Source organism: Copidosoma floridanum, unplaced genomic scaffold (assembly GCF_036245765.1).
Source record: "Copidosoma floridanum isolate Cflo_tuat_1 unplaced genomic scaffold, Cflo_Japanese_pri ptg000028l, whole genome shotgun sequence".
NCBI lineage: Eukaryota > Metazoa > Arthropoda > Insecta > Hymenoptera > Encyrtidae > Copidosoma > Copidosoma floridanum.
The window spans coordinates 7504104-7576192 of NW_028321905.1; the positions used below are offsets into that span (position 1 = coordinate 7504104).

At 34.3% G+C, this 72089-nt stretch overlaps 3 protein-coding genes across 3 annotated transcripts; 2 read left to right on the forward strand and 1 right to left on the reverse strand.

Annotated features, from left to right (window-relative positions):
- Positions 1-32491: 32491 nt before the first annotated feature.
- LOC149373739 (uncharacterized) lies at positions 32492-33367 on the reverse strand. Its single transcript, XM_089595787.1, has 3 exons — positions 33340-33367; positions 32853-33206; positions 32492-32736 (listed from the first exon to the last, which is right to left on the reverse strand). Exons 1-3 carry the CDS (start codon positions 33365-33367, stop codon positions 32492-32494), a joined length of 627 nt encoding a protein of 208 aa, XP_089451913.1.
- A 192-nt stretch (positions 33368-33559) lies between these two features.
- On the forward strand, positions 33560-37881 carry LOC149373740 (uncharacterized). The gene is made up of 3 exons (XM_089595788.1): positions 33560-33650; positions 36803-37696; positions 37817-37881. Exons 1-3 carry the CDS (start codon positions 33560-33562, stop codon positions 37879-37881), a joined length of 1050 nt encoding a protein of 349 aa, XP_089451914.1.
- A 2343-nt stretch (positions 37882-40224) lies between these two features.
- Positions 40225-40680, forward strand: LOC149373741 (uncharacterized). Its single transcript, XM_089595789.1, has one exon. It carries the CDS (start codon positions 40225-40227, stop codon positions 40678-40680), a length of 456 nt encoding a protein of 151 aa, XP_089451915.1.
- The last annotated feature ends 31409 nt before the right edge of the window (positions 40681-72089 follow it).

The following is a 72089-nucleotide window of genomic DNA, read 5'->3' on the forward strand; positions in this document are numbered from 1 at the left end:
GTATATCGTTTAGTCTTGTTGTACACACGTCTGACGAAGGTACTGTAAAACCAAAACGACCGTAACGTTCGTAATAAACGAATAAAGTAAAAATTGACTTACTTATTGATAGTTTTTTTTGCTTAATTAGACTGACATGGATCTTCGTCAAGTGGTGACCAATACCATTACACATTTAAAGATTATTGACTTGATTTTATGTCATTATAGCATTATTTAAAAAATAACTATTCATTGCATCAAAAAAAAAATCAGAAAAAATAATCTATTGGTGTTCTAAAATAAGAGATATTTACGAAGCCAGTCCCTTTTGAAAAAAATTCTCAGGAATGTTTTAAAATGATTAATCAGAGCAAAAAACCCAATTAATTAAATTCTTTGTCAAGTTCAGATGACAAACAAACTATGAAAAGTCAACCTAATTTAGAAACACACATGTGCTTTACAGTATTTCCAGGTGTTGATAATTTATAACATACATCATAATAAAAGTAAAATAAAAAAGGTTGTTCTATAAAACATTATTTTTCTTCTTTTTTGCATTTTATTAAAAAATTTAATAAATCACTACTATGGCAACGCAAAGTAATACAGCTTTTATAATAACTCGTATTATATTTAATTTAATTTCAGTTGAAGCATTAAAGGGACTTGTTCATGCAAAAAACTCAAGAGTCGTGCACAGACGCCATGCTCCTTTTTACAATAAAAAAAAGGGAATTAAGAAAGGATGATAAAAAAGTTAGAATGGTGGGAAACGAAATTCTAATAGTTTTATTACAAAATTTAAATTGTGGATCAAGCAACGAAGGTAAGTTTAACAAAATGTTCTATCAAAGAAATTTATAAATCAAAGCTTTTATGTTAGGTCATTTTGCATTCAGTTTATCAAAAATTATACTTTGAGTGTAATGAAAAATAAAATTTAATTTAAAAATACCAGTTGTTAAAAAGGTAAATGTTTTGGCACTTAACCAGTTAAAAATGGCTAAGGCTATTGGAAGGTTGTATATTCAGTCTAGACAATTATTTTAACTTTTAATAATTTATATCTGACTCTCGCTAAAAAACAAAATTTTTAATCACATGCTGCAGTAGGCTACTTCGAGCTTACAGTACTAAATTTTGTTAATTACCCGTGATTCAAAAGCAATAAAACAAATTTCTAAAAATTTATGAGAAATAATTAAAATTGTTATAATATTTTCAACAAAAGAAGAGAAAGTAAAGGCTATATGCTGTAGTATCTTACAAACATACAAAGCAAAGTCACTAAAACCGTTGTAATTGCTAACCACGAAAACTACTGAACCAATTTTGCTGAAATTTGGTATACTGATTCTTGATGATTCCGAGAGTGTTTTCACATAGTCTTTTTCTTGAAAAAGTTAATAACAATAGCGATGGATAAGCTTAAAATTCTGCTTAACTAAGCTACTTTTGCGCTTTAGTAAAGTAAGATCCACCAGGTGGCGTCGAAGTAAAATTGAAGCCACCTGCAATCAAAGATAGTGAAGAGAGGTTATAAAATGGCCCATTGAATTATTGATTGTCGTAGCTGTTCATCGGCAGTACACCAAAAACGAAGTTGCTAGTCGTGCAGCTAGGCATTCTGGATACCAATGACACGCTTCCTTTATGGGCAAGCGAAATAAATCAGTTTTCATCCCGGACCGCCAAGACAACCGAGTGCCACGCAAACATAGGCGTTCGAAATGTCAACGTCTCCCTGAAAAGACGTGTCTAGCCAGAGCAGAACCTGCTCCAACACTTTAAAATTTTTGGACTGTTTAACTACCTGGCCTGGTGCCATCAGAGAATTTTTTACTTCAAATGCAAGCCAGGGAAGATACTTCTGAAGAGTACGGGTAGCCACAACGGTCTCCTTCTTAGTGGCAATCCCAATGGCACACCTACAGAGAAGTTATCTTCCAGGCCCACTTTCCCAATTATTGATGAGTGGTTGATTATCTGGGAAACATTCTGAAGATGAGACATTTTCTGGTCAGAGGTGTACCTTTCTCTAGTACGATATCCGTACACAGAAGCTCTAGGAATAAGAGTCATAGAAGAAGAGTCATAATAAATAAGAAATAACTGGAAATTTTACAACTGGCCTTTTTTAGGGCCATTATAACTATTTACGTTCCCTACTTAACCATCAATCTCATCAGTTCTGTTAAGGGTCACCTAGGGTTAAGCTACCATGCCAAAAAATATATTTTTACGACTATTTTTAGCAACGATTTATCAACTAAGAGTGTACATAAAGATAAGCACTATTAAATCAAATCATACACTGGTAGACGTCATCAGCAAAGTTATTCATCGCAAGGCTAGGAATCCCAATGACTGATGACTCTATATTAACTCTTTCGACTCTAACTATTCAACTAGGAATCAACAATCCTCTCCATAGTCTGCGCCAGGAGAACCACTATGAAGAAAAAATAAACTTGAGCCAACGGGCAAGTCTCCAACGAGCAAGCGTCACAAACCAATCCCTCCACTTTAGATCACCAAAATAACTAAGTTTGCAAAACAATAATGTGCTTCAGACACTAACGTCTTCGATGTTATACCAGGAGACATTGGAAAAGAGCTCTACAACTAGCTCCCAAGCTTTGAATGTTGTAGTTTTTCTCCTGATCAGTGTGGTGCTACAATAATAGACCGCAAAAGATCACCCTGAAGTATAGAGCCAATCGTGTTTGCTGGAAACTTCAGTCAAGAAAGAGTTCACTTTAAAATCTTACTGGTCCTTTTCAGGGTCATCAGACGTTGAACTACATAACTAACAATCATAGTACAACCTAATAAAGTTCGAAAAAAATAGCCTTTAGGGCTCACAAAAGTCTTAACTATGCAAGAAAGTGCAAGAAGTCGAATTGGAAAGAAAACTTCAAATGCATATAATGAATACAATTTAAGGTATCAAGAAAATGACGCTGAACATGTATCGAGATTAAAAAAACATTAAAGTTGATAAATAAAGATTGTATTAAGTGAAAGAAAAGCTTTTTACTGTAACCCTTATAATAAAAGTAGTAATATCTTAAATCTTCCAGATTTTTAAATAGATGCAATGTGTATTTGTATTTATGCATCTTATCAATTTGAGCAAAAAACGAATTAAAATCTACACATACTTACCTTCTGAATAAAAATGATATGAATGAGGAGAAAGTCTAATTTATTTTATGTAAAAAAAAAAAATAAGTTGAATAGTACTTGAACGTGATCCTACTAATAAATGTTTGAGTACATAAATAATTTTGATTACTCTGAAAGTATAGCATTTAATTTCACGTACACCAATTACTTTTACATATTCTAGAATCCGTTTGTTTACACGTATTATATTACAACTTTGTTTTCTTTCTCTAAATATGCGAATCTTTTATGTTGGCCACTTGCAACTTTTCTGTCAAAAGACTTGGTCATCCATCTTAATACTATTTACAGGGTACAGTGATCGTCTCAACGGCACTTGTCAGTTTCAATAGAAGGATTTATTTTATTTAGAATCTAATGCACTCTATAAAGTTACCATTTTGAATCTGAAAGTAGCTTTACCAATGAGCTGGCCAGTTGTTGGTTTCCCTTTCAGAAAGAAGGCCTCTAGACCTTAGAGGTCACACAAAAAAATGTGCCAATTAGAATAAAAATCGGACAAGTGGTTTGTCAGTATCCTAGGTACTTATATCATCAAGAAAGCTAAAAAAAATCGTTATTTTGGATCAAATTCTTAACTACGACTTCTCAAACTTCTCCAGCCAGGAGGCTTACCACTGTCATAAGCCATCATAGTTTAAATTAAATTATCGTTATGTTTGACTCAAGTTTGGCACTTAGTTATTGATCTACGTTAACAAAAACTCAAGTCAAACTATTTTAGATACTTTATTTTAAGTAAGAGTTTGTATACGGATAAACTGAGTGGAAAATGGCTCATAAAATCTCTTATTACAACCGGAGTACTAAGAAGTCTTTTAAAAAACAACGTGAAACAGGACGATTTTAGTTATTTTGTGTGTATAATAAACAGCATGCGTGTAGCTTATATTGATCGTTTAAACTACACAGAAGACGTTGGTGCCACCACAGTATTAACCAAAACGGCTACTGTACCTTGCTTTAGTTCCACAGCGTCCTCACTGCTTGAGAGAGCTGCTCTACCATTTGGGATCACAGCGCTCCCAAAAGTAGGGCAACAACGCTACCAGTACATTAGGTTAGATACTTTACCAACTACAGAATAGCTGACACACTTTTTATTTTGTGCAAGAGAGCAATCACTGTCCACTTAAAGTTTGCACTGTAAACATCCTATAACTTCAACTTATAATAGTGTAGGATAGTTTTTACATCAGGGTGTATCAACATAATAAATAAATTAGTAAATTTACCACTACTCAACTAACATTTAGGTACTTAAATACTTTTATTTCTAGTCATGCTATACTTATTCAAATATTCTACTTGCAAACAAATATATTCACATAGAAGACAGTCAAATATGTAGGTCTGTTTCATTGTCAGAGGTTTTAATGTTATTTTTATTTTATCTAAACCTTTGTTGAGTATGATTTTAAGTATTCTTAGTTGTAAAAACTAGAGGGGACTAAGATATTTTAAAACGCAGAACCCCAGGCCACAGTACCATGAGTAGCCACACTGTAAAACAAAGTATAGTATAAACTTCATAAATTAACTTGTTCTTAGTATATTTTTTAGTTTGTAGAAGACATATAGTACGTATTTTGTTTTTTTATTATATTTTTAACGTAAGTTTCCCAATAAAAGCTGCAGTCTAACTTCAAACTAAGATAACCAATTTCCTTTTTTCTACAGACTTTAGATCCATTTATAATAATAGAAAAGACCATGGATATTAAAGCCTCACATGTTCCAAAAGTTACAATTGATGTCTTACTTATATTTGTTGTTAGTTTATCAAAATAAGATCAACAAAATACTTTTTGTAATTTTTCTGTCACATTTTTACGTAAGTTTAACCAAGAATATGTGCTACAAAAATTGTAGTTTCATCTGCAAATGACATTATATCTTCTTTTTGGTTAAGTAAGAAGTTTATGTATCGAAGGAATAACAAGGAACAAAATATAGTACCTTGAGGAACTCCACTATAAAGTTTTTGATAACTACTGCAAGTATCATTTGTTATAGTTTTTAAGCTTCTATTTATAACGTTGTTTTAAAGAAGTATTTAACAACTTACGTAATTTTTTTGGTTGTTGAGTATACTTTCAAGTTAAAAACTACCTATTTAATAGTACCGTAATAAAAGAATTTCTAATCTTACTTCATGGTTGTATTTTGTTAGTTAGTATTGCATTTTTTTTTAATATTATTTTATTCCGTAAAGTACTTTAAAGTCAACACAGTAAGAAACAATTTTAATTATGCTCACTTATACATTATATTCATGATTTTATTCATTACTTACTAGAAATTTACTTTTTTTTCATGAAATTAAAAAAAAAATATTTTTTGCTATTAAGATACTACTTGGGACTAAAAACATGTATATTAGTTGTTAAATACTTATTAATGTTAAAATAAACATTTGTAATCCACCATTGGCCATCAGATGCTGTGTATCCCTACTAAAATTTCTCATGGGAGATCTCAGGTGATATCTTATCTCACAATCTCACCTGAGAAATAATACTTTATGCTTCGACTTTTTCACGTTATCAACATACTTTATTAAATTCTGACAACTTAAGAAAAATTTGGACTTTTCCAGAAAAAATTTAAGTCCAAATTTGAAAAAAATTTGTAAGTCCGAATTTTTCTAAAGTTGTCGGAAACTGACAAAGTATATTGATAACGTGAAAAATCGAAGCATAAAGTATTTTTTTTCAGGTGAGATTTTAAGATGAGAAATCACCAGAAATCTCCCCTGAGAAATTTTAGCAGGGATACTTGTTAGATAGCATCAACAACTTTTCCGCTGCAGGTGGCGTAGATTCAAATTAATGCACAAAGCGAATTCATGTAGTCATTAAGCAATGCTAAAGCATCCATGCAGCCCTTTTTCTTTCGAGATCCTTATTAATTTTTCATTATACGTTTGTTCTTCGTAAGAAAATTATTCATTAGTACAAATAATTTTTTAAAAAATTATTGCAAAATTTGAGATCGGTGATATTGGTCTATAATTATCTATATCGTATTCATGTCTACTATTGTGTACCGGTATTATGTTCCTATTTTTAAATCATTTAGAGATTTTTCTGAACCTAAAAGAAGTAACCAGTTTTAATGCATCTATTAAATATAATACTAAGTAAAAGAGCTCCATGATATCTGTCTTTTAACTGTTTTCTGCGTGTATGTTTTCTGTTTTCCCAAATTTATCCTTTACAGACATTATCACTTTAAAATCTCATCCTTATTAAAGGGATGTGTGTATACAGTCATGTCACAGTTTATTTTACTGTAAAAGGTAGGCTTTACTTTTGATTCTTTAATGCTTTCTAAAGTTAAAATTCCTATGTTGGCAACATAATCATTAAAAGTTTCGGCAATAAAATTTCGGTTCTTAGTGATATTTTTATCGTTACTATTCGATACATAGTCAATGTATTTGTTATTTTCATTTTTTTTTTAATTTTGTTTTTTACAAAGGACCATAATATCTTTGTGTTAGCAGATGCTATCGCACTACTTTCATATGTATTTTTAGTTTTATGTAATATTTTTTTTAGATTCTTGGTATGGTTGCTGTTAAAAGTAGTATTCGAATAATTGCTTCTACAAATACATGTACTGAGGGAGCCACTCCTGTGTATATAGTCACGTACTGTGCTACGCTTGCCACTATGCTCATGTATGTGTGTACTTATGCTGAGAGTGCACTGATGGTTCTGCTGAGCAGTACGAGTCACTCTAATAACAAAATGGCTTGGTGCCAGTAAGCTATAAGTGCAGTCATATATTTATTGCTTCTTTGCCTTTTCTGGCTCAGAATTTCAATAATATATATCATCAGATTATGGGCCCAGTGCTGTGAGTGCACAAAAAGTTTTGCCTGATCTCGAAAACGTGAGTGCATTAGAGAAAGCCTTGCAAAGCCTTGCTAGTGAAGAGTAGAGTTACAAAGAAAATTTTTGTGAAACATAATGGCTGGAAGAAGAGGTGCTCTAGGAAACTTCCTCGTCATCGACCAGCTAACGGGCCACGATAATTACCTTTCATGGGCCGTTTCCATGAAAGCCTGCTTACAGCTTGAAGATTTATGGTGCACTGTCGAACTCGCCAAGCCTGGAGGCCAGGTACACCAGGATCAAGCTGCTTCAACCAAGGTGAAGGCGCGCTTGATACTATCAGTGGACCCTACTATGTATGTGCACGTGGCAGAGCTTGTCACTTTCCATGCCATTTGGAAGAAATTGCGCAGTGCTTTCGACGATCATGGTCTCCAGCAGAAGGTTTCACGCGAGATGTCCACTACAAGGCTCGAAAATTGTACATCAATCGAGGACTATATAAGATGGATACAATCTGCTGCCCAGCAGTTGCACTCTGCAGGCATGGATTTTCCCGACGAGTGGGTCAGAGCTGTATTGCTTGCCGGATTGCCGGAGGACTACGCACCCATGGTTGTGGTGCTAGAAGCGTGGGGGCAAAACATAACGGCCAACCTCATGCAAAGCAAACTCCTGTTGGACAATCGGATGCCTCCATCAACGAGCGAGGCGGTTGGGGGACTTTACCCCTCTTTCCTCTCCCCCTCTTTTAATGACACCCACCACGATCTACGAAGCGCCATGATGGACAAAAAGAGAAGTCAAAAAAGTGGTGCTGCTACACCTGCAATTGCCGCAGCCATTACGTGTGTGACTGTAAGTCACGTGCGCACAAAGGAACGTGCATACATCTAGCCGACGTGAGAACCCGATCGGAAATATAAGTTCAGCGATAGCTCGGGCCCTTCTTGGTAGCTGAGGTAACCTACGTTGGTACAAGATTTTCTTTTGTATAGTGTCTTAAGTATCGATGACACGCTGGGCCAGCTTGGATCTAAGTAGGGAGCAAACGTAGAGAAATTACTGCAGAATATATAACTCTAAGAAGGCATGAAAAAGTAAACAATTATTGTACTGCCAAACTGAAGTAACTTTTTTTTTTTATACTTAAATAGTTAATGGGTTATAATATTTAATTGTATTAAATATTTTAGGTTTATTTATTTATTTATTAATTTTAGCTACATTAAAATATTCTTTACTATCTCTAGCTTCTTTTCTCCTGTCCCACTCCTTGGAACGTAGAAAGACAGTTCCAAGAACAGACAAAACCATTTTTAAAAGCTTAACAACTTTGTATGATTAGGTTATGTCATATTATAAAATACGCTACTCCAAACTCAAACTGCTTTAATACACGCACTCGTGTATTTCGTAAGATCATGATTGTACACTTAAGTCACTATATTTGTCAGAATGATGAAAAATATTACCCGTAAAGTGACAGTAAGTTTTTGTTATATTATAGGTTATAGGATATCATTGTATGTGTGTAGACATATTGTTCCAACAGGTATAAAGTGATTTAAGTGTATGTATGTATGCATATACGTATAAGAGAAAGTAAGATAAAACACACATAACTTGGCTCCCTAGCTGGTACCAACCTCACGCCACGTTTCAAATTCCAGAAATTTAATGTTGGCCTGACCGTGGCAGCCTACCTTGGCTGAATCTTGCGAGTTCGGTAGCCAAACTTACATTTCCGATCGGGAAAGAGCGGCGATATCTGTAGCTCATCGTCCGAGCACACAATCAATGCTATAAGTGTAATGGGTCTCAATACAATGACTACCGTGTACGAGACTGGCTAGATGGTGGACTCTGGCTCATCGAAGCACACGTGCCGTGACGCAAGCCTTTTTTTGAACACACACAGTATAACTTATAGGAATGTTGCAGTAGCTGACAAGGGTCTTCTGCGTGTGCATGATGCCAGCGAAATTAAACTTACGACAACACGTGGAACCTGTCAACAGCGCATCAATCTTGTGGACATGCTCCATGTGCCTGAGTGAGCTGTAAATTTAATTTCAGTCAGTGCATTCGCAAATAAAGGCTATAGTGTGTCTTTCGAAAAGGATCATTGTGAAGTGCGAGACAAACATGGTAACTTAACTTCTGCAGAAAACTTTGAAAAGGTGACGTATACAGGTTAAACGTCAAGCCCAAGCATCACAACAATAGCAACGCACATCAAGTGTACGATACCGCAGTCGCAAATATCGTCAAGTGCGAAAGTTTTCAAAGGTGGCATGAAAGACTAGGATGCACAAACAAAGTGCATTTAAAATAATTGAAGGACAGTGCAGCGGACGAAATAAATTTTCTTAAAGCAAGTACAGGACCACCAAGCGACGTGTAAGTGAAAGGCAAAATGGCAAAAGCACCATTCAAAGGCAGTGACAAGCGAACATAAGCAACCCTTGATTTAATTTACTCTGACCTTTATTAGATGAATGTAATCCCCAAAGGTGGATCAGAGTATTTTATGACGTTATTGAATGACCACACATAAAATTTTTCGTCTTTCTTCTCAAGAACGAGGATCAGGCTGCAGGCTATATCAAGAACTTCCTCCAGTTTACGTATATGCTGTATGGTAAAAAAAAAAAATGTTTACGGTACGATAATAGCCGCAAATATGTAAACACCACAGTGGAAGATATACTGCGCAAGAGGGAAATTAGAAACGAAGCAACGATTCCCTACAGCCGCAGTAGAATAGAAGGGCCAAAAAACTCAACCGCACGATAATGGACAAGGCGTGATGCATGCTGCTGCAGTCTAGACTGAGCCAGGATTTCTGGGCCGAAGCTATTAACACAGTGACGCATCTAGCACACCGAACCCCCAAGGCTAGCCTTGATAATAAGACACCAGAAGAGATCTGGCACAACTACAAGCCCAACTTATCAAGCTTGCACACTTTTGGCTGCCACACACTTGGGCTCATTCTTGGGCAAGCACGAGGTTAAATGGACTCGAGAGTAACTGATTGCATATTCATATGATACCCTTCATCACAGCGTGGCTACAGATTATAGGAGCACTTGAAAGGAAAATTTTATCAGATTTGAGACGTAACGTTGTATGAGGGTAAGTTTTTGGCCAGAAAAAAAACAAATGAAAAAAATGTAAAGGAAATTAAAACAACAAACCAGGGGGTATAAATGGGTCATGGGACCCATGGTAAGAACGAAGTTCTTTAAACATGAGATGAGTATAGACACAATTTCTCAGGTAACAAGGGGGTTGCCAGACCCGTAGGAAGAACGGAGCTCTGTAAACGTTAGTAGTGCATTCGTGTAGTTTACTAAATCAAAAACTTGGAAAACGAATAAAATAAGAAAAAATAATAGTTTAGTACTCACGATGGTTGAACTTAGTGAGTACTGTATGTATGCACGACGTTCTCATGAAGTTCAACCATCGGGAGTACTAAACTATTGTTTTTTTTGTTTTTTTATTCGTTTTTCAAGTTTTTGTTTTAGTAAACAACATGAATGCAGTACTAACGTTTACAGAGCTTCGTTCTTCCTACGGGTCTGGCTACCCCCTTGTTACCTGAGAAATCGTGTCCATACTTATCTCATGTTTGAAGAACTTCGTTCTTACCGTGGTTCCCACGATCTATTTATACCCCCTCGTTTGTTGTTTTAATTTCCTTTATATTTTTTCATTTTTTTTTTTTTAATTTCTTGTTTTTTTTTCCTTATTCCTTGTTTTTTTTTTTTTCATTTCTTGTTTTTTTTTTCATATTTTATTTTTTACTTTTTTTTCCATTTTTTGTATTTCCTTTATTTTACTTCTTTCTTTATTTTCATATTTAATCTTTTATTTTTCATTTCCTTTTTTATTAAATTTTTTCTCATTCCATTGTATTTATTTATGTCTTTTGTAATTTTATTTTATTTTATTTACGTATTTCATTTCATTAATTTACAAAAAAAAAATCTTTGTTTTACTTAATTTTTTGCGATTTTATAGCCCAGTAATACAATTTTTGTTTTATTTTTATATAATTACTTAATGACCTTGTGCCATTATTTATTCATCAAATTTGAAATAAGTGCCCTTAAAAACCCTTAGAATGATATGTAACTTAAAATATATTTATATAATGATTTTCCATAATTCATTTATGATTGATTAATAAATTACTTTATTTATGTAATTATGTAATATTGTAACATAATTTGTTTGTTGAATTACTTTATTTATCTAAATAAGCACCTTTAAAAACCATTAATACGTTCTTCAACTCTATTTTACATGTTTATATTAATAATTTATTTATTTATTAAATTATTTATTCATAACAGTAATCATTAGCATTATTTTTATGCCAAAATAACATGAGGTTAAAAAATCAGTTGGTATTTTATGCATCAAATGCATAAAATACTTATATTTAATGTATAATAATACGCCTCATTCTATTTAATCTACATAACCATATTTATGCTAATTAAATTTTTGTTTCTTTAGATTTATTACTTAGAAAACAAATACATAATTTATCATTAATTGAATGTATCATCAGTAAGTACATATGAAAATGGAATATTATAGTTACAAACCACACGATTAGTACAAGAAACCGAGTTCTAGTAGTCGGCAGTGCTCGTAGCAGAGTAGGTAAGGTACCCAACTGGTATGCAGGAGGTCAAGGGTTCAAATCTCTTTATTGGAAAGTGTTTTTTTTTTTTTTTTTTTTTTTTTAGAATTGTAAAAGAAAAAAATTCAAAGTCAAATAAAAATTATTGGGGGAAAATAAAATTATAATTGGTTTAAAAATTAATTGATTGGGAGTGTAAAGGGTAATGGTGGACAGAGGTGTGCAGGAGAGTAGTGCGGCTCGGTTGGCAGATACATGGTGAGGTGAGGGGAAGTGTGTAGAAAACTGTAGGTGAGGGGGGAAACTTGAGAGGAAGAGGCTTACTTGAGAGGTAAGCCACTTCCGTTTCATCAAATCTGTCAGTTTTAAAATTCCAGCCCCCCGATTACGTGACATAAAAAACTTCGTTCTAAAAAAAAATGCTCATCGAATTGCGGAACCCAGTTGACTCTGCCAACAATGACGTCCAGACTGATCTGGTGCCATTGGACACAGAGTTGCTAGCCCTACCAAGGAGAATTTAACGACCGAGTTGCCACCGCGCCGCCCAAAGCGTCTAGATGACTACCAGGTTTACTCAACCGTTATCAGATCAAGTGAACCCAGTAGCTTTAAGGATGCTTTGAGCTCGAGCGAAAAAGAAAGCTGGATTGCTGCCATGAAGAAAGAAATCGAGGCGATCCAGATAAATAATATCTGGACTTTGTACAACCCACCCAACGGCAGAAACATCGTTGGATGCAAATAAGTGTTTAAGAGGAAGGACAACATGTACGGGACAACGTGCTACAAGGCTTGGCTGGTGGCCAAGGGCAACAGCCAAAAGGCTCGAGTGGACTACACTGATACATACTCACCCGTCGTGACGTTCACCACGTTGAAATTACTCTTCACTTACGCAGTAGAGCGTGACCCCAACATGAAACATTTCAATGTGGAAACAGCTTTTGTTCACGGTGATCAGGACGAAATCTATATGCAGCAGCCAGAGAGATTCGTCAATAAGGGCGCTCTACATAAGGGTTTCATGCTAAAAAAAAGCCCTGTATGGCTCAAACAGGAGAGCAAGGCCAAGAATAAAAAATTGCATAGCCTCCTCACAACCATGCAATGCGAGCATGACACGTCAGTTTACATTTACCCTTATCAGAGCGTTATACTTATCGAAGCCATGTCTATCAATGACGTCATTGTATTAACTGTCAGCAAAAACAGCACAAAGCGCTTTAAGAAATCGCTATGCCAAGAAATACCGCTCAAGGACTTCGGTCCCCTGCGAAGGTGCCTTGGCATTAATGTCACACACAACAAAGAAAAGGAAACGCTCAAGATTGACAAACTCCAAGCGGATTCCATACCAAAACCAAGTTGGTCCCATGCTGTTTTTCGGGCAGGCGACGAGGCCAGGTATCACGCAAGCAGTTAGCACTGTAAGATGCTTCAGCGATAATTTCAACCGCCAGCACTGGGGCACAGTCAAGAGAATCCTACGTTATTATTTGGCCCTCAGTAGTGCAGCTACTGAGATAGTCTGGCTGCGAGGACTTTGCAATAAACTGAAGATTCAATCGCCAAAACCTGTTACCCTCAAGTGCGACAACAAAGGGGCGATTGACCTTAGCAGGAACACCAAGTTCTCTCCAAGGACCAAGCATATCAACAAGTGACACCACTTTGTAAAGCATCTCATCGACAAAGTAGAGATAGTGATAAATTTTGTGCCGTCTGAATAAATGCTCGCAGATATGCTGACAAAAGCGAGTACATCATCAAAGTTCCAAAAAATTGTATGTTATAACGGTCTACAGTAATTTTTTTATTAATTTGAAATCTTCTTTATTTACTTCCTCTTTTTTGGTTGCTCTTATGTGCAATTATATTACTGCACATATAATTGAGGGGGGCGTGTTGTCAATAATTATAGGCGAATAAATGCTTGTACACATACATGTACTGGGGGCGCTGCTACTGTATGTACAGTCACGTACTGCGCTACGTTCCCCACTATGCTGTGCTCATGAATGTGTGTACTTATGCTTCGAGTACGCTAATGGTTCTGCTGAGTAGAGCGAGTCAGTCTAATAATTAATAGCTTGGTGCCACTAAGCTATGATTCAAGTCATATATTTATTGCTTTTTTGCCCTTCATGGCTCACAACTTCAGTGATATATAACATTAATGGTTTTTATATTCATTTAACGTTGTCTAATTATTAACATTATTTTACCATTCTTGATGTTAAGTATTTGTGATCTTAAATAATTTAATTTTTTCGTTTGTTATCCAAGGCTTTCTTTTTTTAAACATTCTTTTACATTAAAAGATTTGTCCCCGCACTCTCCTACTTCAGAAATTATTTTTCTTAGAAATCAATTAATAGCATAGCTTTAAATATCATTACAAATATCTGACCATTTCACGCCATTTTCAATTTCTTTTCTTATTTAATACAATTAATTTAAGGTTAGTACATTTTTTATCCACTTTTAAATAATGATTGCAATAGATTGAGAAATGGCCCGTTATTCATATGTATTTTAATTAAGACTAGATTTATTATCAGTATGATGTATACCAAACCCCGAATCATCACAGTTTTCTCTTGGACTTGTTAGATACCCTCTATGGCAGAAAAATAGCCTTTTTTTTAATTTTTAATTTTGGCACTTAGTTTTACTGTAAAAGTATTTACAGCACTTTTTTATCTTGATAAGTTGTACTCATAATAAATTCTACATTTTTTGCAACCTGTTTACACAAAACCTAAAGATATTATTGACGTAAATATGCAGTATTCCTTACTTTAATGATAACATTAGCCAATTCACCGACATTTGGCTGCAGCATAAGGGTAATTTTTACATCTTCACTTTTTAAATCATTCTTGACATATAATTCACTACACAGTTCTTCATTGTTCATACTATCATTAACATTTACACCTATGATTTTTTCTTACGCATTTTACAATTTTTTTAAATCCATTTTGGCATTTGTAATAGTGGATAACTCGTTTTTTAAAAAATCAATACCTTAATTTGTTTTACATTGTAGTACAATTCTTCCCTTGTTGACTTTTTTAAGCGTGGTTACTTTTACACTATTATCATTTATTTTAGCTTTAACCTAATTTCAGATTTTATCTATCTTTTCTTATTTATCTTTCTTTATCAGTATTTCAGTCATTTTTTTCTTTAGGTATAAAATTTGTCTTGTAATAGTGAATTTATGTATTATTATAACGTTTTAAGGCAGTTGCATAAGAGCTTCTCTGTCTTACAAGGTCAATGTGGTGCTCTAATAAGTCATTTTTGCTCTTGAGTTTTTTATTCAATTCTGCTAACGATAAATTTTTTCCTTTCAAATTATCTCTTTTGTTTTAGTGATTTGCACTGGTTTCACTAAAAATATCATTTTGTGTTAAGTTACTAGATACAAGTCCGTTACTAAGTCTGTTTCTTTCAGTTCTCATTCGTCGGTTTTCTTTTCTATAATGTTCTTTTCTTTCATAAGATAACACTTGGTCCTTTTGGCAATTTTTAAGTTCATTTACTAGTTTGCCTACAATATTTTTTTTTCTTATTTAACTTAATATGTTTTGCAAGTCTGAAAGTTAACTTATGTTCACAATCGCATATCACAAATATTCCATCAACTCCTTCTAATTCTTTTTTGCACATCTAATATGATAGATAGGACTACACATGATGCATACACAAACATCCAACTTTAGATTAGTTCCTCTACAGCACGTAGAAGAAGCAGGAGCAGATAAAGGGCCTAGTTTTACATAAACCACCATCTTATGAATTATACAATTAACTATTTTGTATTTCTTGATAGTTCTAAATTTTACTATCGCACATAAAAAAGACAGAAATTAAGAAAGTTTTTCGTTTCATTGTAATTTTTAAAAGCCTGTTGTACAATTTGTAAAATTTAATATAATGTAACGTACGATAATATAGGTGAGACTCTACGCTCCTTCTCCTCAAACCTCATAACGAGGGGTCCTAGGGCCAAGGGAAGGGAAGTGCGAACAAGGAGAGAGTCTATTCGAGGAGTACGCAACGAGATTTTGAAGGGAACACATGCGCTATCTTGCCTATGATTACAGTATCTTAAATAAAGGTCCTTGAAGTAATAAGTGTTAATTATTCTCGCGAAGCACCTCCTTATCAATATCTTCCCTACGTAACAGCTTCGGTGCTAAGTGTGGGGTACGGTAAGAGTAGGAATTTTTTCTTTACTTTTATTTTACGCGTTTTAAAAATTCTGCCAAGAAGCACACATAGTGTAGTGCCATGAGAACGAAACAATTTAAAACCAAGAAGCTGAGGATCCAACCAGAGGCAAGAGGACCAGTTTGGCAACAGCGGTTACAGTAGTTCGGAAGCCAACAGGACTAGGGTACCAATCGCCGGTAATCACAAAATCAAGGGGATAAAAGACGAGGGAAATGGTCTCCAAAACCTTGTTTCCATTGATGCGCATATTGACGTGCATGCGAGTACCTTTGTAGTAAAATTAATTTTATACCTTGCTCTCGAGGCACTTAGTAGGTTTGGAATTTTTTTTTTAAATTTTTGTATATATTTATTATTTCGCCTGTTACCCTTTTTTTAGTGGTTTTTCTACTGAATCTCAAAACGCAAATAGCGTGAGATAACAGACTTAAACAAGCAGCAGACTAGGGGAACTTGGGCATAACAAACGTAAAACAGAATGATTTTATTAGTAGGTTTTGTACACAGACACATGAAACGTCTGGAAATAATAACTCGCACCCATATCAGCTGAAGTGTTTATCACTTTTTTTATAGTTATCATTTTTTTTAACGAAGGCAAACGACAGAAACCCCCAAAAATATATTTCTTCCCATTTACCACCAAAAAAATTGATCGCAAAATTAAAGAAAGCAAGTGTAAGGGGAACACCACCCTTTTACTTTTTGGTCCTGCCCCTTGTTATTCTTTCGTTCGATAATTATTAAATTATGACACAAGTAATTAAACGCAGGCAAATCGCGAGGAGATTAAATAAGCTCTATTAGAATCAAAGAGAAGCAAAAAAAAAAGTAAGAGGAAAAATGATTTATCTCGGTGACATTATCCATGAGTCAGAAAGCGACAACGAAGGCCCAAGAAATATAATAACCGACTTGTGCAGACCAGGGCCCAGTAGAAAACAGCAAAAGAAAAACATGAAGAAACAGATTTTGGAATTAGAGCTGGGGCCGGAGTGTTGTGAGGAACTTGACGCTCTAGACGAGAAAACCAAGGCGACAGTAATGGGCCTGTTTTCAAAGATTAGGGCAAAGTTAAAGAAAGCGGAGGAAACGGATGCACAACACAGAACGGTCACAAAGACCATCCAAAGTTTATCACCGAAAAAGATAAATCCCAAAGGTATGTTTCGTGACACAGAAACAAACAAGGGACTTGAGAACAGAGAGGACGGTCTTCTTTCAGGCGAACGAGTCATCGAGCAAAGCGTGAGAGGAACCGAGGAAATATGCGAAGCTCGAGCAGACAGAACGAATACGCTGGAGACACAATGGGGCGTGCCAGAGAGACAAGAGTGGCCGAGTTTTACTGCGACTGGCTCTGAATATAAAGAGCTAGGGAAGCCTGGGATAAGAGATGCACAATTAACAGCTACTGGACAAAATAAAAAATATGAGCAATGAACTGGAAAGGATGAAGGAAGTCGCGTTCACAACAGCGATACCACAACCAAATAGTAATTATATGAACCGACTCGATTATGAGGCAAATAGAGATAGAATATGGCGTGACACATACTACACTAGACCCCAATTCACGGACTACACACAAGCGACAAACAGCTATAATCACCCACGCAGACCACAGAATGCGCAGCATAACATTCTGTCCTCGCTCGGTCATATGGCGAGCAACATCCCGTTTTTTGATGGTGATCCAATTAATCTGCCACTCTTCGAGAGGATGGTAAGAATGACTGCGCAAATGGTGGGTCCAGAGAACGAACTATTTTTCCTCGGCACACTTGCAAGCAGACTAAAAGGAAAGGCAGCCGAACATTTTGCGCCCAGACTGGCTCAATTTGGGACAGTCCAGGAATTTCTTCGCAAACTGTCGAGGAGATACTGCAGCATCAACGACGCGGACACGCTGATGGCACAGCTAAAAATAATCAGGCAGCAAAGCCAAGAATCAAAAGAGGACTATAGCGGAAGAGTACAAGGACTGTACAATAGGCTAACGATGCTGCATGACTCGAATCCGAGCCTGTTTCCGATTCAAAAGCAGGTTCTAAAAGAAAGCTCAGAAGCTGAGGCAGTCAAGCAATTCACATACGGCTTGCATCCAACGTAAAGATGTAAGATCACATGCTTGAACCCGAGGACCCTCTGCGAAGCAATCATAGAGGCGCTGAAAATAGAGAGCGACCTTAGTTTGCGGCATGCAATACCGGTGAGTGCACTGCTTACATATAATACGACAACCGAGATGGGACCACTAGTAAATCTAGCAAGCATGAAAGAAGAAAGAACCGAAATTACTAAAGGGGCACAAGGGGCAACAGCAAGTGAAAAACGCTGTATATACTGCGATGGCGGATCCGGACACTCAGTCGAGGAATGCCAAAGATTGATGGCTTTGATGAATGACAGGAAAACGTCAAGAGATAATGGGAGGGAACCAAAAGGAAACTGTCACTATTGTCAGAGACCGGGACACTATGCAAGAGACTGCCACTCGCGTAAGCAAGACAGAGAGGAAGAGGAGAAACAGTGAAATGAAGGGTATAACCAACCCGTAGAAAATACCAATATTAACAGAAACGCCTATAATCACGGGAACGGAAATGACAATTCGCACAACAATAATTACAATAATTACAACAATCATAACAGGGGCTATAACAATGGCCCATTGGAGCCGTACTACAAAAATGATAACAACTACAACAGAAAAAACAATTACAATATTGGAAATAACGAAAACATCAATTACAATACTGGAAATAACGAAAACGGCAATTACAACAATAGAAATATCAATTATAATGATAGGAATGATTACAATAACAGGTACAATAACTACAATCCCACGGGCAGTAATTATTACTCCAACTGCGGCTACGGTGATCCTTATAATAACAAGAACGGGGAAACATTCAACCGTTATCAAAACAACATTAAAGGGACACACCGCAGCAAAGAAACGGCGAATACGGCCCTGACAACACGAGAGACGTACCCGCACCTCTAAACTCGCAAGATAATTGGTATGCTCCACAAACGTTGAACATGAATTAGATAAAGAAACGGAGAGAAGCGTGTTTGGTGAAAGAGAAGGTGCGAAAGAGAGGCCGCAGGAGGCGAAGAAAAAAATAGTGGAGGCAGAATCGTGCATTATCAGTCCGAGTACTTACGCAGAGTAGGGAAGTGTAGAATGCAACACTGCAGAATGCGAAGACACTCCTACACAACAGGGGAGCAGACGCACAAGGAAAGGCAGGAGAGCCCGTAGAAAGAGTAATCGGATAAAGGCGCCAGGCACATATATAGAGAATGACAAAACCAAGCTTTCAGAGTGTAACGAGGAAACAGAGCAGCTTCCTAAAATGATTATAAAACTCGCGAGAACAGGGTATATGCCACCATCAGTTCAGTTACAAGGACCACAGCTAAAAAATAGAAGAGCAACTTCTTATGCGGATACTGGCACAGAGATTTCTATTATACAGGCTAATTTTTTAAGCACTGACACGCTTATAGACAGTAGGTATCGAGTAGCTATTATTGGTGTGACTCACGGAGCACGCAAAACATTGGGCACAGTACAGGCTCAGTTACAAGGGCTGAAGTGCACGTTACATGTTGTCCCCCATGACTTCCCTATCGACGTGGAAGGAATCATAGGGTGGGAGATGTTTAAAATACATCGGGGCCAGATAAGTGCCACCAAGAAAATGATTAAATTAGAAAATGTAGAGATACATCTGTTAAAGCCGGAGTGTTTTAAAATTCCTGCAAGATCGAAACAAATTATTAATGCGCGAGTAAAAAATGGTAGAAATACAGCAGAATATTTCTGGATACCCCTTCAAGAGATGAAGGAGGGAATATGATTTGGGAACTTTATAGCGAATAATATTAACGGGAAAATGCAGAATGTATTAATATAAGTGACGAGATAAAATGCGTGTATGTTTTGGAAGTAGAGCTGCTAGATTACGAATAAATTTATTGGAAGCACTCAAACTTTGAAGGGGACAATGTTGAAAGTTTGTGGTAAGCAGTGAGGATGTTATGTTATTTGATGAAGAGGAGCTAGGGAAACAGAAACGGGTGGACAGAATAATGCAACTCGTAGACACAGCTGGTTGCAACGATGAAGAAGTAGAGCATGTGAGAAGACTGATCGAGTCAAACCCTTACGTATTTGGCCTTTACGGAGAACCTCTGAAAGCAACGCATCTTGTCAAACACCGAATAAAGACGACGACAGATAAACCAAGAGTTGCAAAGAGGTACAGGTACCCACCATCAATCAGAGACCAAATGAAGACAGAACTAGAGAAAATGTTAGAGCAGGGGATAGTGGAACCATCTACCTCCCCGTACAGCTCAAACACTTGGATAGTAGCAAAACAACTGGGGCCAAACAACGAAAAAAGAGTAAGGGTCGTCACAGATCTTCATCTGCTTAACGAAGTCACGGTGAGATTGTGTTATCAGTTACCATTTCAAAGTGATATTTTAGAAAACCTGGCTTCTGCGTGCTACATTACAGTAGTCAATCTCAAATCAGAATTTTTTCAAATTGAAGTACACGAAGATGACGCGCACAAAACGGCATTTTTGGGGCTGGACGGGCATAACCAATACAAAATAATGCCCATGGGGTGTAAAGACTCATAAGGGCGAAGTGTACCTTGATGACATAATGGTTTTTGCAACCAATCTTGAAGCGCATGGGGAGAGCATGGGGAGTGATTAACTAAATTATTGAAACGATTAGCAGATGCAAACTTGACAATCAAACTCAAGAAGTGCCAATTTTTTAAGAGGAGAGCAAAGGTGTTGGGCCATATTGTAGGTAATGGACAAATAAAAACCGATTTTAAGAAGATCGAAGCAGTCACAAAATACCCACGTCCGACAAACGCAAAAAAAGGAGAACAATTTTTGGGATTTTCCGGATATTATAGGCAATTCATAAAAGGCTATACGAAGATCGCCCGACCCCTATCTATGCTACTAAAGAAGGGCAAAAAATTTACGTGGAGTGACAACGAAGAAAACGCATTCAAAACTCTTATCGAAATGCTATTTAGCGGATCAGTGCTCGTTGCCCCAGACTTGGAAAACCCTTTATCGTCACGACAGACGCGTCAGATTACGCGATTGGAGCGAACCTTAGTCAGGGAGAGATCGGAAAAGATAGACCATGTAAGTACGCGTTTCACTGCCTTAAAGGGAGTGAACTTCACTACCCAACATATAACAAAGCGTTATTGGCGATGATATTTGCAAATAAGAAATTCAGACCATATTTATACGGGCGCAAATTCACGGTGATTACAGACCACGAGCCGCTGAAGCACTTTTACTCATCTATAAAACCAGACATTCGTTTTAACAGGCTTAAAGCGGAACTGAGAGGGTACGATTTCGAAGTTATATACCACCCGGGCGTAAACAACGGACCACCAGACGCATTATCGCGAAACCCAATACTAAAAAAGGGGGAAGTGAATCCCGAACGGCCACGCCAAGAGCTATACTAACTAGCAGACGAACAAGAGAATGAAGAGCTGGCCGATAGCGACGGACCACTAGCGTGCATATTTAAAGTACGGGCAATTTGTGAAAAAAGAATTCAAGGCAACCCGAAGAAAATGAAAATCCATAGCACTGACTCAGGAAACTTGAACGGTATAACACAAAAAAGAACATGATATCGTGGCAAGGATAGCAAAAAAGGTTCAGATATGAGTACAAAAGGTCAAAAAAACGGCGATGTGGACTCTGAATCAAAGGAGCCCAACGAAAACAATTTGCCACTGCAGCAAGCACTAAGAAATCAAAACGAGGAAAAAGTACGAGAGGCTGCAGAAAAAGGAGAATTAATTTCGCAGGGGACAGCAGACGGAAAATTGGGCTACATCAAGAAAGAGCCAGGCTTTCAGAAGGAAATAACTGCTACAAGTACGCCAGCAATACTAGCACAAAGAGAAAAATTACGAAAGGCACGCAAATGACAACTTGACACTTTACATAGACAGAAACCACGCTTTTTAACTACACAACTGAGAACGAATCCGTTGAGAGAAATAATAATAGCTAATTAACACACCATAACATGACGTTACTAGCAAAAATCAGGAAGCAATTACAGAGAAACAGGAAACTACTACAGAAGGAAAAAAAGAAAGCATACAACAAGCAAAGAAACTTGCAACAAACGAACAAGAAGAGCCGAACATGGACATACAATACCACGGACCATCAGAATACGGGATACTCACCACACGAATCAGTTTTCGGACAAAGAGCTAGAACACGATCCAGTATCAGACTGCCACCTAAGGGCCAAACTTCAGATGAGTATTTCAAAGAGTTAGTTAAGACCCTGACAGAAATGAGAACTATCGCAGCAATAAGCCAAGCTTAGGCGAAATACCGATCAAAGTATTACTATGACTGCGAACTAAATATAAGATATTTCTTAGAGGGAGAAATGGTTTATGTGCTGAAAGAGCCATAAAAGGGCAAATATGATTCGCAATACATGGGCCCATATGAAATAACAGGCATTGATTACATCAACAAAAATGTTAAACTACAGAGGGGTGACGAGATAAGAGTATCCTACGTAAATAAGAGGAAAAAAACATGTATGGTAAAGGTACCACTAGAGAATGCTAACAGTGTGAAGCGCATGAAAGAACCTCCTTAAACATCTGATTGTACGTAAAATTTTTGCGGCCCCCGGACGCAGTGCGAAAATATGACAAGAAGAGAGGGATTAATTAGGTTTACGATAAAACTTTTTTTTTCGGCCCTAGACGCGCTGTGAACTAGATATTTACATACGTTAGACTCAAATTTGCAAGAAAAAAAAACAGCTATAGTTAGGAGGTACGCATGAACAAAACGTTATTAAAACGAATTGATAGTAATTTAATATAACGTGGATAAAAAAAAAGCAAAGCAAATTAGGGGCAAGTGTGGCACTCTCTAGTGAATAGATGTACTTAATAGGTGTAGAATTAACTTACAGGCCAAATGTACAAATTATGCATGGTAAAGACAAATAAAAAGAAAAAATATACGTATAGGCTGACATATACTTGTAAATTAATATAATTTTATGCCAGAAGTACACAAAGAAAAAGTAATGTAAAAGACGAAAAATAAACAAAGCAATTTCAGGAAAAATGAAACTATTTTTTGAAAAGGTCCACGAGCCCATGTTGAGTATGAGGGATTAAACCTTCTCTTTTTCCTTCCTTCTGTCGTTCTCCATCAGAAGAATCCCACTTCTACCATCATGATATTCTGATAACCACAACACCTGAAATGTCATACATAATCATCACGAGACTTAGAATGGACTGCCATGTGCAAAATAACGAACAGCCTGTTCGTTGGACCGTCCATCTCAAAAGGAATAATCAACCCCACCCAGCATGAAGTAGTATTTCCTTAGTACTTCGCCGTCGAAGGACAGCTGGAGAGCCCTCGTGATATCCTGGGACACCTCCGGGACAACAATACCACGTTACCAGCCCACCCTCGTCCAAACAGTGGCGTCGATACTGAAAAGAAGGCAAAAAGATCTACAACAACCAAAAAAAAGGCAAGAATGCTTGTAATCATTAAAGCCACTACCTACACAGTGACATTGTGCATTAGTGCACTTGGGCTGTTCCTGCAGAATTGCGTCCATGAAGACAGCACACAGATATTCTCGTGGTGCGAAAAATCATGTTGTCACATTAGCAGTGTCGAAGCTTAGCTTCGAAAACTCAGACAACGACGTGAACACCCTAGAAAGCGCACTTTCTCTAGAGACCGACAGAAAAAAAAAATAGAAGTTTTATTTTTGAAGGGAAAAACATCGAAAGAGCAACAAACGAATTTAGAAAATGCGTCTACGGTGCGGTGTTAAGAGTAAAAGCAAACAAGAAATATCCATATAACCCCTATCCTAAATCTCATCATGTTAGAGAAGAGAGAGGACGAGTAGTAGAAAAAACATAGTATCAGGAAATGTAAGGATAAAAAAGTACTAGAAAAACGTTCGACACAGGTCTAAATGTAGATGCGGAATACACCGCCATAAAATAATTTTTTTCAATTCATACCTCCAAGCTCGTCGCTACTAAAATACAAGTCAAATGTAAGATAACCGATCGTCAAATTATCTGACTATAAAGTCTTCTCGAGTATGTTATATGACTCCGTATGCATGATGGGGCGCAGAATATTATAACCGACCATTCACATACTCAGTAACCGACTCATACGCACACTTAGAGCCGATGCAAAATAAGTCATGACAGCAAAAAAATACATATTTGCGATAGAAAATATTGAAACGTACAAAAAGTACCTACATGAATCAAAGTAATAAATAGGCAATAATATATTTGTACAAGAAGAAAAGCAAGATAATTATAAAAGAAAAATACGTTCATTATTATATACTTTAAATGTGAGGAAAGAGCCACACTTGCAGCTAAATGCTACCCGAATAAAGGGGAAATATAAGAGAAAGGGTAAGGTACATACGGTAATACATTTAAATAAATAGCTATCGATGGGATATAAATTGTGTTAGGATAAATATTTACCACAGGTCTAAAGCACGGACTTATAGGCAGGAACCAGGGTTGACAACTAATAGCTAACAGCTTTATATATTACAGGGTTAATAAATTCAGCATAGGGCTTCTTTTCTAATGTATAAGTGCCTTTTTCATCGGGGGGCCCTCCTTCTAATATATAATAGAATGTTCACAGGTAAACAAAAGTTCAAGAAGAAGCACGAGAATTGGCAGTAATTCAGACCACACTGACAGTAGAACTCAGAGCAGAAAGGCAACCACAATTCTTTAGACGGATACTAGAATTGCCGGTGACCATGATACAAAATTAAAATTTGTAAGCCTCGAGGATGAGCACCGGGAGTCGCTCGACTGCATCGGGGGGTGCAGTCCGAAGGATGAAACTAAGAGAGAACTTTTTTTTTTCAAAATATGTAGTATCAAAAAAGTCATTTTAAGTCTAAGTAACAAAAAAAAAAGAAAAAAAAAAAAATTTGGTGGTTGTAGCTGTAATAATGATAATAATAATTATAAGAATGATAGCAATAATGAGCGAATGGGAATGAGCGCGCCAGGAGTAGCTCGACTATATCAGAGGGTGCAGTCCGTAGGACGATACTTATAAAGAATTTTTTTTTTTTTTCCCAAAATATGTAACAGCGAAAGAGTTATGCTAAGGTCTATTAAAAAAAAAAAATAAAATAAAATGAAGTAAAACAAAAAAAGGTAATTATAGCTATAATATTAATAATAATGATAATAAGATTGAGGACGAAAGTGAGCGCCGGGAGTCGCTCGACTGTATCGGAGGGTGCAGTCCATAGGACAAGATCCAAAAAGATTTTTTTTTGTTCACTTAAATACTAAAATGAAAAGTTTGTACGAAATTTTTTTTTGTAATTAAACACATGCGGAAGTTAAAATGGAGACTACAATGTAAAACAAGATTTAATGTAAAGTAGTATTAAGCAAATGCCCACCTCATGGCAATTTTGTACATAATTGTAATACAAAGCAAATCGCATACACAAACAATATTGTTATACATTCGACACACGATGAGAACAAATTGAATAATAAAAAGAACAAAAATGTTAATGTAAAAAGAACAGCCATTTCCTTACAGTTGAATGGAAGGATAAGTGTGAAAGACTAAGCTACATAAACAACACAGACAAAAGAATACAACACACACACATACAGTCGCGAACAGGTATACAGACTCAATACTATATAAATTAAAAAGTCAGCGTCGTTAAAAACAATAACGTCGCGGCCTCGGACGTGTAACGTACGATAGTATAGGTGAGACTCTACGCTCCCTCTCCTGAAACCTCATAACGAGGGGTCCTAGGGCCAAGGGAAGGGAAGTGCGAGCAAGTAGAGAGTCTATTCGTGGAGTACACGACGAGTCTTTGAAGGAAACACTCGCGCTATCTTGCCTATGATTACAGTATCTTGAATAAAGGTCCTTAAAGTAATAAGTGTTGATGATTTTCGAGAAGCACCTCCGTACCAATATGTTCCCTACGTAACAATGATGTCACCATAGAATATTTTCGAAAATACTTAACGCATCATGACATAAATGCAGTTGTTTATAACATCTTATGTTAAATTTTTCACTTAGTAGGACAAGCTTCAAAAAATTTAAATAAGACAAAAAAAAACAAAAAAAGCTTTCCTTCCTGTAAATGCAATTCCAAAATTAAAAATTTTATTGAAATTGAATGTAGTATATGATGTAACCAATTCTTTTTTATTCTTACTAGTACATCGTTTTGAAACTACACTATCTCCTTATAACAAAATAAGACGTCCAATGACAGTTGGTAAATAATTTAAAACAACGATCAATAGTTATACTGTTGAATTTTGTATTTATTAAAAAAAACGACGATTTTGCAGTTTGGACAATGTTCCGGCCCTCATCAGGTACAATAATCTATAAGTAATAAAAAAATTCTTTACAATAGAAATTTTCGTAAATACAATACACGTAAATTGGGTAAAAAGTATAACGCACCTCTGATTCTTACGAAAGGCATGTTAAATTGTTATGTTGTCAGAGTTTCAAGTTTAGTTGCTTTTATACCTTGCACCTATGGACAAAAAGATACAGAAGCATTCAAAAATTGTTATAAGTCCCTTGTAAAGTTAATTAAGAAAGGAGACTAACTCACTGTACGTGATTAGAGGGCCCCTTTTATTTAGAGTGTGAAAAAAAACATGAACTGTTCATGTGCGTCTCACAAGAAACTGCTTGCGATTGTTATTTGAATGTATTCCGTGCGTTTACTATGTCATTTGTGTATCTGCAAGGTATAAAGGCAACTGAACTTGAAACTCTGACAACATTACAATTTAACGTGCCTTTCGTAAGAGTTAGAGGTACGTTATACTTCTTACCTAATTTGCATGTATTGTACTTACCGAAATTTGTAGTGATAAGAATTTTTTTATTACTCATAGATTTTTGCTCCTGATGAGGGCTGGGACATCGGCAAAATGGCTAAAACGTCGTTTTTTTTTAATAAATACAAAACTTGACAGTACCACTATTGGACGTTGTTTAAAGCTATCGCTTTGTTATTATAATAAATCAGAAAACCTTACAAATTTATAGAAATTGTGTGCTATGTAGTAATAGGTAGCTACTTGTAGATCTAAATTATTTTGTTTAAAAAAAAAAACATTGATTTCTAAAGTTGATGAAAAAAATCAATAAAAAAAAATTTGTTTGCCTTAACACTATTAAGTGAAGCGCTCTCAAAACTTAAATAAAAACATTCTACACCTCATGGTAATCAGAGAGGTATGTACATGTCAATTCAATTTTTTGCATTTTTATTAATATTCAAAGGCATTGTAGCATTGATTTTACAACAAAAATTTTTCACATTATAAAATAAAAACAAATTTTATTTTTTGCTACTAGTGTACATGATAATTTTCTTCGTATGTCTTTTCAAAACTTATTGTAAGTAGGCTTCCTTTTAAGATTACTATGATAATACACTGCACACTACAGATGTGCACTATTAAAAACTGCTTGTACCTTTCTGCAAATTGTAGATAACGATACCTGAATGGCTTAGTAAGTTAAAATAACTAAAACATAAGTGCGTTACCTTAAGTGTTTAATATCTATGTTTTCTTTGATTTATTATTGCAATAGCATAAGATTTTATTATGACATAACTTATGATATTTATCATGTGTACATGCATTTGCGTTTCTGGACTTCCATAAAAATAAGTGACTATCACAAGAGCGTAGCTGCCGTACACAATATTGCATTAGCCCTTGTTATCGTTCTTACGTTAAACAAGTAACGTGCCTTCTACGAGCTTTTTATATAAGTGTGTAAGATATTTTATACATTACTTTCAAGCTAGCTAGGCTAATATAACGTGCATATTGTCATTCTCACCTTTGGTTAGGATGACAATTTCTACATAGGCTACTATAGCTTACCTACTTCCCTTTTAAAGAAAGACTATTTAACCAAAATATAAAGTAGTTAGTTCTTTTTCTCATGACCGTGAAAAAAATATTTTATAATAATTTAATAGCACGTTTGTCATTATAAATGTTAATTGAAAGGAAGTTTAGAGATAATTTAGGTTTTTTAGAACGAAGGTTGTTATGTCGCATGCTTGGGGGGCTGGAATTCTCAAAACGACAGATTTTTATAAAACGGAAGTCACTTACAAGAAGCCTCTTCTTTTTTATTCATTTTACTTCCCCCCTTACCCTGTTGCCCTTACCATCAGTCCCCTACACACTTCTCCTCACCCTGTCTCTTCCAACCGTGCTGCGCTAATCTCCTGCACACCTTCTCTCAACACTACCCCTTTTGTTTCGCCCCGCCATTTCCCTTTTACCATTAAAGCACATACACCAAGCATATAATGTTTCAGTGAATCATAATTTTTTTTTCCCACAATAATGTTTATTGAACTTAAAATTTTTTTTTCTACACTTCTAAAAAAATAAAAAAATAAAAAACACTTTTCAAGAGCCTTAAACCCTCGATCTCCTGCATACGAGCCAAGTATCTTACTTATTTTTTTACGAGCGCTCTCAACATGAGAATTTTTTTTTCTTCTACTTATACAGTGGTTTGTAATTAAACTTTAATGTAAATATTCCTTTACTGATTATTAATTAATTTGGTTCTATAATATGTCACATTTGTTATTATGTTATGTATTCTATTAACTTTTTTTTTTTTTTAATTGAATAATTATTTTTCAAACTTAAATACAACATTTTTCTAGCAGCAGTTTTTCCATACATTAATGATTATTTATTTAATTTTCAATGATTTGTTTATCTTTAAATAAATTAAAGAATAATCAGTCTTATAATTTTTTAATTTTTTTCAATGTTTCTTAACTTTTTTCCACCAGTCAGTATTTTCATCGTTTGTCCATAAATTCAATAATTAATTTTTGTTGCGTTTTTTACTTTCACAATTTTGTATTCAAGACTAAAGTGATTTTTTTTCAATTAAAAACGTTCATCACAATTAGCACGAGGAAAGTTTAGAGAGGTTGGAGGAGCGCAAATATGTAGCAACGCTGGCAATAATTTTTTTATATGGATATACCTATATATGTGCTTTTACGAACACTTGGCCCTTTTTTTCTTATTTTATTCAGAAAATTGAATGAAAAAGATTAAAACAAAATGCAATGATTAGCAATCAAAAATAAAAATAAATAGTATAGTCAAAATTAAAATAAATAAACAAAATGAAAGAAAAAAAAAATGAATAAATACAAAACGATGAGAACAATAAAATTAAAAATAAAATAAAAAATATTTAAAAAATAACATTCAAAAAAGGTAATGAAAAAAAAGAAAACTTTTAAAATTAAAATAAAATAAAATGATAAAAAAATAAAAAACGGAATAAAATACGAATAAAGCATATGAAACTCTTAAAAAATGGGCAAAAATTAATTAAATAAACAAAAGAAAATGAATAAAAAAAAAAAAATGAAGCAAAAAAATAATAAAATAAAAAATGAATAAAAAAATCAAATGAAATCAAAAAAAGACATAAAAAAGACCTGAAAAAATGCAATAGAATAAACAAAAACATAAAATAAAAAAAATGAATAAAAAAGATTAAGTAAAGAAATAAAAAAAAAATGAAATAAAGGAAATTCGTAAAAAAAGAAAAAAATCAAATCAGTAAGTATAAATGGGTCATGGGACCCATGGTAAGAACATTGTTCTTCTAACATAAGATGAGTGCCGAAAAATAATTAGACATGAGATGTGTGTCGAAAAAAATTGTAAAATAAAGGAACACGAATTCTTAGGTAATGAGGGGATCACGAGAGCCATAGAAAGAACAAAGCTCTATGAGAATAAGTACTAAATTTATGTAGTTCAGTAGAACAAAAACTTGAAAAACAAATAAAAAATAAAAAAAATTAGTTCAGTACTCACGATGGACTAAATTTGTTAGTACGTCGTGCATAAATACAGTACTTATAAAGTTTAACTATCGTGAGTTCTAAACTAATTTTCTTCTTTTTTTTTTTTTCGTTTGTTTTTTAAGTTTTTGTTTCACTGAAAAACATAAATGTAGTACTTATTCTTATAGCGCTTCATTCTTTCTATTGGTCTCGCGACCCCCTCGTTATCGGAGAAATCGTGTTTCTTTATTTTGAGATGTTTGTCAATACACATCTCATGTTTAATTATATTTCGGCGATCATTTTATATTGGAAGAACTTCGTTTTTGCCATTGGTCCCATGACCTATTGATACTTCTTGGTTTGGTTCTTTTAATTTTCTTAATTTTCTTAAAATTTCCTATATTCAATTTCTCTTTTCCTTTTTTTATTTAATTTTTTTTTCATTCTATTGAGCTTTTCATGTCTTTTTCCTGACTTTTTTGAGTTTACTTTATTTTTTTTATTTTTCATTTCATTCTTTTTTTTGCTTTAATTTTTTTTTAATGAATTTTCTTTTCAGGATGTTACTTATAAGCTTCAGTTTTATTCATAACTATTGTTTTGTGTACTGCTGGGCTTACTTAAGATTTGTTATGAGATCTTGAGTAGGGAGCGTAAGCAAGTAGTCAAAATGTGTATGAGTACTAAATTTGAGATGTAGGAATAACACAATTAAACCAACGGACAAAAGTCTTATTCTAATGAAATTAACTTGAGATATAATAAATATAAAATAATAATCTATATTTAAAAATACAATTCCAAAATAATACTTCGTAAAAGCACGTATCTTTCAACAAAAAAAGAAATCTTAAAAAGGCTTGTTTTATTGAAATAATTAATAACGGATTACCAAAATATAAGCGGGACTCAAGCAGCGAAGAAGAATGAGACAAGACAGACGGCACAACGAGAGACGACAGATGTAGAACGGAAGCGAAACTTCCTACGTAAGGCACCGAGGTATGCCTCCAACACTGACCCAAACGAGAGAGAGCATAGGCAGAAGGTAAGCATGGAACGAAACTGCAAAAAAAAGGGAAGCGGGCTCACAGTATCAGGGTGGGAGCTGGTGGTTGTATGTCACGCACGCAGATGCAGCTAAGTGACGTGGAAAACTCTGGTAGATTTATTGCTACTTACTCGTGGCACACACGAGAGCTTCCCACCGCTAGCGCCACCCTGGAAACAAAGTTATTAGCTGCTTGGGATCGCCGTCGGCTTGGTGGTACAAGATTTTTGTCTATACAAAAACTGAACATAGCCGTCTTGACGCATCTTGCGTCAAAAAAAAAAAAAAAAAAGCAAAAGAAGATAACAATAATTTTAAAACTGAACGAAACTTAATCAACTTATTATAGGAAAAAACTTTAAGCTGTACAAAAATAAAACCATTTAGTTTTACAATCAGCCGTATCTAAAATATAGTGAAAATGAGAAAAATGTTCAACACATGAAATATAGAACTATTTACAAAAAAGGGGCTAGTTAATTCGTATAAAACTCAAGGAAACAGATTTTAATAAAAACTTAAAGTCTCTAGAAATGGTAAATTGTAATTTTTATTGTATATAGTCACTACTCTTAAAAAGGTTCCTGATAACAACTTTATAGCTCCGACTCTGTTGGAAGCTCCATGAATCTGACGATTGACCACTTAAATGGCTGTTCGTACTGCGACCACCAGGACTAAACCATTATTTTCCGGATATGTCTCGATGATTTTCCGTAGGAGTCAATGATTAGGTGAAGTATTGTCTTTCTTTAGGAGAAAAATGTCTCCATCTAGCAAGTTGGGCTGAGGCTTCAGCTACTTGCTACAAAGCTGCATGTGTTGTAGCACCTTTTTTGTCCACCTAACCCAGAGGGAGTTTTAAGAATTGGTAGGTAGACTACATCGGTTCATAGTGACTGAAAAAGCAAAGTTCTTGGACTAGGGTTTGGGATAAGCCAATAACGATGTACCAGTGGTAAATCGAACTAACATGCCTCCAACAGCCTTCTGGAAATAAGAACATAATTTTGCTAGTTCTGTTTGCAATAAAGTTTGGCTACTTAGATGGCTGATCTCTTAGCAATTCCAAGAAAATTTGTGAGTCAGTCCACAAATTGACTAACTTGGGTGGATGTCATAGACTTCCCAACAGCTGAGTGGTAAGCCTGGTAAGCAGTTAGCCTCCACAGGGCTTTAGCCTTGGCAACGTAACCACTCTTACTGGTACCACCTTCATCTTGGCCTTAAGTAGCGTAGACTTGCTCCCTGGGTGCATCGCGTAAACGTAAGCTATATATGCCTGCTTGGACACATCGGCGAATCACAACTCGCAGTGCTAGAAAAGGCGCAGAAGCAGTCTCCTACGTCACTGTTATAGTTCTGAATTTTTTGATTAGTTGCAAAATATTTGATCACCAAAGGATGCTCTGACACTTAGAGTTGTCTGGATGAACTTTGATCTGTTAAAGCATTTGGACTACGTCCGTGGTAAAGGCATATCTAAAAAAACGTTATTGTTTTAAGACAGCTGGAATTTTAGTTTGCAGTCTGGGACCAGGTAATAGGACGTTATTTAACGATACGCTAACTGAATCTTCCTGCAATGCGTTGAACCCAACGTGAATTTCCTGAGAGCCATCCTGCTTGAAGACAGCACTATGACGCATAATATAACCATTCGTTAGTCTTACATCCAACATTACCAATTCCATATTACCTGATGCAAGATAGTCGAGCATAAAGGCTTTGTAGGCGTCTAAAAGCCCCTCATTCCGCTTTAACTGTTTTTCTAAGCGTAGACGACAAGCGTGGGCAATTTCCTAAGAATCAGTGAAGCTGGAAATATGCGAAAAAAGGAAACGTGCTACAAACCTCCATTGCTCATCGAAGAATGAGTATCAACGAAGTGCTGTTTACAAAATTTTTCGTCTGAAAATAGGATTTTATGGTGGGGAAACTCTTCTATCTCCCAAAATTTCGTGAGGGGACTTGCAACAAAAGGCTCTGCAAACGTGTGAAAAGCCTGGATAGAACTATTTATCTCAGACTGAACTCTCAAATAAGCCTGACCAGTAAGCAAAAACCCAAGAGCTGATTGTTGTACGACAGGACTACCAGGCAGCGCAACCTTTAGACCTTCTCTAATTATAGCCGCATATAAGTCCACACCCAAAATATAATCAGTCTTTCCAGGTTTTAAAAGCTTAGGATCAGCCAATAAGATTTCTTGAATGTGGGACCAAAAATAAACCGCTTTAAGGAATGAGTATCGTCAACTTATCTAGGACTAGAGCCGTGAAGCTCAAGCTAAACTGTAAATCGAGGTGTACTTCAGATTGTGTCTTTCAGGTGACCGCACCACTGAGTCTAAAAATCGACGTAGTCATCTTTTTGGAATCCAAGGACAGTTGCTGAGCAGCTCTTTTCAAAATAAACAATTGCTGGGGGTGAGGATCGATTAAAGTACGAACTCTGATTTAAAAATTGAATTTCCCTTGAGATCAACTAGCGTCATTTAAGCAGTAGCTAGCGAAACTACCCTCTCCACAGCCATTGATTGAGCTAAGGTTCAAGAGGCCATGGCAGAGTACGACATCGTAGAATGCTTTGTTGAATCAGTTTCCTCAGCCTTAAGCGTGCAACAAGTCACTGGTTTTTATGAAGAACCGAGTTTTGTGATGTTTGAGCCTGAGTCTTCTAGATGAAGCCATGTATTGTGTTTTCCCTGACAGACGAAACACCGATTGGCTAAAGGACATTTGTCAGCAAAATAAGAAACTTGAAAGCAGTTGAAGAAGAGTTTCTCTCTTTTGCAGGATTGTAGCCTTTGTTATAGCAACATGTCTTTGAATTTTTTACACACGAAGAGCGAATGAGTACCATTGCACAAAGAGTAAGCCCCACTGCTTCCTCGACCTAATCTAAGAGATCGTTTGGATCTTGCAAGTTTTGTGTTTTTCTTAAGCAATTGTATCATTTGTGTCTGTAATCTTATATCCTTTTAACCGGGCTTTCTCTGCACTGAAGCAAGCACGTATGATAGTTTCACAATATTTAGAAGATTAGTTTCATTATGAACAAGCGAAATGAAACTCTGTTTGAAAGATTTCCACTCTTAGTGATTATCGGGAATGTAGGCTACGAGAGTGCAGGAAGAAAGACTTAATCAGTCACTGCAGCAGTGTGCGTAGGATCTTTAGTGGGCCAGGGGAGTTGCGAGATGTATGTCAGTCGTTTGCGAATAGAGGATTTTGCTTTCGTATGATTATCCTCCGTTATTAAATGATAATATGATTTAAAATAATTTTCTTATACTTAAGTAACCTTGTCTAGTTCGTCATGACTGAGAAACTCACTCCAGTACTGTTCGAGTATATCTAAACAAGTATTCACATGTTCTAAAAGTTGTCTCTCGATACCTGCTTTAGTAATAAAGTTTTCTAGAAAGTTTTGTATGTTAGTACAGAGCTTAAGCTGCTTTTCAAAGAGTTTTTTCCATCTCGAAAATCTATGGTAGGTGCAGTCTTTAAAAATAAGAGATAATACGTTATCACAAGCCTGAAAGCTCAAGAGTTTTGAAATAATATACTACGACCAAACTACTAATGAGAGCAAGAAAGAGAGAGAGACATAGAGAGTTTGTGTACTTATAGTAACTGCCTGAAGCGAGTTTCTCTCCCCACTCGCTTGACTCCGCTTGAAGGCCAAAAATGCGGACGAATACCTGTGTGAAGTCGATCACAAGGAGATTAAAAAGAAGAAGGTGCAGACATGCACTAGAGATTGACAGCACAAAAAAGTACACACTCATAGCACACACGAGAGCCCCCGTCGCCGCCCTGCGAGACAAAAAAGCTGTTAGCTGCATGGGATCACCGTCAGCTTTGCGGTACAGGGTTTTTTTCTACATAAAAACTGAACAACTATATAATATCAATCATTTTACAACGAGCTATTTTATCAAAAATATTAGAGTATTCGCAGATTCTAGATATTTAAAAAAGAAAAGCCGTAAATCAGTATTTTTTATTAAAAATTTGAGGCCAAAAGTGAGTTGGATGTTGGACTAATAATATGATCTGATTTCTTATTTTTCTTTCTTATACTAAAACGTAGAGTTTTCGTTAATCCTAGAACATACAAGAAATCGACAGATTTTTATTCTAGTGGAATTTGATGTAATATGAAAAAAGAGAAAAAAATTAAATGTCACCTAAGAAATCTGATATCTTGTTAAACAACTTTTTTCTAAATTCTCAATCAGTATCGCTGAGTTCAGACTCGATTTATTTTTTGAAGTATGAGGAATGTATGCACTATTTATTTATTTTTTTTTTTTTTATGAAAGAGCTAGTTGTTAAATAATATCATCGCATTGGCCTTATCGCCTAATATATCGCCCAATTGGCCTTATCGATAAAGGAAAAAACTTTAAATTTTTCACACTATCCATATTACCTTAACAAAGCATCTAAGTCTTATTATTCTTGCACCTCCGTATTTTAGACTTAATGAATCAGAAAGTTATCGTCCTAAAGTCAATGTTATTCAAATGCATTATGTTTGGTCAAGTTCAAAGACAACTCAACACCAACTATCAAACGAACTGAATTGTTGTCAAGAACCATTTAAACATTCGATTTTTCATGCAGATGAGAATTAGAACGATGATAAAAATGGTCATAAGTATAGCTTAGTGTATTGATATGTATGTATTTAGAATACGAAAAAATTGCAGCAGTCTTTACTTTATATACATTACCAACCTAACAATTCATAGTTTCGATTTTAATACAAGTCAAAAAGCGGTTTTGATCGGGAGACTTTTACTTTTAATTTCTTTGGAAGTGGCAACACATATATTGTTTGAAAAAAACTTTTTTCTAATGTAATCATTGAAGACTCATTATGATCCTGAAGTGATTTTTTTAGTAACGCGATAGCTTAGAATCAAAATTTTACCTATTTTTGTATGATACTGTTATTTATTCTTTGATTTACATACAAGTTAAGCCAGTAAAAAAATTCTTAAGATACTTATAAATACTAGATAAAAAAATTTTATAGTGAGCAATTTCAAACTCAACTTGCTTTCTTAGAGTGGATGGGGTTTTTTTTAAAGACTCCTAAATTCTTCAAGGGCTTGAAATATTTACTGAACTGAAATATATATAAGCTGCATTGTGAAGAAATATCCCGTGGTTAAGACTGAATACTTAAAAATTTTTAATGGTCCTGTCACATAAAAAAAAATTAGATAGTCTATATTGAATGTTAACCATATGTTTTTTTGTTCATCCTAGCCTAAAGTAATAAAAAGCATGTCCAAAGTGAGATAAAAAAACTAATAATTAGTTAGACATCGGTATACGTATAAGCTTGCTCATATTGCTTCATCGTTTTGAGCTTTATTGGTCAATTATTATAATAATGTTTTGTATTTAACCTTTGTCGACAGAAAAAGCTAAAGAAAGTCAAGCTTCTAAAGATCTTACTTCTAATGATGCAGAAGACCTTAGTGACTTAATGAGTGCTGAAATAGATGATAATTTAATTTACCAAAGTAATAAATATAGTATTTTATACGAGTCAGATAAGTCAGAGTTTGATGAGAGTGATACTGGCTCTGTTTGAAATTTTGATGATAGTTTCTTTGAAGAAAGTGATTATGACGACTTTGATACTTTAAAATAGGAAGCATTAGTTATTTGTATTGATTTACTATCGTCTATTTCCTATATTGGTAACCCCGACAAAGAACGCATCGCAAAATAATCGCGAAATGTTACGTGACGTGGATCAACTCGTCATTTTACGCTAAGAAAACGAGCAGCTTCATCAACAGATCGAAGAACTTCGCCAGAATGCGGAACAACAACAACAACAACAACAGCAACAACAACAACCACCGCAGAATCAAAGCCTTGCCGCTCACGTCGCTGATCTTCGACCTTCAGTTCACCGAGTCGCTGTAAAATTGCCATCTTTTTGGACAGACAAACCAAGCTTATGGTTCGCACAAGCTGATTCTCAGTTTGTACTTTCTGAAATCACAAACGAGGTAACGAAATTCCACTACGTTGTCTCGCAATTAGACGCACGTGTCACACTGGAAATCGAGGATGTCATAACTAATCTCCCTCAAATAAATCCATACACATTTTTGCGCACTAAATTAATTGAACATTTATCTGCGTCTAAGGAACGACGTGTTCGTCAGCTAATCAGCGAGGAAGAGCTTGGCGATCGCAAACCATCGCAGTTTCTCCATCACCTTCGTTCTCTTGCTGGCTCAACTATCGTGCAAGACAACCTTTTGCGACAACTTTGGCTTCATCGGCTACCGTCAAATGTTCGAGCTATACTTGCGACACAGTCCGAATTGGTGCTTGATAAGCTTGCAGAGCTCGCTGACAAAATTGTTGAATTTTCACCGAGCACACCAACTTTTGCTGTCAACGCTGCACTTAGAGACAAAGGTACCGAAAACAACTTGTTAAATGCGATTGCTGATTTACAAAAGCAAGTCGCTGAGTTATCAACTTCTCGTTCGCGTTCTCGCAGTCCTAACAGGAATTTTAGGCAGAGGAGTCAGTCACATACAAGAGCAGACTCGCAGCAAAGAACAAATCGTTTGTGCTTGTATCATGCGAACTTTCAGCAGAAAGCTATAAAGTGCATTTCTCCGTGCGATTTTTCGGAAAACGATCAAAGCAGTATGTAAGGGCGGCATCTGACTGCAGTTCATCTAATAGCCGTCTCCTTGTCGTTGATAAACATTTAAAACAAAGATTTCTTGTTGATACTGGTTCAGATTTATGTTGTTTTCCTCGCAGTTTATTACGAGAACGTCGTGCTCCTGTCAATTATGATTTATGTGCCACAAATGGAAGCAAAATAAAGACATATGGTCTTCTAACCTTAAATCTTAATTTAGGACTCCGACGTTGTTTCTTGTGGAGATTCATCGTTGCCGATGTGGATTTACCAATTGTTGGATCGGATTTTCTCGCACATTACCACCTTTTGCCTGATTGTCGTACGAAGCGCATTGTTGATGTTTCCACTGGACTTCAAGCTCAAGGTTCATTTCAACGTTCTGCACAGTGCAGCGTTAAAGCTGTTTAGGATTATTCCACTTTTTCGGCTCTTGTTTCTGAGTTTTCTGAAATTACTCGTCCACCTGGTTTACCACAAAAAATTAAGCATTAAATGGTTCATCTTATTCGAACTACTCCTGGACCACCGGTTACAAGCAAAGTGCGCCGCTTAGGTCCTGAAAAGTTGAAAATTGCTCGTAAAGAATTCGACGACATCTGGTACATTGCAAGCTGGTACAACTCGACCATCCGAAAGCTCTTGGTCATCGCCTTTGCATCAAGCACCGAAGAGTGATTCGACTTGGCGTCCATGTGGAGATTTTCGCGCGTAAAATGCTTGAACTATTCCGGATCGTTACCATGTTCGCCACATTCACGATGTTACTTACTTCATCGATGGTTGTACGGAATTTTCGAAAATTAAGCTTGTAAAAGCTTATCAACAAATTACAGTCGCTGAAGAAGATATTTATAAAACTGCTATAAAAACTCCATTTGGCCTTTTTGAATTTCCATTCATGACGTTCGGTCTTCCAAATGCTGGTCAAACCTTTCAAAGATTCATGGACGAGGTTTTACATGGATTGGATTTTTGTTTTGTATATACGGATGATATTCTCGTTTTCTGTCACTCAAAGACAGAGCATGAACGACATCTTAAAACCATTTTCGAACGACTCGCAAAATACGGGATGGTACTGAATTTGAAGAAATGTATTTTTGAAGTTTCTGAGGCTGACTTTGTAGGTTACACTATATCTGCTGCTGGTATCCGAATGCCTGAGAAACGTGTCCAAGTAATTAAGAACTACCCTTTGCTGAAAACAGCTCAAGGCCTCCACCGTTTTCTAGGTATAATAAATTTTTACCGCAGATTTTTACCTCATGCCTCTGAATACGAAGCTCCTTTACATGATGCAATTAGCAAACCGATTTTAAAAGGTTCTCAACCAATCACTTGGACACCTGACTTAGAAGAAGCATTTCAAACCTGCAAAAACTGCATTACTACTGCTTTACTTATTGTTCATCCTCGGATTGGTGCACCACTTGGTTTGTTTACAGATGCTTCAAACCATTCTGTTGGAGCTTGTTTACAACAGCTTGTTGATAATGTTTGCAACCCCTTGCATTCTTTTCCAAGAAAATGTCTTCGAAGGAAAGTTCTTGGCCTGCTTATTATCGTGAACTTTTAGCAGTTTATGCTGCAATACAGCATTTTCCACATTTATTAGAAGGGCATTCTTTCACGATATACACAGATCACAAGCCGTTTATTTATGCTTTTCAACAAAAGCGTGAGAAACTTTCACCAGTGCAGTTAAACGAACTGTCTTTTATATCGGAATTTTCAACTGACGTTCAATATATAAAAGGTATTGACAATGTCGTAGCTGATACTCTAACACGAATCGAAGCTGTTTCTGCACCATTTGATTACAGGTTGTTGGTCAAGTCTCAAAAAGAAGATAAAGAGCTTAAGGAAATAATCGATGAAAATTTTTTTTTTGCACATTGAACGAGTCCCAATTCCTGGATCTTCACTAACTGTGTTCTGTGATACATCAACAGGAAAACCTCGGCCCTTTATCACGCCTAAATTTCGTCGTGGTGTTTTCGATCAACTTCATAACTTGAGCCATCCAGGTGCTAACGCTTCACTCAAGTTAATTAGCGACCGTTTCGTTTGGCCTTCTATGAAAAAGGATTGCAAGAATTGGGCTCGTGCTTGCAATGAATGTCAGCGATCAAAAATTTCTTGTCGTATTCGTGCTCCTATTGGATCGTTCGAAACTCCGACAAAAAGGTTTTCGCACATTCACATAGATTTGATTGGTCTGCTTCCATCTGCACGTTCTTTTAGATATTGTTTGACCGTTATCGATCGTTTTACTCGATGGTCAGAGGTTTACCCTTTGCACAATATTACTGCAGATTCAGTGATTCATGCATTGTTGGACTGTTGGATTTCACGTTTTGGTTTTCCTCAAGCAATAACTTCGGATCGAGGAGCTCAATTTACTTAGCATCTTTTCAAAGATTTTGTAAAACTTTTCGAAATACAGCATAAGCTAACTACAAGCTGGCATCCTGCTTCAAATGGTTTAGTTGAACGTTTACATCGCCAATTGAAAGATGCAATCATGGCTCACTCCGATATCGATTGGGTTCATGCATTACCTTTTGTACTTCTCGGTATTTTCTCAGCTTTTAAAGAAGACATCAAGGCTACTTCAGCTGAGATGGTATACGGAGAAACTCTTCGCCTGCCTTATGAGCTTTTTGTTTCAAATCCTGAGAACAAGAGTTTTGATGATCCAAAAAGTTTCCTTTCGAGCTTACGAAAGTTCATGTCACGCTTACGACCAGCTCCAGCATCAAGGCATTGTCAACCTGGGGTGTTTGTATTCAAGGAATTATCAGATTGCAGCCATGCATTTTTGAAAGAAAGGCTGATTATTAAAGCTTTACAGCCACCGTATATTGGGCCTTATCAAAGAGTTGAACGAGATCAAAAAACGGTTACTTTGAGAATTCGTGGCAGTTCGATAAAAGTTTCAATTGACCGTGTTAAACCAGCTTTTGTTTCTCAAGATTAAGTTTTTACACCTGTTCCTGTTTCTACGTTAGTTCCTGTTTCTATTTTAAATACTAAAGATTTGCCTACAGTGCTCCCACCAGTTGTTGAACGCACAACACGTTCCAGCAGAAAAGTTAGATTCAGAGACGTTTTGAATTTATAGCCAAATTCTCTGCCGAGCGGGGTAGTGTGGCGATTCATATATTCGAACATCGCGGTAGAATGTGTAAATTGCCTAGCAACGCGAATGTGTGATAAATAATATTTAAATGAATTTGTACACAGTCTGTCAACCACTCTTGTATTAAACGTATGAATATTCTGATAATAAATATTGATACTACAAAATAGGAAGCATAAATTATGTGTATTGATTTACTATCGTCTATTTCCTATAAATATATAATAGAAGAGATATATATATATATATATATGAATGTATGTATGTATGTACGTATGTATGTACGTATGTATGTACGTATGTATGTACGTATGTTTGTACGTATGTATGTATGTATGTATGCATGTATGCTTATTCAGAGAATACTTGAGCGGATAATCACATGTGTGTAAGAAAAATTATGAGGACAACACTAGAATTATGTGGACGTCCACATAATTCTACAATGTAATTGATATATATTCAGAAGCATGTGAAATCCCTATCAGTTACTTTATACGTACTAGTGTGGCTTCGCCCCCCCCTGCACACTTCGTGTTTCAACCCCCAAGAATGTTTAAAGCTTAAAAATTTAATAACTACATATGATTTAGACTTAATATCTACAAAATGATGGACTTGTTAGATAAATAGTTAATTGTTACTCAGTTTGCTCACTTTTTTTAATAATGCTCTTTATATTTCAGTATACTTAAAATATACATGCAACATATAGTTTGCGATTACAATACTGTATTATATCATAAGTACTACTTCTATTTTGAGTTAAGGTATTCAGAGTTGAAAATGTTATTAAAAAAGCTTTTTTGCAACAGAAAAACTAGTATATATATGTATTATCGTATAAATTAAAATATTCATCAATCAATATTCATGACTAATAAATCATATTAGTGAAATGATATTCGGCACAAGAAATAAGAGTATAGAATTTTTGTATCTATGAAATCAGCGATTAAAGATACACGACGATTCTTGTCATTATAGAATTCCTAGTACAAAATTAAAGGCTGTCCAGTTGTTTAATTTTGTAAGACTAATTTTTGACCAAAATTTAAAATTTTTTAAGATTAATGTCTAATTTATGATATGCATAAAAATTTTTGTAATGTGAGCGTTTCTATTTTTTTTTTTTTTTAAATCTAAAAATACAGTATCTCCATGTACTCGGTTTTTTTTAAGCTTCAACTTGTTAAAATTCTCATTTTCAAGATGCACTCTGTATATTTTTCTTACCATGGGCCCAAAGTGCTACTGCCACTTTGCGCCCTTGGGCCACACTTTGCGCCCTTGTAATCACTTTGGGCCCACGGGTAGAAAAGTTTTTTGTGCCCTCCAGGCCCAAAGTACTTTTTTGCTCTAGGGCCCAAAGTGATGTACTGGGCCGAAAGTGTACCCCTGGACACAAAATTGCACTTTGGGCCTTCGGTAAGAAAAACATTATACGTGACTCGGGCACCAACGTACAACAATTGCGCCCTTTGGACGCTCATGTTTGTACTTTGTGCCCTAGTGACATAATGTACTATAAGAAACTTAATTACTAAGAGATAAATGAAGAACTATGAGAAATAAACTTTGACAAACAAATAATAAAATTAATAACGATTATAAGTTTCTTGCCATACAATGTTTTTAACGTTTGCTTGGTTCTCCAAATCGTTTTGTATAAATATACTCTCAGAACTTTTACATCTTGATACCAATACGTATAGTTGACCATAAAAAAACAAAGGTCATTTGTAGTAAAATCCTAATTTATCAAAACTTAGACGTTGTGATTTATTAATCGTCATGGCAAAAGCTAGAGCTATTACAAATTGTTTTCTGTATATAAAAAATGGTAAAGATAAACTATGACCAGTATTTACTGTAATTCTTGGAATAAAAACTTTATTACTAGATTTTTCACCAGTAATTATTTCTGGTTTCAAATTATATTTAAACAATTTTATTATACGTTATCAAAGGCCATTGCACAATCTATTAAATATACTCGAGTTTTTTATAAATATAACAATAGCATCTACTTGAAAATTTGAGCCATGTAGAAGTTATCCTTCATGAATATTATTGACAGGTTTTATAGAAAAATTTATGTCATAATCTTATCAGTGCGATAACTACCTATACATTTCTTATTATCTAGGCTGTAATAAGTTTGTTCTTTTCCTTTAGTAAAACTAAAAATTTTTTTATTTGAAATGTACGAAATTTCGTTATAATTTTTTTGTAAATGAGTTCGTTATGAATTACTTTGTACAGGCAGCTATTAATACCCTGTCTATAAATTTTTTTAAGAAATATCATCAGTTATCCATCCCTGTAAAATTTCAAAAGATTCATTGTTCTATTTGCAATGTCCATTAACAAAAATTGTAAATTTATTTACCGCATATTACTTTTTAATTTTATACTTGTACAGTGTTTTCATAGAAATGAACAACTAACAGTTTCTTAAATTATAAAACTTTCACACTCATGCATTATCACCAGAAGTATTTGTCTAAAATCGCCTCCTAAGATAAATAATTTTCCACTAAATGGAATATCATCATTACATAAGTCTTTTAAAGTCTTATCTGCTATTTTCAAAGCTTCTGAGGGCTTATAAAAGGTTCGTTCCAAATAATGACATTTACTTCTCGTAATTTTTTTAAATCAGCTTAATATTCTAAAAGAGAAGTTTCAATGTTATTGGTGTTTAATGGTAATTAAAATGTTCCATAACTTTTCATTTCTTTAGGTTATAAAATTAGAGCAATTCCTGTCCAAGCCATAGATTTAACCTTTTTCTTTGAAAAAAAAAAAACCTAATGTTTTGTACAAAAGAGTTTTTCCAAAACCTCCTATTTAAGACACTACGCATTACGTGATCTATTAAACCTAAATAACATTGAATTCTTAGAGTTTTTTGGTTATTGCAAAAAAAGCTTACTCTATTGCTTTCTATCATAATATATGCATGCAAAAAAAATGTTGCGTTAATCTTCTAGCGTAGGGTATGGGACTAAAAGTTTTACTATTTGATTGATCAAAAGTTTGATGTAAGTAATTCTAAAGCAACTTAAGATGTTCTACTCTTGTAAAAAGTTTTTGTATATTGTATGAACTTCATCCTTTATCTCCAACTGAAAATAATAAAGGAAATATTATTAGATCAACATGCTGTATTGGCCATACAGCATCGATAATGCAGCCTATAATGGTGTTATTAAATGAAATGATAATATTCATTTGATTTTTTGTATAGGAATATCAAACTATTTTTCTAAAGCCTTATAAACTTAAATTAAAAATAGGTACAACAGTGGCATTAATTTGAAATTTTTGTATATCAGGCGGCTTATGTAACGGTACATGACTGTGTATTACTAAATTCTTGGAATAAAAGGTAGAAGGCCAAGAAGTTATGAAAGAAGAAATCAGTTACAAAGTTTTTATTCTAAAATTACATTAAATACCAAAAATACTTTATCATTACCTTACATTTTATACACACAACAATTTTTTTATAAATATATATAAATATAACAATAGCATCTACTTGAAAATTTGAGCCATGTAGAAGTTATCCTTCATGAATATTATTGACAGGTTTTATAGAAAAATTTATGTCATAATCTTATCAGTGCGATAACTACCTATACATTTCTTATTATCTAGGCTGTAATAAGTTTGTTCTTTTCCTTTAGTAAAACTAAAAATTTTTTTATTTGAAATGTACGAAATTTCGTTATAATTTTTTTGTAAATGAGTTCGTTATGAATTACTTTGTACAGGCAGCTATTAATACCCTGTCTATAAATTTTTTTAAGAAATATCATCAGTTATCCATCCCTGTAAAATTTCAAAAGATTCATTGTTCTATTTGCAATGTCCATTAACAAAAATTGTAAATTTATTTACCGCATATTACTTTTTAATTTTATACTTGTACAGTGTTTTCATAGAAATGAACAACTAACAGTTTCTTAAATTATAAAACTTTCACACTCATGCATTATCACCAGAAGTATTTGTCTAAAATCGCCTCCTAAGATAAATAATTTTCCACTAAATGGAATATCATCATTACATAAGTCTTTTAAAGTCTTATCTGCTATTTTCAAAGCTTCTGAGGGCTTATAAAAGGTTCGTTCCAAATAATGACATTTACTTCTCGTAATTTTTTTAAATCAGCTTAATATTCTAAAAGAGAAGTTTCAATGTTATTGGTGTTTAATGGTAATTAAAATGTTCCATAACTTTTCATTTCTTTAGGTTATAAAATTAGAGCAATTCCTGTCCAAGCCATAGATTTAACCTTTTTCTTTGAAAAAAAAAAAACCTAATGTTTTGTACAAAAGAGTTTTTCCAAAACCTCCTATTTAAGACACTACGCATTACGTGATCTATTAAACCTAAATAACATTGAATTCTTAGAGTTTTTTGGTTATTGCAAAAGAAGCTTTCTCTATTGCTTTCTATCATAATATATGCATGCAAAAAAAATGTTGCGTTAATCTTCTAGCGTAGGGTATGGGACTAAAAGTTTTACTATTTGATTGATCAAAAGTTTGATGTAAGTAATTCTAAAGCAACTTAAGATGTTCTACTCTTGTAAAAAGTTTTTGTATATTGTATGAACTTCATCCTTTATCTCCAACTGAAAATAATAAAGGAAATATTATTAGATCAACATGCTGTATTGGCCATACAGCATCGATAATGCAGCCTATAATGGTGTTATTAAATGAAATGATAATATTCATTTGATTTTTTGTATAGGAATATCAAACTATTTTTCTAAAGCCTTATAAACTTAAATTAAAAATAGGTACAACAGTGGCATTAATTTGAAATTTTTGTATATCAGGCGGCTTATGTAACGGTACATGACTGTGTATTACTAAATTCTTGGAATAAAAGGTAGAAGGCCAAGAAGTTATGAAAGAAGAAATCAGTTACAAAGTTTTTATTCTAAAATTACATTAAATACCAAAAATACTTTATCATTACCTTACATTTTATACACACAACAATTTTCATTAGTAGTACCATTTGCTATGACTATAATTAAGTCCCAAGATCAAAGTTATGATAATATGGGATTATTCTTAAAAAAATCTTTATTTTTTCATGGTCAATTGTACGTGGCTCTATCGAGACACAAGAATAAAAATGAGATTTGTGTTTTAATTCATAGAGAAAACATTGTAGATATTAAAAATACACTCTTAAAAGAACTTTTGATTATAAGTAACAACGTATCTAATAATCACATGATTTAAATATTTTTAATGTATGGATAAAATTTAGTACATCCCATAAAAATATATTGTATTATCTATTGTACCAATTTGAACATTAACTTAAAGCAGAATAGAAATGGATCTAAGTTTTCGTGATTCAATAGGGCATTATAAGTCAAGTCATAAAATAAGTCATCTCAATGCAAAACTTTTCACGGTTTGTTTTATTGATAAAGTAAATGTAATTTGAATTAATGTATGTATTGCTTTTACTAACACATATACAAAATAAAGAATCCATACACACAAGAATAAATATTTCACACACTGTTCATCATATAAATGCTAACGAAAAAAACATAGCGTACCAAGAACTTTGTACTTACTAATAAATTAAAATACAATGGATGAAATGGTTCCTTTTCGTTCTCTTAGTTGTATAAATGAAATGGTTAATAACTATTTGTATGTATAAAGTCCATCTATTTGTCTTCTGAGCAATGTGAAAAAATATAAAAAGAGATTGAGTATGACATAAATAATTAACAATCTTTCAACTACCAATATTAATGGTTTCATATGGGTGAAAGTTGCTTAGAATGCCCAACACAGTTAACTATATAATTTAAGATATAATTATAATACTGCTTTAAGCAACGAAATCCTATAAATCAATTATAACTTTAAACTTCTGTTTGACGATGAGATCATTCATGTCGATAAGACAGTTTTGTTTTTAAGTAATTTAATAATGAAGTAATTCAAAAATAAGAGATGAATCCATATACGACACGGACTTAGAGGAAGACTATTCCAGGCTGAGGCTTTCACGAATACAATGCCTGCGCTATGTACTGCGAGCAAGACTATTCCAACTCAGTGCTGTAACGAAAAAGAATCCACCACTTTTTATTGCGTCGAAGAGAATCCCTGAGCTCGGTAATGAGACGAAAACAATTCCAGCGAGCTGTGCTGCGTCGAAGACGATTCCTCCATGTCACTTGCGTCGAAGAGAATCTCTGAGCGCTATAATGAGACGAAAACAATTTCAGCGAGCTGTGCTGCGTCGAAGACAATTCCTCCACGTCACTTGCGTCGAAAAGAATCTCTGAGCTCTGTAATAAGACGAAAACAATTCCAGCGAGCTGTGCTGCGTCGAAGACAATTCCTCCACGTCACTTGCGTCGAAGAGAATTCCCGTGCTTTGTACTGCGACGAAAATAATTCCTCCATGCTAACTTGCAAACAAAATTATTTCTCTGCTCCATGCAGAGATAAAGAAAATCCCAGCGCCCTTTGATGTGACGAAGTACCACCATGCCATGCTGTGACGAAGGAAACGCTGAGACTTTGTTGAGAAAGTAACATAAAATAATCAAGTAAATATGCTAGCAGGTAAGTTCAATCATTTCTAACCCCAAGCTTCCCAAAAGTACGAATCTGTGTGGGTTGACCTGTGTTAATCATCTAAGGATAAATAGACATATGAATAAATAAATAATCTTAAACATAATTTAGGTGTTAATGAACTTTTTTTTTTCGTGAAGGTAAATGATAAAGGAAAATATCGTTATCAGTAAATTTGCTATTTTTTGTTAGCATTAATACAATTGCATTTTAAATAAAATCGTCTACTCTAAAAGTTTTTTAAACTTTAAGTTCTAATACGATGAGGAAAAGCGTGTAACAGTAATTAAAGCGCATTTTTGAACACATCAATAAAAACTAATACATACACCACTTACAAATATTAACATCGCACTATACTATAAATTCTGCATTAACATTCAATAATCAACATCCAGCTTAGTATTACATATTCTCATTTAAATAATTTACATTAAATTATGATTAATCTAAGCTTTCTTTAGAATAATTAAATTTATCGTTGAAAAACAAAGTCATAAGCGAAAGATTAAGTGTATATACAAAGTAGAATCAATACGTTTAAACAAAATGTAAATGAAATAGTTATCTTTATATTTTAAGAACTTTTTTAAAATCACTAACCGAATTCCGTGGGATAAGATTTTTTACGAGCATTGTGTTCAAATCCTTTTTTTCTTATCATTCAATGGCATCAGTTGCATATAAGCTAGTGGCAATTTATATAAAATAATATTGTGGAGTGTGGTATTTTTCTTCAAGATTTTAATAGTCTTAGGCGTGTCAAAGAAATTGTACTTAACAAATATGTCAGAACACCCAGGTGTAATACGTATCTCACGGATGCTTCCAATTTTTGCCGATTTCCAGAGAAAGTTATCGGCCAAGGCGTCAAAACTGTAAATATCACGTTGACTTATTTGTTTCACTCTATTGTATGGTTCGTTCTCTTTACTCTTTTGGATTTCTTCAGCCCATTCATTTTGGATGTATATATCTTTATTCTTGGTATGATTCTCGATTCTCGCGTGCATTGAGTTACCTTCTAATTGGGTATGACCCACTTCCAAGAAACTATTAAACAAAACAAAATTATCGTACCTATAACTATTCATTACAAATAAATGTGCATAAATAATATGAATATATTAAAATAGTTACTTAAAACAAAATCCACTCCATACGTTTTGTGTATTAATTAATTTTACTTTTCTGTGAATACACGTAAAAAATAGTAGTTTCTTTCATAAGGTGTACACCTCCCCAGGGCGGTTTTTGGGCCCGAGGGCGCTTGTGAAATAATGCCGGAGGGACCTGTGGGACGGCCCTGGTTGGATGAACATTAGTGGAGAATTCAATTTTTCTAATAAGGGCACACCAGCCCCTCAAAAACGCCCAAAGTAGAAAAAGATGCCTTTTATTTTCAGGGAGCTAAAATGCTGCGGCGATCTATTTTTCTTACCACGGGCGTTTTTGAGGAGCTTGTGTGCCCTCAGAAAGAAGACAAGTGTTCGCCACATACTTAAGTGTGATGGAACCAGGGCTACCTTCTGCAAAATAGCCCTGTCTGCGATTGCTCTTTTGTGACAAACACTACTATTTCTTCTTAAAAAAAAAAATAATAATAATAACAAGAAGCGGGGAGACAGATAAGCAAGCGAATTACAAATACTAGCTCTTTAAACCCAGTGATTGTATAAGATATGATTAATTTTCTATATTTCTGAAGATTCAATTCAATATCAGTTGCATATAATTCTAATTTTTCATAATAGTAATGAGCATTTTCGGGCAGTGTCAACAAGAATTTTGTTAAGCCTTTTTTTTGTAATGATAATGAATAACTAATTTTGTCCCTTTAACTGCATCCATAATATGCAACAATTTTTACCTCTATTAAATTGAAAGAAAAAATAACTGAAAAAATACGTCGTGACGAGTTGAGACATTATTCGCTGTCTTGAACTTCATATTTCTAATCCTATTTTTGTCTTTCAGATGACGTAGAACTTTTCTCAATACCTACTAAAAAAGCATACTTTTGCTTTCTCATAGAGAAAGCTTAGTGTCGGTAAAACATTAAGTTTTCGTGAAAATATTTTAAAAACGTTTTCTACAGTGTCTAAAGTGAAAACAACGCAATTTTTTGAAAAGGTCTATGTGCGTGTATGTATGTGCGTTATCAGTCATATCTCAGGAATCCTACAACCGATTTTAACGTTTTAGGGCTCAAAATTTTTGTTTCCTCATCATTATAGCGGCTTGGAAAAAAAATTTAAGTTTTACACCTTAGTAAGGTATATTTAATGATTTTTAAAGGTCAAAACCTGGTTTTTTACCTTAATGTGGGTCAAAAATTTATTGAACAAAGTAAACAATAATGTTATTCTACAAGGTATAAAAAACATTGATTTTTCGTTTCTTCGATCTTAATTAGTTATTTTGTTTGGATTTTATTGGAAATATACCACAATTTCTGAGAGAAACAAATTGTCTCTGTAACGTTTAAACGTATTCTTGAAATTTTGAGCGAGAAATTGTGATTCTTACATCATTTTAGATTTCGGAAAATAAATTTAAGCTTTGTGCGTTATTAAGGCAGTGATAACAATTTTCGATGGTGAATAACTGGTTTTTAGCCTTGAGAAGGATTAAAAAACCTATTGTTCAGAATTAACAAAAATACCATTTGATGAATTATAATGAAACGTCTATTTTACATTTTTAGGGTCTCGATAATGTAAGTTTTTCAGTTTTTATTAAAGAATTAATTTAAATTTTCCGGAAAAAAGCAAAGGTTTATCTCTAGAACAAAATAAATCGTTACAGAAATCTAGTTTAGTCGCACAATATTGATTCTGTGTTAAATTTCTAAAAACCCATTAATTTAACTTCTGCACTGTGAAATAAGTGTCCTGAGAAATAGCATGAAACAGTAAGCGTTGTGCGATGGATCCTTCAAGAGTGGATGTAATTTTTTAAATAATTTCAACATAATAAGAAAAAAGTTTCAGTTCTGAATTGGTAAACATATGATTTTAATAAACATCATGTTGAAAAAATGAAAAAATAAACATTTTCAACTCAAACATTTATTTAAAATTAGAAGCAGAATAATGAAGCTTGAGGAAGCTGTTTCTTAATTTATTAGCAGCGGATTTTTTACTACACAACGCTTCCTCTGTTTGTAAGAAGAAAAAAAGAGCAATAAATATATTTTTTTAAAGTATAATTAAGATCTTACCGATGGGTGATTTCGATATTCAGCTCATTGCAGGCCTTGATATACATGGAAAACATATTTTTATTTCTGTTCTGTCCCGCACAATTTTCGGTGTAAAATTTAAACTTCTTTACACCAGCTTGCGATTTTTGCTAAATTAAGGACACAACGTATGAAGCTATCTCATTGGAACCTCGTTTTCCAATAGTTTCATTCCACAAGAAAGAATGGCCCGTAGACATGCTCATCTCAAAGATTGTGAAGTTCCACACGCATAGCTTAGACAGATAGTACTTTACACACACATTTGACTTTGACGTTGTTAGGATTTTTTGCATGTCGTAGTTGGCACAGCATACTGTATTGTCTTTTAAAGACATTTCTTTGTCGGCATACATTAACTTCCGCGCCTGTGACTTCATCGCAAGGTGTAAATTGTGAGTTGTTTCCTTTTTCAGTTTCTCTTCAGGCGTCATATTAGCATATTCTGTACAACTTTCACACCTGCAAAATATTATTTTATTTCTTAATTGTTAATATTTCTATATAACAAAAAATATACGTAACAAAATCCTAACCCTTCTTGAAAGTGTACATTTTATGTTTCTGATTTGTTGTATTAGAGCTACTAGATTTCTTGAAATTTGCATGAGTTTTTTCATGTATGTACTTAGAAACCAAAGTTTGACTTAAAATCAACTGTTAATTTGCTGGTCATATAACTAAAATTAAAACAAAACCCGCAGACAAAAAAAAAGCAACGTTTCTCATATGGAGCTGAAACTAGCCCCACGCTGAAGCATCCTCACCAGGGACGAATCAGACCTGAGGGGCCCCGGGGCTGAAAAACTTTTTTTTTGTCCTGATCCATTCGAAAAACGCTACCTATAGTTACGATTCTCCCATTCGCAATCCCTGCAACTTTTAAAAGCCGTAAAAAGTCGTCAGGCTGGGAAAACGAAGAGTTTCCCGTAGATACGTACATACGCGTATACGAAAAAAAATAAAATAAAAATTTATAACTTGTTTTTCGGCTCTTGTACCACCTTGCAAATTAATACAATGAGTTTCTATCACTTCCATACACGATACCTACAAGTTTTCCAAGCCGTGACAGGTCGCCAGGCTTGGAAAATGATGAGTTTTTCGCCTATACTCAAGTACGCGTATACAAAAAAATGAGAAAAAAATTTATAACTTTTTTTTGGGATCTTATGCCACCTTAAAAACTGATAAAATATGTTTCTATTACTTCTATACACAATCCTAATTAGTTTTTCAAGTCGTGAAAGGCTGCCAGGCTACGTATACACGTATTTTCCCATCGGCGGAAAACTCATCATTTTCCAAGCATGGCAGCCTTTCACGGATTAAAAAACTAATTAGGATCGTGTATAGAAGTGATAGAAACATATTCTATTAATTTTTAAGGTGGCACAAGAGCCGAAAAAAAAGTTATAAATTTTTTTCTCATTTTTTTGTATATGCGTATTTGAGTATAGGCGGAAAACTCATCATTTTTCAAGCCTGGCGGCCTGTCACGGCTTAAAAAACTAATAAGAATCGTGTATAGTAGTGATAGAAACATATTTTATCAATTTTCAAGGTGGCACAAGAGCCCAAAAAAAAGTTAAAAATTTTTCTCTGATTTTTTTGTATACGCGTATTTGCGTATCGGCGAAAAACTCATCATTTTCCAAGCCTGGCGGCCTGTCACGGCTTGGAAAACTTGTAGGTATGGTGAATAGAAGTGATAGAAGCACATTCTATTAATTTGCAAGGTGGCACTAGAGCCGAAAAATAAGTTATAAATTTTTATTCTATTTATTCGTATATGCGTGTATACGTATCTACGGAAAACTCTTCTATTTCCCAGCCTGACGACTTTCGACGGCTTTAAAAAGTTGCAGGGATTGCAAATGGGAGAATCGCAACTATATGTAGCGTTTTTCGAATGGATCAGGACAAAAAAATAATTTTTAGCCCCGGGGCCCCTCAGGTCTTATTCGTCCCTGGTGAGACTGCTTCGGCGTGGGGCTAGTTTCAGCTCTAAGGTTTATAACTAACACTATCCTTGTATAAAAACGACAGAATTAGACGGAAGTAAGACTCATGATAATAAATCAAATGTTTATTAGTAGATTACTTTAGTACGTTGAAAATATTAATAGCTTCGTACTTAAACTGCATAAGTTTCAAATAATAAGAAATTGTGAAATAAGAGCAAGTAAAACGTGCCTGGCTTATTTAGTTATATTATAATTCTGAATACGTTGCATATAAAATACTATACGTTGCTAGCTGCCGATTCAAGAATATTTTTTTTACAGAATACCTTCGTTTGATTTTTCGGGCGTTAGCAAACTGCAAGAGGAATTTTAACTTATCAATAGAATTAGCTAAAAATCACTCGGACGATTTAAATTAAGGACAAAAATCACGTATTTCTGCACTTTGCAAAAAATGTATTTATCTGGTTTTAACTAAATGTGATTCATTTTTCTGTCTTACAACTCTGACGTTTGATTATTTTCTGGTCATGTCCGATCCGCAACGTTCCACAGTTCCACTGCATTCATATAAGTTGGAAACGAATATTGAAGAAATAAAAAGTACTGTATCTTACCGATCTTTTTTGGAGGTGAAAAATCCATAATTGAAGGTGTTGAATATCTTCCTATACATGCTTTTTCGTACTACTATTGGATCAACAATATCTTTGATTGGTTTTGGTTTCTTGACATTCTTTTTCCCCGTCTCTTCATGGCTTTCTTGTTTTTTGCTTTCATCATCTTTATTCGTTTTTTCTTCCATTTTCAATGCTTGTTCTTCTTCATTTTCTTCCTCCTCGTCACTTACTTCTTCTTCTCCGTGATTGTCATCATTCACTTCTTGTTTTTCTTCTTGCTGGATGTTAGTCTCCTTCTCGTTTGACTCAGTTGTACAAACATTATTCTCTTTAAGATACATTTTGTACATTTTCGTAACAGAGAGGCCCTCCTCAAGGTAGATACGTTGAGTATTTTCACGGCAATAGTGTGACTCGATAGTAGGAAACTTTTGAATATGATTACGTACTTCATCTAACATTTCTTGAGGATATTTGTATGGCCTGTTAGAATGGCATCCTCTTAAATCACTTTCAATAACTTGCGTAGCGTTAGCATTATTTTTTTTTGACACAGCAGTTTTGACAACTTGTTTAGAAATATCTAAAATTAAAATAGGTTATTAATTGAAGTGTATCATTTAAAACTCGATATTAAATTATAACTTGACTGACTTAGAGTATCTCAAAACATAGGACGACAAACACGTAATAGTCCATTCGATGTAGGCAAAGTATAATCGAGGTACGTTCTCGGTTTTCCTTGTTGAACAGTTCTGCAAGTTCAATAGTTTCTTGATCTTGTTCACTCTGGGTTTTGACAGAAATCCAGTTACTCAAGCATGTCCATTGTTTCATTTTGTCAGCTAATCCATAATACTCGTCGTGTGCCCTTTGACGTTCAGCTAAATTAATTTTTTCGTAGCATTTTAACAGACACTTTTCAGAGCACCCTTGTCCCATGACTTTAGCTTTGATCGGCCCCGTTCTGCCTATGCCTTCTTCACCTTTGGCCCTCTTGTCTTTTGCGTTGTTGTCAAGCCATTCACTTTCCCTCCTTTGTTTCTTCCTGGATAAATTACTTTGTAACCTTTTTATTTTTACTGTTCTTTTCATAATTTTTTTTACGGTGACATTTGAAGTTTGGGGTCCGGTAGAATCTAAGAACAAAAATTTACGGTTGACTGCATATTCCTATACAAATAATTAATAAACTGCGTAAATTTTAAATAGAATAAAAATAAAATTAAAAGTTTATTTACAGTATTAAGTTGGAGTCCCTACCTTACCAACAACCCTTTTTAGCTGTATTTATTTATTTATTAAGAATACATACATGTTTACAAGAATTTACGAGAAGAGGCTCAAATCTAATGCCACAATACATCAGTCAATCCCGAGTATTATAGTAATCCGATACGAATTAAAAGAAAAAATCGATTTTTCATGACTTCGAAAAAGTGTTCAGATGTAACATTGATTCGGAAAATCATTTTTTGTTAAAAGTAGTGTACCAGATAATCTGGAATTTTTACAGATGCTGTAAAAATCAAAAGTCAATGTGCGTCTTCTTATATTTTTACGTAATAAGCTAATAGAAAAAAAAGACCATTTTTCATAATAGTGTGTAGAAAATTGGTATTTTCTGCACTGTTTTGAGTGTAGAAAATCATATTTTTCACACACTATGCGGACAACAGTGTATAATAGTTATTTACGTAACAAGTGCGGGAAATACGATTTCCCGAACGAGTAGTGATAGACTCGCGCGAGTTGCCGGAGTTGCCTGGAACGAGTGCCAGTTGATCTCATGAGTGCGTAGCACGAGTGATGATTACACGGCACGAGTTTCTGGCATCAGCTACGAGCGCAAGTCAATTACACGAGTGGCCGGACTGGCCGGAGTTGCCGGGAACAAGTGCCATGAGTTGAGCACACGAGTGCGCAGCTCAAGTGCAGGTAACTCGTGTCGTTTTGATCGTTTTGGCACTCGTTCCCGGAAAAAACGGTCACACGTGCGCGTCAGTCATCAATCGTGCAGGAAATCGTCTTTTTTTCACTTGTTATGTAAATAACTATTATTTAGTACTTTAACTAGTATTCCTACTTGAGCGACTACCACGATTCCATATCTTTATATACGTTTTTAATTATGTACCAATTTTTACTCAAAATAATGATAAGAGGCACAAAGCTGATACTCCAAGACACGAGTATGCCAAAGTGTAAAGAAATCGGTTGAGAATTTACAGTAAAAAACTATTTTCTCTGGTGTAAAGAAAACACTCAACTACAACACGAAGTACAAATCACGAAAAATCATTTTTCACTGTAAATTCTCAACTGATTTCTTTACACTTTGGCTATACTCATGTCTTGGGATATCAGATTTGTGCCTCACCTCATTATTTTGAATAAAAGTGTATAATTTAAAACCTACATAAACTTATGGAATCATGGTAGTCGATCAAGTAGGAATATTAGTTGAAGTACTTAATAAAATAATTTTTATTTTCTAACAGCTTATTACGTAAAAATATTAGAAGACGCATATAGGCTTTTGATTTAAATGGCATCTGTGAAAATTCCAGATTATCTCATACACAACTTTTAACAAAAAATGATTTTCCGAATCGATGTTACATCTGAACACTTTTTCGAAGTCATGGAAAATCGATTTTTTCTTTTAATTCGTATCGGATTACTATAATACTCGGGATTGACTGATGTATTGTGACATTAGATTTAAGCCTCTTCTCGTGAATTCTTGTAAACATGTATGTATTCTTAATAAATAAATAAATACAGCTAAAAAGGGTGGTTGGTAAGGTAGGGATTTCAAAAATATACTGAATTGCCCCTAATTGTTCCAATCAATGGTAAAAGCGTTTAACTTTATCGCTATATTAGTTAACAGCAGAACCAGGAGCTATCATAGTATTGCACTGATATTACAGGGGATATGCGAGAAAACCAGATGATTACTGACGTACTCACTCACCTTCATTAATAAATGTTGATGTCTTAGGATTACTATGATTTCTCTCCTCTTGTTTGTCTGCAACACTTGAGTGTGGATTCCGTGCCTCACTAGAGGATTCTTGAAGAAAAATAAATAATAATTAATGCATACATCGAATTTTTTTTTACATATTTTTTATCGCACTTTTATCTCCATAGATTAACTTTGAATGTTATTCATACCAAACTCATCAACTTCCATTAATACTGATCCACAAACACTGTTTTCCAAATCATCAATACTTTTTGTTGAAACATCTGTAGACATTACAGATGACTCATTTGATAATGTGCTTACTGAGAGTGTTGGAAATACTTCTTTTTCGACTGAATGGCTTATATCTACGAAATATTATACATATATTATTCTCTTACCATGTACATTTATAATTAAATTTCATGGGGAACCAAAACAAGAAATTTTGAAATCAAATGTGGAACCATTTTTACCAAGACATAAGACTGGTGAATGGAGTTTCTCCTCAACATTTGAAACCTTTTTAAGAGGTTGCGAGTGCTGATTGTACCAGTCGTAATTATCTGAAAACGAATAGCTTATTAACCATAAGTAATGACTTTTATTTGCTTTTTGAGTTCTATGTTATAAACTACAGTGCAATAATCATAAGTGAGGAAATACGTGATTACTGAAAAATTCTTTGTTCAGAATTTTTTCGCACCATTGATAAAAACGACAGTACTTCGGTAAAATCGAGTCGTTAAGCATTCATTATATTTTACCACTGCTTATGTGAAACGGAAGGAACCGCTAATGCCTCAATTACCACTATGATATTATACAGAAATTTTTGGCTTCTGATTGCAGCATTCATTTGTGTATCTGAGCTGATTATGGAAAATTTTTTAAAAAAGTAAGCGAGATTAGAATTGAAAAAAGTATACAAACATCAATAGTAAATCGCTGTTTTTGGGTCCAGATTTCTGAGGCATACCAAAAGTGTGCGTCGAGAATGTAACTATGGAGAGAACAAAGCACGGTTACACGAGGAGACTGGTATAAACAAATTTATGACTCAACTATGTGTGACGGCTCACCACCACACGGTTAAATCAGAACGCAGGAGGACGGCTGCACCATAGCAACTATATCCATGCTGTAATTTTTCCGTAACAAATGAAAATATAGCGTTTCATGGGTGATGTTTGTTTACACAGCTCGATCGTCACGTTATAATTGTATTTGTGATGGCTCGTTGCTACATGAAAACGCATGAGTTCACTAGTATCATCGTATAACCGTGCATTGTTTTCACGTTGATGAGTGAGATACGAGATAATAAAACAGCGATTCTCGGGTAATTTTTGTTTACAATAGAGTTTCCCCTTTGCAATGTTTGGAAACCTTACTTTTAAGAGAAAGCCTCTACGTGTACATACATATTATCACGTCGTTTTGTCGTGCAAATACATTCTTCGTAGCTTTCCTTTATTAGTTTATTACGTTCACTTTATTCTGTGTAGCGAGATAAGCGTATTGTTGTTTACTTTAGTATTACTTAATATCTATTAACATAACTTGGAGGTACTTACAGCCGTGTGGCTCGTCATCCGCCTCATTCATGGTTGACAGAAATATTACTCTAGTTGTAGCACAATCACTTTATATTTATAATTAGCAATCCGAATGAGTTCTTTGCGGTAATACAATACAACTGCGTACTCGTCCTTCTATAATGTTGGTGGAACTTTGATGAGCAACACACACAATGAGAGTGTTAGTCACGTACGAGGGTCAGGTTAGTAGCAGAATAAGTTTTATTGGCACGGACTAGCATTCATTTGGCGCGGATTAGGTAGTACCAACTCTTGCATTCAAATACATAAAGTGCTCATAACAATATTTAGCGCAGTAAAGGAAGCAAGATAACCTTTTTTTTCATCGCGATCCATTTTTATTTTTCGATAAATAGTAAATAAATTTGCTGATTCCGGATTTAGTTATCCACTGTCTGAGTAGGTGGGGCAACATTTTTAAATTTAACAATTTATGAGAAAAAAAAGGCTTCTTTTACTTTTTCTTTAATATCTCCTCTCCAGTGGATTTTTTGTAATATGTAGCTCAAAGGTTTTTTGTTTCCCTTGTAATTACCTACAAAATAGCGCTCGTTCAAACCTGATACATACCATTGTTTATGAGCAAATTGCGAGCAAAGTTAGAGCACTCATTTTTTTCAACATTCAATATCTAGGAAAAAAAAAATCTAGTGGATTGACAATTGAAAAAAGTATTGCTTTTAACAATATATGCAAGTGCTCTAAATTTCAGAGGGATCGGTTTTAAACTTTGGGAATAAGCGAAAAAAAATTTTTTTCCCTTAAATGCAAAATGCGCCATTTTTTTGCTAATCATTGAATCGTAACCAAATTAATCTAGAAAAATAACAAAACTATTTAAATTTAAGGTCCCGTTAGAATTTTTACAAAAAATTAATTTTTACCGATTTCATAACGATTTCTTTGACGGTACCTGTTTATGTCACGTATGCGTAAAGCATAATATATAAACCAGTACCGTCAAAGAAATCATTATAAAATCAGTAAAAATTAGTTTTTTATAAAAGTTCCAACGGAACGTTGAACTTAAATAGTTTTGTGATTTTTCTAGGCTGGTTTGATTACAATTTAATAATTAGCAAAAAAATGGCTCATTTTGCAATTAAGGGAGATAAAAAATTTTTCGCTAACAATTCCAAAAGTTTAAAACCGATCTCGCTAAAATTTAAAGCACTGGCAAAGATTGCTAAAAAGAACACTTTCTTAAATTTTCAAGTTTCTAACTATATTTTTTCCGAGATAATAAATGTTGAAAAAAAAAAGTGTTATAACTTTGGCCGTCGTTTTTTTACTATTTATCAAAGAATAAAAATGCGTCGTTACGAAAAAGGCCATTCTCGAGGCCAGAGGAGCCTCGTTGACCACGCTCATTATATCAATGGTTGATCTCAGACGCATCGCAAGCATTAAATACCATTTTCAAACCTTGCTCTTCGACTCAGTGTGTTAGAAAAGTATTCAATTGTAAGTTGCTTTATTTCTAAAACTGTAATATAAACTTTGCAGTGAAGCAAAATAAATGAATGGAGTAAGACTGCGCGTATTATAACATTCAATTCACTTACCATTTTATTTATTTTTACAGGTGCTTTTTTTTTGCATGAATATGGTGAAATCATACTATTATTTCATTTATACTTTTTTTTATTCGATTTATTCACGCACAGCACAACTGAGGTGAGCACAAATCACTTCAATTTTTGCGATTTCTTAACCGCAAACTGGATTACTTTGCACTATAATACAAAAATATTAATGTACAGTAAAAAATTCATTTGACAATTAAAGAACTTATAATCAAAAATATATCTTGCAATTAATGAAGTGTTTATGCCTGGAAACAGTCAAATATCGCTTGCTACGTGTTAGGAGGCCCAGTAGGTTTCAACTGCCGATTGGCCGCCAGCCCTTCAACAAGGGCTTTCCTATGTGATTTATCCCCTGATGACGAATTGTAAGGGTGAAAAGTGGAAATCGTCAGGTAAAGAAAGTTAATTATTTTTTTTAACAAATTAAAGTATTGTTTAAAAGTGCAAATAAATTATTTTATCGAATTCTTTGATCAATCACGAGAAAAAAACATATGTGTAAGATTTTTTGTTCGTTGTATTGGTTTTGAGTAAAAAATTCCTCAAGTACAAAAAAATAACCTTGTTAAGTATTTTGATAGCGTATTTTAATTTACGTGGGATTAAATTTTACATTAGAGTGTGCACTTTTAGATAAATAAAGATTTAAAATGATCCTCAGCTTAGCAACCATGGTATTGTTGATCAGATCAAGGTCGTTTTTCATATCTTGATGCGATGTAAGTATACCTATCTATAGGTCTATTGGTGCATACATAGGCATACGCGTCAATGAAAAGTGGGTATAAAAACGACCTTACGTTAATTACCAATATCGTGCTTGCTAGACGGAGAATCGTTATAAATCTGTATTCATCTAAAAGTACATACTCTAAGGTAAAATGTAGGCCCAGGTGAATTTAAAATAATGCTCTTAGGTCCAAGAAATACGCTATCGAAATTTGTCAAAAGGTCTTGGTTCCAAACTTTAGAAATTTTTTACACAAAAACGATGCAATATACAAACAATTTTACAAATATGTTTTTTAGTTGCACTTGATCAAAGAATACCATAAAATTTGTTATTAAAACTCGTTCGTAAAGGCTTATTTACCAACCTCTGTACGTCCATCGCCTGAGGCTTGCAAACAAAGCCTTTCTTAACTCGTAAGAAATCTATTATTTTACACTGTTTTCCGCTTAGTGTATGGGAAATGGGATTTTCTACACTAAAAACAGTTTAGAAAATACCAATTTTCGTCTGGGCACAAAGTAGATTACCGTCCTTGAGCGTACTTTGCACCCTCCGTAAGAAATATAATATTTCTATACACTATTATGAAAAATAAATTTAAAATGTTCCACTTCTGTCAACCTCATTAAACACTGAAAACGTACTAAATAAATATACGCTTACCCATAAAATGGACTAATACCGTGTGAAGTACACAATATATAAATTTTTTTTTTTTTTATATTATAGTGCTTTACGTCCGGCTCCTTTGATAAGGGCACTACTATGGGCACTTAGCACTTGGGAAAGGGACAAGAAAAGGGATGGGAGGCCACCCAGTACTGGGAGGGGGGTAGGGGGTAATTAGGCAATTATGCTGCGAGAAGGTCGCCTAAACCCCTCCTTGAGGAGCATTGCGTGGTGAAAAAGCACATGTAAAAAATCACAGAGGTACTTGCCCGAAAAAGTCGCACTATGGCCGGGAATCAAACCACGGTCTCCCGCGTATCTATTCACGACCTAGCCGACCGAGCCACCGTGCGCTGTACAATATATAAATATTTCTATTGTCGCTGAAATGTAAAATTACAAAATTTTATATTTTTTTTGGGAGGGGGGGTTTAAAGCTGCAAATCAGAAATATCTAGTGGGAATACTTAAGGTTAAGGATACCTTCACCCCATTTATAATAAGTTGAAACACAATGTTATGTCTTTGACAATTTTAAAATCTCTTAGGAGGTTTTATATGGCACGTATCAATTATTGCAACAAAGGCCATACTATGTTTTGAGAATATTTGTGGCCTTTCATAAGTGACGTCACTTCTTCTCTTTTATTCATCCTCTTTAACTCACTACCGAATCAGATTATTTATTTATTTATATGTCTATTTATCCTTAGATGATTAACACAGGTAAACCCACACAGATTCGTACTTTTGGGAAGCTTGGGGTTAGAAATGATTGAACTTACCTGCTAGCATATTTACTTGATTATTTTATGTTACTTTCTCAACAAAGTCTCAGCGTTTCCTTCGTCACAGCATGGCATGGTGGTACTTCGTCACATCAAAGGGCGCTGGGATTTTCTTTATCTCTGCATGGAGCAGAGAAATAATTTTGTTTGCAAGTTAGCATGGAGGAATTATTTTCGTCGCAGTACAAAGCACGGGAATTCTCTTCGACGCAAGTGACGTGGAGGAATTGTCTTTGACGCAGCACAGCTCGCTGGAATTGTTTTCGTCTTATTACAGAGCTCAGAGATTCTCTTCGACGCAAGTGACGTGGAGGAATTGTCTTCGACGCAGCACAGCTCGCTGGAATTGTTTTCGTCTCATTATAGAGCTCAGAGATTCTCTTCAACGCAAGTGACGTGGAGGAATTGTTTTCGACGCAGCACAGCTCGCTGGAATTGTTTTCGTCTCATTACAGAGCTCAGGAATTGTCTTCGACGCAATATAATGTGGTGGATTTCTTTTCGTGACAGCACTGAGTTGGAATAGTCTTGCTCGTAGTACATGTCCCTGGAATTGTCTTCTTCCTAGGCGTCGAATATGTATAAATATACATGAATGAATACGTATATAAATAAAATATACACACATGCATGCATACATACATATACGAGACGCACATCAATGTATACATACCAGTCTCCGTAAAGATCAGTGGGGTCTCTATCAAGTTCTCTAAAAAAGATGTAGAAGATAGTAAGAGTGGTAGGGGGTGTTGACAAAAATTGTGTATTATTTATAATAAGATTCATTTTATTTACTTAAATTATTTATTAATTCTTTTTAACATCATACGTTATACATACAAAATGTAATCAATCTTATTCGATAAATTAGTAAGAAGAGCTTTGGTCTTATTGAGGTACAGGTGTGAGAGGATCGGTGGAGGTTTGTACCACAATCTTAACGTGTTGAAATAAGGGAGAAAATGATGAAATTCCACCGTGTTTTGTATAAAAGTTGTTTGGGGGGCAATGAAAAGTAGGAAGGTAGTCTGTTAGAGCTGTTAAAGTTGTGTAGAATCCATTACACAGTTAAGTGTGTTGCATAAAAAGATTTATATGAGTAGGGATTCTCTCCTTTTGTGCTCTGCGTGCAACCTGACTTAATATCAATCATGATTTTAAATTTCTTAACACTTTTAAAGAAAACTTTTTTTAAAAAAGTTTCTCCTCTACCGTTATAAATTTAAGGCGAAAAGGGGCTAGATCGAAAAAAGTGTAAAATGACTTTTTTCGACTCCCCTATAGTAATATACTTGTGCATAAGGTCTTCTTTCCACTCACGCCCCGAAGGGCTCGACGGCCCTCTTTTGTTCGGCCTTCTACAATTGTACTCAGCTAGTAGCTCCTCCCCACAGCTGCCACGTCACGTGCCGTCCCTGTAAACCTACACATTGAAAGTGGCTGCTGTAAGTTTACACGTATAGCTTGACTCAGCATATAATGTAGTAGTCTCTCTCAACTCCTTGTATTCCGCGCTATTGCATGGATTATACTGAGTATAAAAGAGGATGCTTAGTCCACTACCCAAAGAAAACTACTCATTCTTATGTTTTTCAGTACAAAAAAATCCATACTTTTTTACCAAATAATCCCAAGAATACATGAAAATTAATTTTTCTTAAGTAATAAGCTTACCTCATTCATTTGTTTGGAAATTTCTAAGTAATGGCCAATTGTTAATTACGTTTTTTGTTTTCATTACCACTACCATTGCACGTAGAGACATCTTACGACTGTCAATCTTTTTAATATTAAGTCTCCTAGAAAAACAATTATTGTGAATTTATTTTTTTTTGTTGTTAACGCGCTAATGGTAAGAGAGTGCGAGAAAAAATTTTTTTAATCCAAGAAAAAATTGGGCCTATGTAGAAAGAAAGCTACCATATCAATTTGAAAGTAGCCGCGCAAAAAAAGATATAATTTATTATAATAAGAAGCTATTTGTAATACTATAAAAGAACGATTAGTTTTTTAATTCATTTTTTAAAGTAATCTTAGGTCATCTTACAGCAACAATTATGCTGTTGTGTTAACACAATAATAATTCATGTATACATTTTTTTCTAATCTCATAGGACATGTGCTTAAACCAAGCAAATTGTAGTACTGTACGCAAACCGAATGTATACTGATATTACTAATTTATTTAGTTGATTTATTCCTAATTGTGTGTTATTCTTTTCGCTGTGTCTATTCATACTTTATATCCACGTATACGCATGCACCTCAGTCGCTTCACTCGCTCAGAAAAGAATAAACTTGGACCCTATTAGTACTGGACAATAGAGTTGCCCACCGCCCATGTGTATCCACTATATCCACGTAATTATGTGGATATACGGTACGAATAGACACTACATATTTTTTATTCAAAAAGTTGTTGCTGTAATTTATCGTTATTTATTGTAGACATTTATTGTAGACATAATAAATATATTTTATTATAAAATTGTAAGCTTTATTAACGTAATGTTTTATTATACACGTTATGACTGTACATAGCCAACGTGTACAAAAAAGCGATTGAAACTTCGTTCCATCCGGGAGTCCGTAGACTCCTCATGGCTGGTTTCAACTCTCATTACAGTACTTATAATTTTCTAAGTATTCGAATGATAATAATCGCCGATTACACATTACTTAAATCATTACATGAGAATTTATTAGACTTTTATCATATTTTATTATATAAAAGTTTATTACAGTGTTTACGCTGTCTTACTATTCTTAAAGTCACTATTAAGCGAGTTTAGTGCTACTCCTTGAAAATACGCAAAAACTAGCATTCAAAAAAATAGAGTAAAAGTTATCAAAAATAATTTTCATCACCGTATGTTTCTAATTAATTTGAATCACTAATTTTCTAAGCTTCTTAGTAAATGCATGTTCCAAAAACTATTTTTTTAATACAATTATAACAAAAAAACATTTTTTAAACCGACAGCAATAGAAAATTATACGCACTATCTTTGAAAGCTTACAAACAACTTTTATAGCAATAAAAATTTAATAGTAAGCCCCGTGAAATAGAAAACCACACCCCTCAGAGATGTAAAAATACATAATGATGGTAAATATTAAGCACATTAAGCACATGAAGATACTGTAATTTCTATAGGTTGAATTTAAAATAACACTAAGGTCCATAAGCGTTTCAACAAAGCTAGTAGAATTACGCTTCCTATCTTACTACGACAATCTTTCATGTGGTTCTTGATTTAGAAAATTATTCATGGCGATAATTTATGGAAAAAAAAATTTGAGAACAACGTCAATAAGCATTTTGTTTATAGTCAAAATAAACTGGGCTTCTTTATACGTCAATTAAGTTTTACAACTAAAAATAAATCATGCCTATTATTTTATTTACACATCCTAAAAAAAATAACAAAAACGATAATAATACTGAATTTGCATTATGTAAGCATAAGATTAATTTAATGTACCTTTAGGTAAATAATGGTGATAAGCCCTAGAAAAAGCTTTTTCATACTAGACTTTAATTAGTTCATCTATTTCTTGGAGAACACAAATTGTATTATTGCTTGTACTGGTATCATTTTAATATTGCTTTCGAATGGAATGACCAATCATTGAACTTTTTCTTCAACTTTAGACATAAGCAATGTGCATAGTGCATTTTCTAAGATGGTATCTAAAAATAAATACTACGTAAAAATGGTTCAATAATTTTGGATGAGAATACTAAAATTTTAAAGAAACTAGACAGGACTTTGTGGAATTAGTGTAATACAAACGTCCATTTTCAAGACAAATAAATAATGCGAGGATGAAATTTTCACCAAGTGCTGCCTGTCATACAAACCAAGAATAGAAGTATAGAAACAGCTAAAAGAATAAAATTATAATTACAATAAGTAATTTTTTTGTATCTTATGACAATGTATCAATAATTATTAAATAGATAGTAGTTTTGCTTAATATAAGGTAGTGATCAGAAATACGTTAATTCAAACGTTAAAAATTCTTGAATATTGAAAACTTGCAACAATATTTTTAATTTAAAAATTTACTCTGACTTTTTATGATACATACTTATTTTTTAAATAATAAAACAACAAGGGTATATCACTTTACTGTCGTGAAAATTGTTAAACTTAGAAAGATGATGACATCACTGGCATTTATATTAATATTATAATATTTATATAAATATTTTCCAGTCAGTTTAAGTATTTATAAATATTTTTTACCCTAGAAACTCTATTAAAAAGTCGTAGAGATGTTAATTTAAATAAGAAAGTACTATGTATAATGTTTCTGGAATAATACACGATTAACGAACTTAAGATTGTCTTAGTATGATATTAAAGCAGAAACAGTTACTGTATAAAAACTGAAAATTAAAGTTTCTTAACCACTAATAACTCTAAATATAGATTATTTACTATCTGTAACTTTTGTACCGTGAAAAAACAGTTTCTTCTAGTCTTAGCATTTGCTGTGACAATTCATAAAACAGAAGGACGAAGTTTTGACAATATTTGTATGAAATTTTGAAAAATCTTTATTTGCTCACGGACAATTCTATGTAATGCAATTACTATGCAAAACTAAAAATGGTTCCTGTACATAAAACGAAGGTGATAACTAATATAAAATTAATAAGTCTTAATGAAAGATGTTATGTAGAGAAACAGTGTTAATTAAAATGGAAATAAAAAATATTCGCTGTTGGTAAGTACTCAATACCTTAGCTGTTAAACGAACTTATTAACATAAATATTGTTCACAGTATTACATTATGAAAAAATTTTATGGAGACATTGTAAAAATCAATGTAAAAATCGTGTAAAAGTTTGTTCAGAATGAATAGAAGTTCAGTAAGCCATTTGACTTAAAGGTGGCGTAGAAAAATAGATTTAATTAATATTATTCCACAGCTAAAGAAAATTATTTAAAGTACAAACAAATAGAAGGAAATCAGTGTTTACTTGGTGCATGGATACTCAAGCATCAAGTTTTAGTTTTCTGACAGATACTATACAAATGTTGATGTACGTTGCACAAAACAATATATATTAAACAACCCACTGTGATATATCAAAAAAGATACAATTATCCTTGGCGTAAAATATATTAATACTCTGTGGTTTTAATATATATTTTAAAATTGAATAACTATAAAATTACAAGGAATAATGTATTCAATAGAAATTTCTAGGCTGATAACATTTGTATCTTCATGCTTTGCAAATATAAAAATAAAGTATGCAAAGTAATTAAAATTAACTGTACCATCATGGGTATTCACAAGTTATTTTTTTGTCTTTAAAATAACAAAGGAAATATTAAATATGCATTGAAGCGTAATTGTATATGCATCTTTATAAACCAAAAAATTCTAGTGTTGCTGCATACAAGCGATCTCTTTACCAATTTGAACGTTCTAACGAACCGTGACAGATGTCCTTAACTTGAAAAATCTACTTCGCCACTGATGACGAAATAATGGAAGAAGAAGATGCAATTAAAATGATAATTAAAATGCATCAAAAGTGTACTAAAAATAACATAAAAAATACCCACAAAAATTACAAATTGTATAACTGTACTCTTTTTCACATGTTTAATGTTAAAAAATTGTAATTTAATTTAATATTCACTCTTATGGAAAAATTACTTTAAATTTAATTTAAAATAACTGTATAAGCCTCTTCATTTTTGTTTATTTAAAAAATTATTTGTTAATAAACTTGTTTTATTTTTAAATAGATCTAACTTTTTTTTTCAATAACACACAGAAAAAAGGGGTCAAGTGTGGGTTAAACCGTACATGTAAGTAAATCCACAGGAGAAAAATAATTTTCAGCATTGGTGCATATTAGCGCTTTTTCCACTTCTCTGATCTTTACGCTAAAGTTTTCCTCTACTCAATATGTAGTCAGTGCCCTGAAGTTAAACATCACCGTCATCACAAAGGAAAACTTGTAAGAGAAGTTAGTGTTATAAATTTAATTTGTAAATAAAACAGTACAAATAACTTTTCTTTCAAATTTTTAGAAATTTTTAAAAAATGTGATAAAATTTCATAAACAATAACTTATTTATTTTAAAATGACAACTCAATGATAAGTTTATAAATATTTATTAATACATAGGAAAACTGCTCTGCTAAAATAAGCTTACTTCTAAGTTTCCGAAAAAACGCTAAACTACAAAAATTAGTTTATTCATTAAATTACTTATTTATCACCATTATTCATTATCAAGCTATTATCAAGCCAAATTAATTTATAACTAGTAAACAAAAATGTATACTTAAAATAAGTTACGAACCACACCATAAGAAGATATAATCAAATTCATTACATCAGGACCGCTCATAGTAGAGTGAGTAAGAGTTTTTGCTAGTACATAGAAGATGATGGGTTCAAATCTGTTTGGAAACGGCTTTTTTTTTTTTTTTTTTTTTTAAATTAGTCAAAAGAAAAAAAACAAGATTTATAAAATTTAAAGCGTGTGGCGTAGTGGCGTTGTATGTTGTAGAGGGAACCAGAAGTACCACAAGGGGAGTAGGGCAAAGGGGATGAATCAAAAAAAATCCACTTCTGTTAGCGAACTTACGTCGTAAGCCACAAATTTTCTCGCAGACTCAGGTATAATTAGCATCACTGACGTGAGAAAACATAAGCTTATCTGTGTAAATAAAATGACTCGATCAATTTTTTAAAAAATATTTCAAAATTGACCAGGGTAACACTTTCTTTGACAGGCGTGATTTAAAATAAAAGTTTTGTTTCTACATAATGTGTCTACTCTTATTACCAAAACCGTTGATTTATTCGTGTTAGTTGGTGACTCTAATAATGCGTTAGAGCTTCGCGATAAAAATACGAGTTAAATTTAAAAAAACAACTTCTTCAATGTTTAGAAACCATTACGAAGAAGCCTTAACGGTTATTGTAATTCACTTACCAACGTTGATCAACATTGAAATTAACATGATCAACGTTGCGTTTTATTGTTAATTTTAATGTTAAAATTAACAATAACCAACGTTGAACCAACGTTGATTTAACATTGACCTAACGTTGATTTTAACATTAAATCAACGTTGATTTAAACGATAAATCAATATTGATACATTAAATAGAGTATCACAAGTTTTTGCGTTCTACTGAGAAAGGTATTATTTAATATAAGAAATTGTCTTTTACAATTGCTTTTAATAATTACTTAGCAGTTATATACAGTATCCCCATATATATTAACGACCCGACGTCTTACATTGTTATCTGGACTGTATTTTAGTGACTCCGCCTCTTATCACGTGAGCCAGGAGCACGCGTCTACCACTTCCTGCACCTCCACTGCACTTCGTAGTCTTGTACACGTTGTCTTCTCTACCCACACACTTTACCTCTCCCTCTCTATTTCTTTCTCTCTCTCTCTCCCTGTCTGCACTTCTCTCTTTCTCTCTCTCTCTCTCTCTCTCTCTGGGGGTTTCTGGGTTATTGGGGTTATTGTAGGGGTTAATGATGATATCCTTATTTATTTATTTAATTTTTATTTTTCTTCTCTTTTTGTTTTAAATAATATTTTCTCTGAGCATTGCAAATAGTAGCGGATTAACACTTTTAATACTGGTACTACTATGCATCTGCTGTAATTTCTTTTGTCAAGCACTATACAGGATCCTTGAGTCCTTAGTGCCAAAAAAAACTCAAACTCAAAAAACGTCTTGCTCAAATCTCTTGCAAGTCACGCTTAAGTTCTGCAGACATCCAGCTTAAGCTCTATGAAAGTCTCACAGAGGTCGCACGCATGTCTCGCAAAAGTCTCACTCAAGATCCACAGAGGTCCGGTGTAAGTCACATGAAAGTTACACGCAAGTACCACTCAAATCCCACAGACATTCCACTCATGTTCTGTGGGAGTCCTATTTAAGTCCCGCAAAAATCCCATTTAAGTCCAATAAAAGATCCACAGAAATCTCATACAAGTACTGCTTAAATCTTGCAGAAGTGCTGCCAACGTTCCGCTTAAGTCTCGCAAAAGTTTTGTTTAATCCCTGCAGAAGTTCTACTCAAGTTTCTTTTAAATTCTGTTGAAGTCCCGCTATTGTTCTATGGAAATTACAATAAATTCTCGCAGAAGTCTAGCTCAAGTCCCACGCAATGACCGCTTAAATTCTGCTCAAGTCTCATTTATATCACACTAAGGTGACGCCGAAGTCCAGCTAAAGTCCTGCAAAAATCCTGCAGAAGTCCCACTTAAGTCTTGCCAAAGTCCCGCTCAAGTCCCATAGAAGACCTGTTTAAGTCCTATAGAAATTCTACGCATGTACCACTTCCATTCAGCAAAAATCTTACGTCCTGCTCAATTCTTACGGAAGTCCCACTTAAGTCCCGCAAAAGACGCACTCAAGTTCCATGGAAGTATCACTTAAGTCCCACTAAAATCCTTCGAAAGTCCTGCTTAAGTCTGTTGCAAGTCTCACTTAAGTTCTGCAGAAGACCAGCTCAAATTCCGCGGAAGTCCAGCAGAAATTTCGCTTAAGTCCTGCTAAGGTCCTACTCAAGTTCTAAATAGGTCTTGTTTTCATTCCGTGGAAGTCCAGTGCACGTATGGCTCAAGTCTCGCAGACGTCCCACTCAAGTCCTGCAGAAGTCCCATTCAAGTTCTGTGGGAATTTCGCCGAAGTCCCGTACCAATACTGCTCAATTCTTGAGGATGTGCTCTAAAAATCGCGCTAAAGTCTCACAGCATTCCCGCTTACATTCCACAGAAGACCCACTCAAGTTTCTTTTCAATCTCATGGAAGCCCCACTCTTGTAACATGGAAGTCATGCTAAAGTCCCACAGAAGTCCAGCTCAAGTCTCACGCAATGACCACTTCAATTCTGGTTTACTCAAGCAGAAGTTCTGCTCAAGTCCTATGAATGTCATGTTCATGTCTGTCAGAAGTCTTGCGTCAGTACCGCTCAAGTTCTGCCAGAGTACTAGGAAGTTTCGCTCAAGTGACGATCACGTGCTTCAAAAGTCTCGTTGAAATTCCGCAGAAGTCCCACTCAAGTCTTGCTCAGATCCCGCTCAAGTTCTGCTAAAAACCTAAATGAGTACTACTTAAGTCCTGCTGTAGTCCCATAAAAGTCTTGCTTAAGTGCCGTGGAAGACCCGTTACACCACACCATACATATCGTTCAGTGAAACCTTACATGAAAATGCCGAGTCAACGATTTAACAGATAAATACTATTAGTAAAAGCAAATAAGGCTTTTGGGTCAATGACTGGTTCCTGACGAACAAAAATTGATATTATTTGTTTGTAGAACGAATCTTTGATTTCCACCCTTTACTTATAGGAGTTTTGAGTTAACAAAGTGGCATCCTTGTGGGGAACTAAGCCTTTCGTTTTACTTAGAGTGTGCTTTCTTCAAATAAAAATTTTTATTCTTATTTTTCCTATCATTTTATTTTATTTTCATTTATTTATATATATATATATTTTTTTATTGTCTTCCTGTATTGATTTTCAAACTTTTTTTCATAATGAATCAGACACTTAAAGACATAAGTAAGGTAGCTGATGTAACTGCAAGAGTACAGTTACTAGAATAGTATCACAGGGCAATGGGAGCTGAAAAATCACTTGAATTCCTTGAATTGTTACGTAACGTAGCCCTAAATAAATCAGATATACGTATAAATTAAGGTGCCTTACACATACTTATATATAGTGGCAAAATTACACCACTTAAAGATTTCTTGCAAGATGTCGAAATTGGTGCCTTATCTTAAATGCGGAAGAACCTATATTCTTCAGAATAGTCATTTCCAGGCTAAAGGGTAGAGCAAGAAGTTGTCTAGACGGATTATCAATAAATACATTAGATAATATTATAAGCTATTTAAAGGCACACTTTGCTTCTTCTTAAACTTATGCTCAATATATCATCAACATCAATAATTCTCAGATGAAACAAAGAGAAGCTGTTCGCAAATTTCACTAGAAAATCTCTTAACTCATTAACTAAGGCACTAGAGCAGAAAAAATAGAGGTCGCTTCCAACAACATTTCTGAGCACAAACAGCCTCATTACAAGTTATATCTATAAATGGTTGGCCATGAAGCATTCATGCGAGGCACACCGGATACATGTAAGGCCAACATGATTCCAAACGTACCCAAATTCTTTGCCAGTGCTTTATGGGTAGATTTAGGAATAGAAGAATTTGGAAAAATAGCATACTCCAACACTCACGCTACCACGTACCATCAGAATCCACACATGTACCTTGCTTAGCAGTTGGAACCTACAGCAAAATATAATCAGTACACCAACAGGGCAGACAAGAACATTTTTCACATTTTCCACCTAACTAAATCAATACACAATATGTTGAATTTGATG

What these genes read in the sequence shown, in the direction of transcription:
- LOC149373739 (XM_089595787.1), bottom strand. Translation starts at nt 33,367, where the DNA reads ATGACTACGTCGATTTTTAGACTCAGTG. An exon ending in GTCGATTTTTAGACTCAGTG is followed by an intron (nt 33,207 to 33,339) that starts GTGCGGTCACCT and finishes CCCACATTCAAG; the next exon opens with AAATCTTATTGGCTGATCCT. An exon ending in TTCTTCGATGAGCAATGGAG is followed by an intron (nt 32,737 to 32,852) that starts GTTTGTAGCACG and finishes AGGGGCTTTTAG; the next exon opens with ACGCCTACAAAGCCTTTATG.
- LOC149373740 (XM_089595788.1), top strand. Translation starts at nt 33,560, where the DNA reads ATGGCAGAGTACGACATCGTAGAATGCTTTGTTGAATCAGTTTCCTCA. An exon ending in TGGTTTTTATGAAGAACCGA is followed by an intron (nt 33,651 to 36,802) that starts GTTTTGTGATGT and finishes TTTTACGCTAAG; the next exon opens with AAAACGAGCAGCTTCATCAA. An exon ending in TTCGGAAAACGATCAAAGCA is followed by an intron (nt 37,697 to 37,816) that starts GTATGTAAGGGC and finishes TTTTCCTCGCAG; the next exon opens with TTTATTACGAGAACGTCGTG.
- LOC149373741 (XM_089595789.1), top strand. Translation starts at nt 40,225, where the DNA reads ATGGCTCACTCCGATATCGATTGGGTTCATGCATTACCTTTTGTACTT.